The sequence below is a fragment of the Lissotriton helveticus genome, chromosome 2_1 (assembly GCF_964261635.1).
Source record: "Lissotriton helveticus chromosome 2_1, aLisHel1.1, whole genome shotgun sequence".
NCBI classification, from domain to species: Eukaryota; Metazoa; Chordata; class Amphibia; order Caudata; family Salamandridae; genus Lissotriton; species Lissotriton helveticus.
In genome coordinates, this window is record NC_136059.1 from 654521290 (window position 1) to 654593378 (window position 72089).

The window sequence follows — 72089 nt, forward strand, 5'->3', positions numbered from 1 at the left end:
GTCAGGCTCGGTGAGGTAGGGTTACATAGTATTATCAGTACAATTCCATGAGTAATTAGCGATAAAAGTTGACTAGGTTTAGCTTGTGGCAAGGATTAAATAGATAAACCAAGTAGGGTAGAGAATTATGTCATTCTGGGTGTGAGATACATTGTAGAGATCACATATGAATGAGGTAGCCTTAAAGTGTATAGCTAAGGTTTGATCAGGAATCAGTCATTTGTCTAATTGATCTACAAATTATTCATGATGAGTCCGATCTTCTTTGTCTTGAGTGTTCATACTAATGGTCAGTAGGTATCTCTATGTAGGGTATTTACTCATCAAGTGGTTCTTCAGTTCCCGTTTGAATGTTACAGTGTTTTGAATCACCCTGATGTTAGGAGGGAGTGAATTCCAGACTCTGGGGGCGGCTCCGGAGAATGCTCGGTCATTGGTCTTTTTCTTCCGGAAGAAGGCCGGTCGTAATAGCAACTCATTAGCGCTTCTAGTTGGTCTGTTGCCTTCCGATACCTTAATTTTCTTGGCTAGATATATAGGCGTGTTGTAATGAACCGCTTTGTGGGTAATGCAGGCCACCTTCATTTTAATTCTAGCTTCGTAGGGTAGCCAGTTTAGTGCCTTTAGGTGGGGAGATATGTGGTCGAATTTCCTTGTTCCCGTGATGAGTCTTGCCGCAGCGTTGAGACAGGCTTTTAGTGGTGCAGTGGATGTTTTCGGTAGGCCAGCTAACGTGGTGCAGCCGTATTCAATTCTCGAGATCACTAATGATTGGATAGCCAGTTTTAGATCTGCTTCTGAAATAAAGGGTTTCAGTTTTCTTAGATAGTTCAGGTGGAAACGGGCGCTCTTGGCCATTGTGTTGATGTGGTCTTTCATGTCAAGGTTCTCATCTAACGTAATTCCTAGTGATTTAGCTGAGTTAATTAGGGTCGGAGTACAGTTTAACGCAGTCACCAATTTAGCCCATTCTTTTACCTCTGGTTGACTCCTTGCTGGTGATATTAGTAGGAATTCTGTTTTATCGGCATTAAGTTTCAGATGATTAGCTGTTAGCCATTGTAACGCTTGCTTTAATGTTTCATTCATTAGGTCAATGTCATCCCGACAGGTGATCTTCATATATATTTGCGTGTCGTCTGCGTACATGTGATAGGAGATCTGTGATTTTCGAAGAATCTCCGTGAGAGGTTCTACATACAAGTTGAATAGATCTGGGGATAACGTTGAGCCTTGCGGGACCCCTATTGCGTTAGGGCATGGGGAGGAGATTGCTTGGTTGACCAGGAATAGTTGTGTCCTGTTCTGTAGGAAGGAGTTAAACCATTTCAGTACGTTTCCAGATAAACCCATCCTGTCTCGTAGCCTGGTCATCAATAATTCGTGATTTACAGTGTCAAATGCTGATGACAAGTCTAGTAGGATCAGTAGGCACGCATGATTTTGGTCTAGGGCTTGTAAGGCGTCATCCACAATATGCAGGATCGGTGTTTCAGTACTATGTCCAGTTCTGAAACCTGATTGGCAGTCATCTAGTAATGAGAACTTAGCGATGTGTTGACTCAGTTGGCCCTGCACGCATTTCTCAATAAGTTTGGCAAGTAAAGGGATGTTGGTCACTGGTCGATAGTTCTTCGGGTCTGTTGCATCCGCTGTCGGTTTTTTGATGATGGGAACTACCTGCCCAGTTTTTAGGCAGTCAGGGAGGGTCCCTTGTGCAAGTGAAGCATTTATTATCTCAGTCCAGATCGGAACTAGGGTGTGGCTGATTTCTCTTACACACTTTGCCGGTAAAGGGTCTTGATAGTGGTTGTTCGGTCTGAGTTCTGCTAGCGTTTTGGCGATCTTTCCCTGGTTATACAGTTCAAATGAGTCCCAATTTGCCTTATTTTTTGTTTGAGGACCTTCAGATGTCGCATTAGCCTCATTTATAGGTGAGGGAAGGGTCATGAGGTTAGCTGCTGCACTTGTGAGCTCAAATTCTAGTAGTTTATTTTTTTCGGTGAAAAATGAAGAGAATTCCTCGCAGCTTATGGGAGTTTTTGAGTTCTCATGAGTCGTTTTGGCTAGTTTATTTGACTGTTGCTTTAAGATCTCGAAGAGTTTTTTTGGTCTGTTTGTGGCATTGTCGAGTTCAGCCCTTATAAATTCTTTTTTGGTGTTGATTATCTTTTTGTTATATTGTTTTCTAGTTTTTCTGAGGGCTTTCAGCTCAGGGGAGGAGGGATGTTGTCTCCATTTCCTTTCAGCCATTCTCAGTTTTCGCCTGTCCTCGTTCAATGCCTCATTAAACCAAGGATTTTTTGGCTTTTCTGAGACACTTTTCAGTTTTTGAGGCAACGTGTCATTGACTATATTACCGATCGAGGTTATGTAGTGATCCGTCAGCTCGTTGACATTGACATTCTGCCTGTTGTTACGGGGCTTCAGGTCTTTCTCACATCTTTCAACAAGTAGTTCAATATTAGCTTCTTTTGTATCTCGAATCAGTTTTTTGCACTTGCGGGGTTGCACTGTCCTGCCCTTTTTCATTGTGGGTATTGTGAATGTTATGGCGTGATGATCAGACCAATCACACGGGTCTATAGCAAGGATTGAAGTCTCTTTGTTTCTTGAAATAATCCAGTCTAGAGTCGCTCCTTGTGAGTGAGTGGACTGGGTGCATGCTTGCGTAAGGTTTAGCTCATTGAGGAAGTCTTTAATCGAGTTAACCATTTTGTCATTACCGTCGTCCCAGTGGAGGTTAAAGTCGCCTAGGAATATGTTGTTGGCATCCGAGTTAGAGTTGGCAGTTATGATCTCTATTAGTTGCTCTGTGAACTTTGTGTTATCTCCCGGTGGGTGGTAGAACGCATGCAGGTTATAGCTTTGATTATTTTGTGATCTTATGTTAAGACCAAGGTATTCACAGGATTCTATGGGGTCAGATTGGAATTGGTTGACCTTAATCTCCGAACGGTGAATGCACGCTATACCTCCTCCCACTTTCCTTGGTCTGTCTAACCTGACAATGTTATATTGCGGTGGTACTAGGAGATCAATGGTAGGGGATGATGATTCACTGAGCCATGTTTCCGTGAGGATGGCCAAGTCGATTTCCTTGTTGATGATGAGGGCGGCTATATCTGACGCATGTTTAGTTGCCGAACGACAGTTAAGAAGTAGGCATTTCAGGGCTTTCTGTGAGTTAACGGGGTTTTCATTTTCAGTTTCGGTTGTAGTTATCTGAATATGTTGTAGTTTGTGGTGGATTGCTTTCCTGTCATTCTTTCTGGACGTTCTATTAGAGTCAATAGGTACAATTTCGATATACTCCTCCTTTCCCCGAGTCGGTTGATCATAGGAACGAAGTAAGGCCAGGGCTTCTTCATTTGATAAGGGATTGGTCCTGTTTGGTCTGTTGGGTCGTAGTACAAGATTCTGGATGTGTGAGACCTTCGTGTGCGTATTTATCGTCATCTCCCAGATTTTCTCAATTGTCTTTGCGACATTCATTGAGTCTTGCGCCAGGTTGCCTATTAGTTTCTTGAGCTCCTTAACTTCTTTCTGTGTTCGGGTAGATTTCTTGTGTGAGATGGACCTGGCTGTATGCGTTCTACAATTTGCTCTCCTCCGTGAAAGGTCTGTTCTCATAGCCACCGATCTTACCGCTGTATCCTTAGTTTTGTTATGTGAACACGAAGAAAAGCATCAGGATCGTGCACATTGATACCGCGTGTCACTGCTCGTCAATAGAATGGACGAAATGCCGAGAATTGGAGCGCATAATGCGCCAAGCCACACTTCACAGACAGAGACGTGCAAAGGCAACAATGTAACGCACATACCGCGAAAGGGGGCCCACGCAACAGTACACGCGCGCATGATTGCCAGCAATAAATGTAATATGGAATTGAGATTAGGAGAAACATTCAAGTGACAAAGGTTTTATTGATCTTGTCAGGCCATCAAGATTATACTTCAAAACAATGGACGGAAGAAGCACGTGAAAACTATAATCAATCCTTGATGAAAGAGGAACTATTTTTTCAAGTAAGAGAAACGCTGCAACAAGCTCGTTTTATGCCAAAAACAGATGGGTATATAAACCAGTCAATTGAATACAATGCATCTGTTACAGGGCGGAGATACAAGTCCTCCAAAAAAAAAGCCTCAGTTTATTTTGACCAGAAACAAGGAAACAAGTTGGCATTTATTGATACAGACGTGTGAAGATATCGAGTAAGTCCATAAACAAAGACATAACTGTGACAATAATTGCTTGCAATTTATAGACTCGTACACTCACACAATTGATTCGAATATGTTTAGGTACACATCCACCACAGAAGAAGAAATATCTATTGCAAGAGTGAGTGAGTCACGTTGAACAATACAAGGTACCTATAAAGTATTCCCCAAACTAACCGTTAGATGTAGAGAAAGAAGGGTTGATGATATTTGCGATTTATAATTTATGGTGTTTATTTTGTTAATTATATAGATTACACCGTGGTCTAAGCCCTGATAAAAATCCCCTAAGGCAGAGGGGGATTGGAAACACGTTGGCTCGTCCATATACGCCTACGAGGGATCCACATCAATTGGGACTCTACTAAGGGTGTCATCACATGAAACATACCCGGTGAGAGAACCCCATAAATAGGTTTATCCCCGCAGCCTGCCTGTCTTTGCGCCCCAAAAATTGTATAATGAAAATAGTCTTAGCGCTGGCAGGCAACCTACAGTATTGACTGGTGTAATTCAATGATTAGATTTTATTGTCTATTCCTTTTGTTATGAGTTTATGAATATATGTTTGTTATGAGTTCACAAAAGTTCACAATGCAGAAAGATATGTGTACTCCTTCAATGCATCAAAAATGAAGAACTGTTGCTTTAAAATGATTTGAATCAAATACAATTGTTAAAGTATAATACAATGACTAAATGTGTTGTATGTTGCATCTGCTGAATAAATTAGCAGCACACAAATTGGTGGCCAGGTAATTCCTTTCAATAATGTTTTTTAAATAAAGCAGTTTTTTTATTTTGAAAGGCAGCCCATTTTCCTTAAAAGAAAAACAGGATGCATTTAAAAAAGAAAACTGAAAAGTTTTCTTTTCAATTTTTTAAGAATAGGCAGTAGTCAGTGGGATAACTGCCTGCTCTTACAAAATGTTAGTGCCCACATTCACAAAGGGAAAGGGGTCCCTTGGAAACCCCTTTCCATTTGCAAATGGGTTACCACCTCCTTCACAAAGTCAGTAAAGTATGAATGTTTTACAAACACATTCTGGTCTCAAAACATTCATGCATGCCCCTGTGACTAGTTATTAGTAAGGGATGCCTTTGGCAAGCCAGGTTCTAATAGCGACTCGCAAACCCAATTTACGATTCAGTAATAGCTTACCAAATTGCAAATAGGGCTTTGTACATAAAAAAAAAAATCAGGTTGCAAATGGCTTAAATTGGGTCATTTATGAGCTGAAAAAAGCTTCTTACAAATGGCCAAAAATGAGACACATAAGAGTCTGAATCACAGTGACTATTTGCACAAACTTGAAGTGAATTCCATAGTAACATTTGAAATTTAAAGTACACATCTATCAAATTAAGCCATTGTTAAAATCATCACATATTACCTGCCACCACATTATGGTTGTCATCCACAGGCAGCCGATGCAGCAGGTGGGGGTGCATGGTGGAGAAGATGTCCTACTCAGTCAGTGGCGTAACGAAACTTGAGGGGGGCCCCCTTTGCAGAGTAAAGGGAGGGGGCCCCCTCTCCTCGGCCCACGACCTAACACTTTTTCTGAAGGGCGCCCTGGAGCTCGGGCCCCCTACATCGCAGGGGCTGCGTGGGCTTATGTGACGTCACTGTTCTCAGTTCTTGTAAGATGGAGACGGGGTTTTGTTTGTCCACCAGGAAGTAAACTGGCCACCTCTAGCCTGCTGAATTTTTTTCTTCACCCGACTCCTCTCAACTTGCCACTTTTTTTTTATGTCATTGATGATCCGGACATCCTCCTCCAATGCATTGACGGCATTAGCAAACTGCTGCCATAGGACTGCCTTCTGGTTTTCATTGCTGAGATATGGAGGCTGACTATGTAGCTTTTTTGTAATTCTCCACTACAAATTTAACTTTTATCTGGGTCTCCCCCTCGGTGAAGTTCTTCTTCCTCCTGACATTTAGTGTGCTGTTGCTTGACAGATGGCAAGGTAAGTCGCAAAGCAGGCAAGAGAACTATGTGGGTGGAAAAAACAGACCCTTGGATGTATGCTCCTTTAATGTGATTTACAGTGCATGGGTTTCAGGCGGCATCATTTGTCTGCAGGTGTGTGTGATTATACTTTCTCTGCCCCAAGAGCGGAGATTCTGTCCGCAGTGCAGAGATTCCACCCCAATTGTGGAGATTCCACACTCATGGCGGAGATTTGTAGTGTGGAACCTCCACAGTTGTAAAGTTACTGTTCATAATTCCATTTATGAATACCAAAAAGTAGTAAAGTTAGATTTTCTGTCCAACCCTAGAATTTTTGATCTAACTTTACCTTTGTGAATCAGGCCCTGAGTACTTTATACTCCAGACGTACAAAAGCCCTCCTCATATAAACTTCCAAGAAATCTCCATCAAGCCTAATGCTAAGTTCCTTTGGCTTTAAACTTTAAAGAAAATTTCTAAGTTGCAGATACTGGCAGATAGCTTGCCAAGTGTCTCATTCTTTGTCCTAAGTTCGGTAAAAATCAGTCCAAAATTATTTAAGTGCAACGGGTAAAGCTTTCAGGTGTAATTGTCTGAAAATTAGAATTAGAACCCAGGAATGAGAATTGACAAAAACTGGTGATATTACAAATCTTTCTTATGCTCAGAAAAACTTAGTAGCATGTATGTAAGCATGGATGCATATATATATATATATATATATGTAAGATGGCATGAGTATATGAAAAACGAATACATTTTGTTTTCTTCTTCCTATAGCAGAAATGATATCAAAATCTGCCTGTTACTATCTAGCGTTAGAGATGTGAAGTGTTGAATTAAATCAGCTGATTCATCTTCAATGTGTGGTGTTAAGATGTCTGCCAGCTGTGGACCTGCGTTTAATTCCAACATGTTTCCATCTTCATGAGCAATGATGTCCATAGGAACATTTGCCACCAGCAATTCTAACCCTGGATTTGTTGATGCATTCATAATTCTTAGAATCACAGCATCTCTTTCAGTAGTGAGAAGTGATGAAAATGTCAAAACCTTAGCTCCTTTTGAAGTCTAGACTGTGAAGTTTTCAATCTCATTAGTCTGAATCAATCTTGAGGCACCTGAAGTGACAGCACCTTTCTCAGTTGCATTTTACAATTCATACTCAGGTCATACTGGTCACACAACCTTCTCACCTTTTTTATGGAGGTTGAGGCTTAGACTTGTTCAGCAGAGTTAGCTCCATCCTGTTGCCCAGAAGCAGGAACTTTTACTTTTGTGAAACATTTGTTGCTATGTTGAAGAAGTGGCACCAGGGTTACCATCATTCTTTAAGTTTATTCGAATGGCACATTCAATATTATCTTCTTCACACATTTGAGATAGCTGATTCCAGGTATCACCTATATGGGCAATTTTTTCTGGCAATTCAATGCATAGTGTGGACCTAATAGTGAATCTATGGTAATGTGAGATGCTATTCAATCCTATCTCTGCATCCATCACCCAATGGAAAGTTGTTCATTTTCTCAACAGTTGTACAAGTGCTTACTTTGTAAAAACATATGTGGCAGGACATTCATCAGGAGGCCACTGCAGTTTGCACCACCGATTGCCCCTGCCAGCGCTTCCAATTACACTACCAACACAACTATTTACCATCACACTCCTACAAGTGTGAAAATTCAGACTATTCCAGGCTTCCCAAGTTATAATAATGGTTTGAGCAGCAGGTGTTCATATTTTCTAATGCATATTGAATTAATAAACAACTGTTGATGTGCCTATCTTTAACTTAATTAAACAGCGCCGCCATGTGGCAGACTATCATAAGTGCCGGGGTTGACAAGTAACTGCCGGTGCCGAGCATTGTTGGCTCAAATTAAGCACTGAGATGTTCTAATATTATAAGCCCAGCTGCTAAAATGACAGTAGTCAGTATCCCATAAAACGTTTCCAATTACTCCAGTGAAAAAGGGTCTTGTTCTATTGTATTATGTGAAAATATGATGAAAACTGTTGTCAGAAGTCCAAAATGTTTTCTGAGCCCTTTCATATCTGAAGCCTATATTTCAATCTCCAAACACCCTGCAAAAATATCTCAGTAACTGTTTCCTAACAAATTATGAGCCTTAGTTACATTTTTAGCAGTGCTTTGTATGAATGCACTTGTGATCGCGACATCTTCAGGTTTAAGGAGCGATTATGGGACATCAAGAATTCAAACTGGCCTAATCCAGCTGTATTTGGGCAGTAAGTTTCAATTATCTTTTTTAGTGGATGAGTCTAGGTCTGATTACAGTATGCTATCCTCACGTTCAAACTGACATTGTATATTACTCCTTTCTGTTTTTGCAACAATCATGTTTCTGTCTCACCAGGTCTACCCATGGTCTAACATAATATTCAATTCAGTAATTTCAGGCATAGGTGGTGCTATTCACATGCATCTGTCCCCGATGGAAGTTAATGAAACACTGAAATAATATGCACATTGTCTGCATTAGTACATTCTAATTTGCTTTCAGAAATACATTTTAAAACTCAATTTGACTTGCACTGTGTTATTTCCAATTTCTAGAAACCAACCTGGATTTTTAATATAATATGTGTATTCTTTGCTATTATAGGAATCCAGATTAACCCATAAGCCAGATAAAAGACATTAGGCGTATCAGTCTACTAAATTAGATGGGTAACCTTCTAAACAGACCTTAAATTGACATTGGAAGCGGTTCAGCAGATCGTCATTATCAAACAACTTTGTTTCATTAAAAATGCTCCAAGGTACATGCTTAAACCTGCGCATTTCAGGTGCTATTTACAACTGGAAATTTGCCTTAAATTAATTGTGCTCTCTAGACTGAGGCAAGAAGCATTGCTTGCTTATTTTGAAAGTATGTGACATTTCAGATAATAAATAAATACCCTCCTTCAGTATTTTCAGATTAATGTTCACAACATAAAACCCTTTTCTTGTATTCGTTGTTTGAATCTAGAAGAATTTATGCCTATTTTTTGTAAGTTAGTTGATCTTTGCATAAGAAGCAAGGCTATCAATGCAGTAATGTCTCTATCTGGGGCCTTGGATGCCCCTCATGAGCTCCCCGTTCCCCTTTCTTGCGCCTCTTTGTCGGTATTAAAGTCAGAAGAGTATGACAGATCTTTTTCTGGCTCTGAGCTAGTATCACTAGCAATGTCAATAGGGGGCTCTGGGCCTTTTGCTTGCCCAAATGGGGTGCCCGAGGCACCATTTCTGTCACCGCCGCGAGGGCGTGAAGGGGCGGAGGAAGGTTTATTTTTCTTACAGTCTTGTCGTTCCTTACCTCCATGTGCCCTTTTCTTTGGAGCCTTACTTGCTCCTGGTTGATGTCCGCTTGTAGAAGGGCGCGGGGATACCAATAATTCAAGTTTTTTATTGATAGTGTCATCGATAGATCCCATGACTTTTTGAAAGGCCTTGCTGACTAGTTCTTCCAAATGTCCCTCAATGTTAGTTTGAGGTTCAGACATTATAGGTTTATTAGTTGATAGAGGAGGCAGTATAATGGGTAGAATATTAATTGGTAGGAGGGGGCTGCCTTGTGGGTAGCACTTAATTGTGATCTTAGCAGTAATATCAGCAGGCACTATAGTGGTGGGATCCCTTTTTTTTTTTTAAATGATGTCACGATCGATTTTAAGCTACCAAAATATACCCAGTCTGGAGTTATAACAAAATGCTAGTGGATCGTGCTATTCCCGAGGAGCGATGAGTCAACTGTCATCTCTCTCTGCAGGAATTAGCACGATCCCAAAATATCAAAATGGCCGCTTAATGTTAAAAAAATGGGCATATCCCAATCACCTAAAATGCCCGCTACGCACGTCGTCACGCACGTAGGCGACGTGCATCGGCAGTTGCCAAGGTGATTTTTCTAATCCGGCCCTCCTTTGATGCTGTTGTATGCGTCGAGGGGGCTGGAGAAGTTTTGTGAAGCTGATCACGGAGGCTCCGTGAAGGAAGTCAAAAACTCACTAGGAGGTGAGTGTCCACATGGCGTGTATGCATTCCCAGTGCGCGACGAGACTTTTGTTACCACAGCTCAGTAGCAACAATTGAAGAATACAGAACTTCAATGAACATTCTGAATAAGTATAAAGTTCCTTAGAAACCATCTCTCATCCTTCTTTGTTGCTGCTGCTCAGAAAGATAAGTAGCTCTTCAATATCCTCTGACTTACTTTGCTAATTACCTCCTATATGTTTATTTGATAGTATATTGACCTTATATGGGAAACTACTAGTGTGGGAACCTCTCCCTACAAGATCACAGAGGGACGTAATTATCGATTTATTGTATGTCTTATGTTTAAGCTAAATTTGAGCCCCCATGGTATGCCTGTAATTTCATAGCGCTTCCCTCTTTTTTTTTTTTTTGATGATCGGTTTCCTTACACCCTTCACAAGAAAATGCCCCTCTCCGGTTTTATTTCGGACCGGTTTCAATGCTTGTTGACTTTTAAATACATGCACGCGCATCGCGGTTAAACGCACCTACCTCCGTAATTTTTCCCCTCTCAAACGCGCTCGGACTATGCCATTTACCACTCGCTTGTGTTGCGCTTTATCATGCCACGCGTCCCGCATTTATTCCTAATTTTCCGGTCCCTCGATAACTTCACTTGGAAGGGGCCGGATTAGAGAAATTGATGTTGGCATCGGCCGACGCACGCGTTTTGCGTGCGTAACGGCCATTTTAGGTGATTGGGCACTCCGGATAGGATTTTGTTGAACGGCCATTTTAGGATAATGGGCTAAATTACTGTCTCGATTCAGTGGCAGTTTGCTCCTACACACACACTCGGATTTCAAGGAATAGCAGCGTATTTATTGCAGAGACTATCAACAGGGCTTAATAATCTAACACCTTTGAGATAACTTCACTTGGAAGGGGCCGGATTAGAGAAATTGATGTTGGCATCGGCCGACGCACGCGTTTTGCGTGCGGAACGGCCATTTTAGGTGATTGGGCACTCCGGATAGGATTTTGTTGAACGGCCATTTTAGGATAATGGGCTAAATTACTGTCTCGATTCAGTGGCAGTTTGCTCCTACACACACACTCGGATTTCAAGGAATAGCAGCGTTTTTATTGCAGAGACTATCAACAGGGCTTAATAATCTAACACCTTTGAGATTTAATCTTTAAATCAATAAGTGGACATAATACTATTTTAATTCCACAACTCAGGGTAAGACCTTAACATGTCAGACCCTATACCTAACATTGAGGGACAACTAGAAAAATTTGTTAATAAGGCCTTTGAGAAGGTCCTTGATTCCATTGACGAAAACATTAACAAGAGGCTTGAAGCCTTGACATCCCCGCGCCCTTCTACTAGCGGTAATCAGTCAGGAGCAGTTAAGGCTCCCAAAAAACGGGCAATTGGAGGAAAAGAACGCAAAGATTCTAAGAAACCTAAGACCACCTCCGCCCCTTCACGCCCTCGGGGTGGTGACAAGAACGGTGCCTCGGGCACCCCATATGGGCAAGATGAAGGCCCAGAGCCCCCTATCAATACTGATACTGAAGACAGTTCAGACCCAGAGATAGACCTATCCTACCCGTCTGATTTTAACACTGACGAAGAAGAGGCGCACACAAGGGGAACAGGGAGCTCAGATGGGACATCAAAGGTCCTAGACAAAAATATGGGCCTACTGGACCCTTTTGGAGATCTTATGTTTGACCCACTCTTTGATTAAGTACCCCTTGTCCCCCGAGTGGACTCCTTCCCAACATGTAGGAGACTATGTTTCCTTCTGGCTACGAAGGGAAATCCCACAAGAGGTCAGGGCTAGGCTCCTCTCAGAATGCCCCAGACCCTCCCTTCCTAATAAAATAGCCGCAACACCCGAACTTGATCCTAAAGTGGTAGCCTTTATATCTAAGACTTCACGAGACCCTAGAAAGGGATTAGATAAAGGCCTAAGGTCTTGTCAAGACCGCCTACTGGACTCGATTGGCCCCATAACAAAAATATTTGAGATGGCAGAATCAGCATACCTGGAGGACCGCCAAGCCGACCCAAAAGAACTGAGAGAGTGGGTTCAAAGGACCATATGCCTTATTGGGAACGCAAATACGGCTCTATCCATAGAAAGAAGGAAAGGGGTCTTATTTAAAATCGACCCTAAACTAATCGAACTGGCAAAAAATGATGGGGGCCAAAATACTCAAGGTTTCCTCTTTGGCGAAGAATTTATTAAAGATATGGCCAGATATGTCGGAGCATTTAGCTCCATACAAAAATCACAAAAGGATATAAAGAGAGTGTTTCAAGATCGTGTTTTTACACGGGCCGGGAGAATGCGGGGTCGTTTCCCCGGCCATGGAAACTCTAATTCAAGACCCTTCATGTCTCGTGGAGGCGGCAGGTTTAACAACAACAACTCCGGCAACTTTGGACAATTCTATCCCCAGAGACAAAGAACTCGTGGAAGACCCTTCCGAGGCGAGAGAGACAACGCTCTTTCTCCTCAGGTAAGAACCTTGTCAGACCCTTCAGATACCCCTCCAAAGGTGGGAGGGAGACTACTCCAGTTTGTTGAGAACTGGAACTTGGTAACCAAAGATCCTTGGGTCCTCAATACTTTGAGGGGTTACCAAATAGATTTTATAGACACTCCTCTTCAGACGAGAATACCCAGAGAAATCACCTTCTCTGGCAAGGACAAAGCGTTAGTTTCTCAGGAGGTTCAGGAACTCTTAAAGAAGGGCGCAATCATCGAGAGCTCTCATGTGGGTTTCCTCAGCAATATATTCTTTGTAGAAAAGAAAAACAAAGAACAAAGACCCATGATAAATCTGAAAGAACTCAACCAATGGGTGGTCTACCAACATTTCAAAATGGAGGGAATACACATCCTAAGAGACGTCCTGAGAAAAGGGGACTGGTTGACAAGACTCGACCTGAAGGACGCATATCTAACAATACCAATCTGGAAACCCCATCAAAAGTTTCTTCAATTTACAAGGGATTGATGAAAAAGGGTTCAGGCAGATCAGGTCGTTTTACCCCTTTTCTAGGTTTGCCCGGCGTTAGCCGCTTCTCACCCAACTCACGATTACCAAATAAAGAGGCAGGCGCTGGAGACTGGAAGGCAGGAAACAGGAGTTTATTTCCGACGGAACAGAACACGTCAAATCAGACAACAGGGTATCTTCTCGAGGTGCTCTCTCGACATCTCTGAGGCCTGGCCTCTTATACACTGGTTTATTACTTTATTACATGCAACACATTCTTGGAAATGCTTTGAAGTATGGAAAAAGGCGTCTTTGGAATCCCATGTTCAGGCCCGTTCCCACACATATCTACAGTAGGAGTCCCCACCCCATTCTCAGCATGATGGCTATCGCGCAGCTGGATATTCCGCTGGGAACAGGAATGCGGGCGATCGATCGGATCTAGGGGTGTGAGGGCATCGATTAATCCCCACTCCTTTGATGTGAGGCGAGGTCCTACAGTAGGGACAATAAACGGCATCTGTTGGGCTAAGTGATGGCCTGGGGTCGGGCCGGACAATCGGGCAAGGAGGAAGAGGTTATCAAAGGACCCGTTTTATGGATGAGATGAAAGAGTGTGGGGGTTTCGGCACGGGATGTGGCTCAGAGGCAGGGTCGCGCTGGAGGTGCGTTATGGCCCAGGCAGGAGAGATCGGGGGCTGTCCGAGCGCGGGGGATGTTTAAGAGGCTAGAGGGCGAGGGGGGGGGCTGGCTATCGACCGTGGGCAGAGAGATCATGGCATTCAAAATGGCTGCTGCTTACGCGCACGCATGGATCTGAAAAGAGACAAGATGGCGCCGATAATGTTTACGCCACGATCTACATTTTAACAGTCCTCCCTTTTCAACATATCTAGCCAGCTTGTTAATTTACGTCAATCCCCATTATATTTCTTATTTCGAGGTCATACAATGCTTTCATGTGTTCAGTTTTGAAGTCCGAAGTCTTAGGGCACATGCAGTTAGCAATGAGCGAACACAGAGGTGGCAAACATTGAATACCTAGGCAACACCCACACAGTATCACGACCGGTATCAATATAAATGTGAATAACCTCCATCCCCAGTCCTTCAAAGTGCCCCAAAACCAGCATCCAAGCGACCATCCTTCCTGTTCCTGGTGAACCTCTGAGGAAAGTCTGTGGAGGTGTTCGATTGCTTTGTAGACTGAGGGCGAGTTATCTGGCACGTAGGTGCAACAGCTGGATCCAATGATGCGGCATGCTCCTCCTCGGTCAGCTAGAACTACATCTAGAACAAGGCGGTTCTGAAGAGCCACCAGGCGGACTGCCTGAAGCTCGGCCGTATTGTTAGTGAGGATGCCAGCCGTGATGTTCATGGTCGTTTCTACTGCCTGGGTCAGGTGTCGGATGGCGCGGCTGTTTGCCTTTGGGCCCCACAGAGGAACAAGTCCCTTCACTGCATCCAGGAACTGTGCTCCAGTGGAGTCGGCTTGTTCAATGTCTCTTGCGCGCTTCTGCCGGTGATGGTTGGCTGGGGGCACGTACGTTGGAGGGAGAATGAAGGCGATGTAGCAGGTACCCCCCCAACTTTTTGGAAGCCAAGTGTAAGCTTTGGTGCCACAAACAAAGTACATATTCGGAGAAGCAACAAAGGAGGGGGGATCGGTGGAGTCCAATGTTCTGGTGATGTGGCAGGAACTGTGACCCACCAGCTGTGTACCCAAGCCTTCGAGGTACACGAGGCCCGTGACATTGATAACAGACAGAGCCACCGTCAGAGTGGCAGCAGTTCGTTTCCGTAGGTAGGAGAAGGTGGGTCTGGCTGGATTATGGAACACCTGAATTTCGACTCGTTCCTTGGCAGGGATGTCCATCTGGAAGGAGGAGCCAGAGGTCAAAGGACAAAAGGGGGCAGAAGTCCTTCCGGTTTTGTTCAGCCAGAACCCGTGGTAGAAGTGTGACACTGTTTGACCAGAAGTGGCGTTGTCCTTGTAGCTCTCTTGCAAGAGGATCAACCAGGCAAGGCAAGAACCGTGAACTGAGAAAGGGGAAGGGATGAAAGGGATGGAGTGTCCGGTGGCATGCAGGAGCAACCCGCAGATCCAGCAGTTTGTGGCGTTGGCGGCAAGGTTGTGTTGGTGCAACAGTTGTACGAAGGAATTGTTCCAGAACTCCTTACGCCTTTCTCGGAGCTGAGGCGAAAGGGAGATCAGGTGATGTTCTTTCATAGTGGTTGGCTGTGCAGTGGTCAGCAATATCTGATGAGCGGGTGCGCTCTCTTCCATGATCCAGAAGGAAGTCATGAGGAGGAGGCAAAAGAGGAGGACAATGAAAAGAGCAATTGTTTTCGATTTGTGTATACTGTCAGTCTTTGGGTTTCGATAACGGGTATTTCCTGTTGCTTCCGTCGTCTTCTTATCTGGCGCTTCCATCATCTTCTTATCTGGCGCTTCCATCATCTTCAAGGTGCTCGGTAGTGGGCAGAACCGCTGACTTCGTTTAGCCTCTCTTCGGGTAACCCTTGGTTGTGTTTAGGCTACCGTTCTGAGATTCAACTTAGTCTGTGGTCTACTTAGACGAAGCTCCCTCCTTTCGACGCAGGAAATACCCTTCCCTGGATGGCACAGTGGGATCAGAGAATTTTGCAAGTTCGAGTGCCTCGGTATCAGGATAACAGTTCAATGATGGCCGGTCTTTGTTCAGCAGTTCTTCTTGGGTGCTGACGTTTTCTGTCGTGGTCAGGGTCGAGGAGACCTTCTTACAGTGGTGTGCGTGCAGCCAGTGTCGCTTCCCCTCCACTCGAAGAGCCGTTCGGGTGGTAATCAGTACTTGCCAGGGGCCCGTCCACCGGGGTTCCAGACTCTTTGTCCGTTGGAAATTCCGGATCAGCACATAATCTCCCGGTTGGATATCGTGACCCGGACCCCTGGAAGCATCGGGGATGGCCTGCTGCACCTGCTGATGAATGACAGACAATGTTTTAGTCAATTTGCACAAGTAATCAGACAGTAGGACGTCTGGGACGTCGTGAACGGAGGTCGGTTTAGGGGCAGTCCAGAGATTCATTGGTCGCCCAAATACAACCTCGTAGGGGGTCAAATGGTGTTTAGTGGGAGTGGAGCGCATCGATAGCAATGCCAGTGGGAGGGCATCTGGCCATTTAAGTCCTGTGGTGGCCACTATCTTCGACAGTTTTAGTTTCAGTGTGGCATTGTGTCGCTCAACTAAGCCAGCAGATTGGGGGTGAAAGACTGCATGAAACCTCTGTTTTACCCCCAGCCCTTTCAAGATTAGTTGGATAACTTCAGCTATGAAGTGGGGGCCGTTGTCGCTCCATAGAATTCGACAAAGGCCGTAGCGAGGGAAAAATTCTTTCAGTAGTACTTTGGCAGTGGTCATGGCAGTGTTATCACGGGTTGGATAGGCTTCTACCCATTTGCTGAAGGCACACACAATGACTAATGCATACTTCAGGTTTTGGCATCTTTCTAGTTGGATGTAGTCCATCTGGAGGATCTTAAAGGGATGGTCGGGGAACCCAAACCCTCCCCGGGGTACCACAGTTCCTTTCCCAGGGTTGTGTTGCAAACAGATAAGGCATTGCTGGACCAGGCGTCTGGCTGAGTCTGGGATTTTGTCGTTGTGCCAGACCTTGGAGATGAGTTCGATCATGGGGGCAGATCCTATGTGCGCAGGGGAGTGAGCCATAGTCAGTATGGGGATCAGGTATGAATTGGGTAGCAACCATTTGTTAGTGTCCTTTGTCCGCCAGCAGCCTTCCTCGTCTTTCAATCCCACCCGTGCCCATGCAGTCAATTCGTGTGGTGAGCTGGCCATCTGGATGTCCCTAATCGTTTCCCTAGCGTCAGTCCATTTTTCTGCTTGTGACCTGGTCACATACATACGTGTCGTTGTCCTATTCTCAGCTGTGGTTCGGGCAGTGATGTCGGCCAGCGCGTTTCCCTGTCCGACTAAGTCTGTCACCTTCTTGTGTGCCTGACATTTGATTACCGCTAATCGTTTGGGAAGGAGAACTGCTTCAATCAGGGCGGAGACTAAATCTCCGTGGAGGATGGGCGTGCCGTGGGACGTCAAGAATCCCCTTTCCCTCCATAAGAGTCCAAAATGGTGAACCACTCCGAAGGCGTACTGGCTGTCCGTGTAAATGTTTGCAGTAGTCCCTGTCGCTATAATACATGCTCGTGTGAGGGCAATCCGTTCTGCCACCTGTGCGGATCGCTGCGCGATGCGGGCAGTTTTAACTACGGTTTGGGCTGTGGTAACTGCATAGGCAGCTGAGGTGGTGCCGTCGGGGAGTTTTATGCAAGAACCGTCTACCCATAGCTCTCCGTCAGGGTCTGTGAAGGCGGTGTCCCGGAGGTCAACTCTACTCCTAGTCTGTTCGTCTGTGAGGGTCACACAGTCATGTATAGGGGGGACGTTTGGGTCGTTTTCGGGCAGGGGCAACAAGGTGGCTGGGTTCAGTGTGGTGCATCTTTTCAGCGTAATGTGGGGTGCAAGCAGGGTTAGTTCGTACCCGGTCAGTCGTGCGCTGGTCAGGTGTTGCGTCTTAGTCTGGTTTACGAGGGTGTCAACAGCATGGGGCACTAATACCGTGAGGGAATTCAAGAGTACGATCCCCTCACTTTGTCGGATAGAGACAGCAGCGGCAGCTACGGCTCGAAGGCAGGCAGGCAAGGCTCTCGCTACGGGGTCAAGGGTGGCAGAGAAATAGGCACATGGTCGTTGCTTGGGGCCAATGGTTTGAGTCAGGACAGACAAAGCGCACCCCTCCCTTTCGTGAGTGTAGAGAGAGAAGGGTTTGGTGTAATCGGGGGTTCCTAGGACTGGCGCAGAACAAAGGGCGTCTCAAAGCTCTTTGAAGGAGGATTGGCATTCGGGGGTCCAAGGGAGTGGGAAGGGGACATCTTTGGCTAGTAGGGAAAGTAGTGGCTTTACAATGAGGCTGAAATTTGGCAACCACTGCCGGCAGAAGGAGGTGAGGCCTACCAGGGAGCGGACTTGTTTCTGGGTCTTTGGGACAGGGGTGTCTAGAATGGCCTGAATTCGATCGGGTGTAAGTTTTCTCCCGTCTTTGGACAAGAGGTGGCCTAGATAGGTGACCTGGGGTTGGCAGAATTGCAACTTCTTCTTGGAGACCTTGTGGCCATTTTCCGCAAGGAAGTGCAAGAGTTGGATGGTGGCTGTGACCGCAAGTGGAGTGGTGTCGGCCGCCAAAAGGATGTCATCGACGTACTGTACCAACACCACTCCCTCCGGTAGCTGAACGGCGTCCAGCTGCCTCTTGAGGGCCTGGCTATAGATGCTGGGGCTTTCTGTGTAACCTTGGGGAGCTCTACAAAATCTATATGAGCGGGATTTTAACGTGAAGCCGAAAAGGTAGCGGCTGTCCGGGTGGATGGGGATGGAGAAGAAAGCGTTTTTGAGGTCTATTACAGTGAAGGTGGTGGCTGTGGAAGGAATCAGGGTCAGAATGGTGGCGATATCTGAGACTACAGGGTACTGAGGTACAACTACCTTGTTGACCTCTCGAAGGTCGATGATGAAGCGGTACGCTTTCTCATCTCCTTCGCCCTGCTTCTTCACAATGGGTAGGATAGGGCTGTTGCAAATATTGCTGACTACTTCCTCTACCACTCCTGCCTCTACCAGGGACTGGATTATCATCACCAATGCCTTCTCACCTTCGGGCGATATCCGATATTGTGGGAGTTTTGGGAGTATCGCCTCTTGGCGGACAGTTATGCGCACGGGGTCGATCATCATTCGTCCTACATCAGCGTCAGTTTTAGCCCATAGATACAGAGGTAGAGAGTCAAGTAAGGATGCGTCAGTGTCAGAGATGGAGAGCATGTGTCGTGCATGATGATGTCTGAGCAGAGTCGGGTTATCGTACAGAATGACTCGAACCCCGTCCTGTGAACACCTGATAGTAGCTCGGAAATGCTTTAGTAAGTCCAGTCCCATAATGGCATCGGGGGTGTTGGAGGAAAGCAGAAACGTCGTGTCAGTGGGGTTACTGTCCAAGTCGAAGGAAACCGGTGCGGATAAAGGGTTAGTGGAGGGCGTTCCATCAAAGCCTATTGATGTTATGTGTGAGCCAGACAAGGGTGCCCTCGGAATCAGTCGTTTAGATAACGCACTACGTGTCGCGCCAGTGTCTACCAGAAATGGAGACTTCGTACCTAGGACCTTAGCGGTGACGTAAGGATCTTGCTGGTCAACATAGAGCTCGACTGGATCCCTTCCTTGCCCTTGGCAGTCCTATGCAAAGTCGTGAGCGTTGTCGCAGTCAGACTGTTGGCACTGATTCTGTCGGGGGCGGTCAAATGTGTTCGGTCTGCCAGGTCTGTCATTGTTGGTGTCGTGGGTGTGCCCTCGTCCCTGCCCTCTAGTCCTTGGGCCATTTGCCATGTCCCTTGTCTCTTTATTTTTAATCATTTCCAGGAGGACCGGGCATTGAGACTTCCAATGGCCAAATCCTTTGCAAAACGCACACTGGTTCTCATCGAGGTCTGTTCGTGGAGCGCCGGGTCTGGGTGTGCGGTCTCTAGGGGGTGAATTTCTAGGGGCGTTCGGTTGGTAGTTTCCTCTATACCGTTCCCTTCCTGTCGTCACTCCCTGCAATTGAGCAATCATCACTCGTTCTTTCAAGTCCTTTTTCTTTTTCTCAGTCGCCCTCTCGTTCTCGTTCTTTTGGTGTTCGTAATACTGAGCCATCTGAAGGATAGCTGCAGGTTTGGAGGCCCCCCAACTACTCTCGCTCGTCTGTAACTTTTGGGAGACCTCTTGCGATAGCCCCTTTACGTAGTTTTGCACGAATAGGTGTTGTCCGGTTGCAGTGGTCATGTCTTGGCCACTGTAGTCGGAGAACACCGTCTCAAATCGGGAGAAGTATTCTGATACGTCTTCCTGGGGTTTCTGACGGCAAGCCGTGACTACCGACCAGTCTACCTTCTTCTCTGGGATCAATGTCTTTAGCTTCTGAACTATTTTGTCCGGGAGTTCTAGTATGTCTTTTACAGGTTTCTTTCCGGGCTCCCGTTGCCTATCTAGTTCACTGAGTTGATTCCAGGTATGTCCGAACAGATCTGTGTGGTCAGTTTTCCGGATTTGCTTCCACACGTCAGCCGGCAGACATAACCCGAAAAACAAGTCAATGTCCGCTAGAGTCATTATGGTTGAGCCCAAGGCTGTACCTAGTTCGGTATAAAATGCTGTCGGGTTCTTTCTTAAATCGGGTAGGGTTTGCCTAAAAGTTAAAATATCTTGCCGATCCCATGGTTGATAAACCCAGTTGTACACAACCCTCCCCTTTGCATCTGCATGGTTGATATCGTCGTTCGTTCCCTGACCTCGTGGGGGAACCCAGTAGGGGGCGGCTTCTCTGATAGGCATCATAGTGTTGCCTACTTCTGATGGGGACCCCGTTGTCTCGGGAACTGTACTCTTAACTTCTGGTTTCTGTTCCGTGAGGTGGCGGAAAACCTCAAGCGTTTGCATGAAGAGGTCCGCCGCGTCACGCTCGGCCTCGTCTCCAATATCGACTTTTCTATATAACGCTGTCAGTTTAGCAGGACCCCGATTCTGATACCTATCCTCATATGCGTTCAGGGTGTGGTAACTAAACCGTAAAATGAAATGCCGTCTGTGGCTACCGGCGTGTGAATTGTGCATATCCATCGTGTAGTCTTCGCTCTCCTTCCGGTCTACCAGTGTCTTTACTATCTTGTCAATTCCCTCCCGTTCATCTTTGCTCAATCTATTCGGTCTAGCCGGTGGCTGCTTGTTAGTCTCGGGTTCATCTGATGTTGTTACTAATGCGGCCGGAGCGGAGGCCGTGAGGGCTGGGGCACTAGCTTCAAGGTTATTCTCATTTGCACTCGGAGCTGGCAAGTGCTGAACTAGGGGTTGGGAGGGGGCATATGGGGGGGGCATATAGATGATCGGAGGACCTAGCAGCAGCTCATCGTTCGCCCGTTGTTTGGAGGTCAGCTCAGGTTAGAGCGTAGAGGGGGTCCTAACAGGACACTGGCCTGTCGACTCAGATTCCTGTTTTTGTCTGGCTTCCTCCCTTTCTTTTATCTCTTCTTCTAGTTTCTTAGCGGCCAGGTGGGCTGCCTTTCGTAACTCTTTTCCTATTCTCGCTTCTTCTCTTTTCTTTCGTTGCTCTGCTTCTTTGCGCCACATGCCGAAACTATCAAGCATAGTGGGCGTGGTTTTATTGTTACAAAGGGCTGTTTCCAGCCCGCTTATTTTTGTGTCATCGAATGATCCTATCAGTGGCCACTGACTTTCCTGATCCTTTTTAGTATATTTATTCCATAACTTACTATAAGCTACGGCGACTAGTCCATATTTTAAAAACATATCCTTATTAGGGGTGCCCTCCAGAGGAGCCGGATGATCCACCTCTAATAAGCGGTCCGGGCTGAACCAACTACTGACCAATGGGGAGAAGATAGGCATGACGGGTTACAACGGGGACAAAAGTCTGCACTACCTATCCTTCACTACTTTGTGAAGACTGGACAGAATATTTCTATTCTGCAGTATTCGCAAATAGGGAATACCCAAAGAGAGAACCAATATCGAACAATTAATGTCCGTTCAATCAAACAATCAGTGGCGAGAAAGAAATAGGCACGACGGGTTACAATGGGGGCAAAAGCCTGCGTTACCTATTCTTCACTGTCTGCAAAGGAGGACAGAATACTTTTATACTTCCCCGTTTGTAGACAGAGAATTCTCGAGAAAACAATCCTCGAACAAACAATGTTCGGGCAAACAATCAATCAGTGGGGGAGAAAGATAAGCACGACGGATTACAACGGGGGCAAAAGCCTGCGTTACCTACCCTTCACTACCTGCAAAGGAAGAGAGAATACTTTTATCCCTCTCAGTTTGCAGACAGAGAATCTCCAAGAGAACCAACAATTCGGAGAGTAATACTAGTATTTTCCAATCAAACAATCAAATATTTCCCAGTTTGTCGTGTTACACGACCTTACCCGGACCGTATGGACAGTTTCTCGTCTTCCGCTTCCAGCGCCCGATCGTCCTCTATTCTCCGTAATTGCTGTGGCACTCCTGATGGTTCCCAGTCAGGACCGTAGATCACTCGAGAGAGGTCTGCTCGGAACCAGTGAAGTTCGGATGATCGGCTGCCAGACGAGGGTCTATCGGGCAGGTGCACTTCCCGATCGTTGCAGTCGTTCACTCCGTCGTCGGGACCTCTCCCACTGGATCCACGTGTCGCTGATGGGCCCCACGTTTGGGACGCCAATTGATGAAAAAGGGTTCAGGCAGATCAGGTCGTTTTACCCCTTTTCTAGGTTTGCCCGGCGTTAGCCGCTTCTCACCCAACTCACGATTACCAAATAAAGAGGCAGGCGCTGGAGACTGGAAGGCAGGAAACAGGAGTTTATTTCCGACGGAACAGAACACGTCAAATCAGACAACAGGGTATCTTCTCGAGGTGCTCTCTCGACATCTCTGAGGCCTGGCCTCTTATACACTGGTTTATTACTTTATTACATGCAACACATTCTTGGAAATGCTTTGAAGTATGGAAAAAGGCGTCTTTGGAATCCCCGGTTCAGGCCCGTTCCCACACATATCTACAGTAGGAGTCCCCACCCCATTCTCAGCATGATGGCTATCGCGCAGCTGGATATTCCGCTGGGAACAGGAATGCGGGCGATCGATCGGATCTAGGGGTGTGAGGGCATCGATTAATCCCCGCTCCTTTGATGTGAGGCGAGGTCCTACAGTAGGGACAATAAACCGCATCTGTTGGGCTAAGTGATGGCCTGGGGTCGGGCCGGACAATCGGGCAAGGAGGAAGAGGTTATCAAAGGACCCGTTTTATGGATGAGATGAAAGAGTGTGGGGGTTTCGGCACGGGATGTGGCTCGGAGGCAGGGTCGCGCTGGAGGTGCGTTATGGCCCAGGCAGGAGAGATCGGGGGCTGTGCGAGCGCGGGGGATGTTTAAGAGGCGAGAGGGCGAGGGGGGGGCTGGCTATCGACCGTGGGCAGAGAGATCATGGCATTCAAAATGGCTGCTGCTTACGCGCACGCATGGATCTGAAAAGAGACAAGATGGCGCCGATAATGTTTACGCCACGATCTAGATTTTAACAGGAAGGCCGCTTGTACCAGTTTTGCAGCCTCCCTTTCGGCCTTTCTTCCGCCCCCTGGTGTTTCACCAAAGTACTCCGACCCGTCGCTATTTGGCTGAGACAAAGGGGAGTGAGAATGATCATTTACCTCGACGATATCCTCATTATGGGTCAGTCAAAAAAGACTGTTTTACTTCACACGGATCTCGCGATACGCCTTTTACAACACTTGGGTTTTGTTATAAATCTAAAGAAGTCATGTATAATTTCATCTCAACAGACTCAATTTCTGGGTTTCTTGGTAGACACTGTCAAGACAGAACTTCGTCTTCCAAGCGACAAAGTGAGGAAAGTGAGGAAGGAACTCAGGAAAACACTTCTTATCTAGGTTTTTCCCCTGAGATATTTGGCCAAAATCCTGGGTCTTCTTTCCTCCACAATTCAAGCGATCTTTCCGGGGCCGTTACATTATCGGGCACTTCAGAGACTGAAAGCGAGACACTTGAGATCCAACAGATCTTATTCCCAACTAATCTCATTAGACCAGGAGTCAAGAATCGAACTCCTTTGGTGGCTGAAGAATTTAGAGGCATGGTATGGCAAGGACATTTTCGGAGAATTAACAGACATGATAATAGAATCAAATGGGAGTTTAGAAGGCTGGGGAGCGAGATGTGGGAACTCGTCAACAGGGGGTCGTTGGACCCAACAAGAAAAAGAACTGCATATCAACTGCTTAGAGTTATTAGCAGGTTCATTTGCGATTCATTGTTTCACTCAAGATTCAATGAAATGCTGTGTAAGTTTACGAATGGACAATGTGTCCGCAGTTCGTTATGTCAGCAAATTAGGGGGTCCTCACTCCAAAGATCTGACAGACTTAGCGAAGGGCCTATGGAACTACTGTTTGAGCACAGGTATTTCAGTTGTGGCGGAACATATTCCCGGACTGAAGAACGAAGTAGCAGACTGGTACTCGAGAAATTTCAAGGACTCCAGCAATTGGAGACTGAACAGAGATGTATTTCTAACCATCCAATCGCGATCGGGTCCATTCAAAACAGACCTGTTTGTGGACCGTATAAACACCCAACACAAGGAATTCTTCATGAACAAGGGTCAAACCATTAAATAACACTAACACGATATTGACAATAAGTCCATTAGAAAGCACATATTTAAGTTATTATACCAAGTTTACCAAGGTTCCACTAAAGCAAAAGTCACATATACAAGTATCATATTTAAGCATATATAAGGAGCTGTAGAGATACTTATCTTTCTGAGCAGCAGCAACAAAGAAGGATGATGGATGGTCTCCAAGGGACTTTATAGCTATTTAGAATGTTCATTGAAGTTCTATGTTCTTCAATTGTTGCTACTGAGCAGTGGTAATAAAGGAGATTTGCATAATATGGCCTCCGTGTCGTGCCATAAAATTGAAATTGTAATAACTATTAAGAAAAGGGTAATTTTAGAGATGTGCCTTTGGCTGCCTAAAGCTTCTGAATGCCCGTTTGCATGAGCTCTAACTTTCACCTGCCAGTTGAATAGAAATCTTGATGAGGTGTGAAAACTGCTCCTAGAGCAGGACAAAGGTCCTTGAATGTGGGGAAGTCTTTCTATTCCTCTGGCAGGTTGATTATCAGAGCAGGGCCTGGAACTTGATTAACTTCAAAGAGGTCGATCCTGTCACAGGCAAATGTTAGCTTATACAACGGCAGGGCCCTCCATTGTTTCCCCAATCCTAAGAGGAGAAGAGCTGCTCCCAGAACTGGTCAAGAGGGACCGTAGAGGAGGGGATTGCTTATTTCCCTGGCCACATCTCTGAGGTGAGCACACAGGCTCTGAAGAAGCAGAGAATTGTTTTACCGTTATGGCTTTAGACGTAGAGTAGCACTGTGTGATTGTTTGCTGTAAGCACACAGGAAGTGCTGCAAAAGTGGTAGGGTTACTCCTGGAAAATGGTACCCTATTTATTAGGTAGGGTCCAAGACTCATGCCCATCCACAGCTTTGTGCAATAAATGTTGTACCCAAAGCACACTCTTCAGAGCACTACCGGAACTTTGGAAGATCAGAAGAGGACTTAAAAAACTTTGACCTGAGGAGAGCCTAGAAGACTGTACCTAGGTCAAGGACGTGGATTCCAAAGGTCATAGAATTGACCTCCTGTTCAAGCTAGAGGGACACAATGAGCTACAAGAGGCCTTTCCTGCAACTGCTCAGATGACAAGTCAGTCATACTGGACCTGCCCTCAAACCTGTTGGCGTCTTTTGCTAGAATGAGGGTTGACCGTGCTGTTCTTGAGGTTCTGGAACTCTGGGCTGGGTCAAAGTGTACTAACATCACCTGAAACCTTGGACTTAGAAACCTTTTGGTTCCAAAGACCACCAGTAGTCCGAGACAAATCTGCCAAGCCTGTTTGATGAAGGTACGTCACCGCTCGCATGATGATTCAGGTGTCGTCCACAGGAGCTTTTCCGCAAAAGAAAATCCAATTCTGCAGGACCTTCTAGAGAAGACATTCAGCCTGGTAGATTCCGCTTCGGAACAGCCTGCAGCCCTATCCCACTGAATATTTTTGTCTTCCATTTCAGAGATTTTGGGGCAGGTTTCCTCATATTTGGCGCAACACAGCAAGATAACCTGCTGAACTGCGTCAAATGAAGAGGGCAGGAATGCACCACATCTACCAAGATGTGGCTCATTCAGGTCTCTTACTGTGTTGGTGCACTTGTGGCTGACCAGTGACCCTGGTCAGCCACAGGCAGGCACCCTTGCACCATTGTGCAAGGGTGCTTGTGTTACACACAGGATTGTTTTTCTGCAGAAGAGACACCTTCCTGCAAAAAACAAAAGTCCTCGGAGGCTTTTTCCTCTTTATATGTGTGCTGCAGAATGCAGCACATGTAGAAAGAGGAAAAAAAGAAGGCATACCATTTTGATGGCTCGAGGCTTAATCGTGGTAGTAAATCAGGGAATGTGCCAAAAACCATGGGTGGACAAGTGAGAGCACCTACTCTCATGGAACGCCTACAAAGGGCAAAGTAATACATGGCTTTACTGCAGATTTACTATGCCACGCAGAGCCATACAGGTGGCTCTGCGTGGCATAGTAAATCTCATTGAAGGGCTTGCATTGCCTTTGTGTCATCTGGTGTGAAAAAATGGAAACTGAAACCCTAGATAGAGCTGACCCTAGGTTCAAAGGTAAAACTCAAACTGGGTTTAACTTGGTTTCTGTAACCGACATACACCCCATCGCAGTCGATGTGATTTATCAAGAAATTTGAATGCACATGGACTAGGTTTAGTTGGGATCGGTATGCTGATTTGATTTGAATATTTTTTATATTTTGAATAAGCTCGTTTGTACAATTTCATCACATGTACCCATAATATATTTCTTTTTGTTAAATTTAAAATGCTTGTTATTTGCCATTCTGAACATCTCCAAGGTCTTTGTTTGTAGTCCCCTGCCTAAGGTATTTAGCCTATTGGTGAGTCTTTTGACTTTAAATGCTAATGAAACAGAATTTTGAAAAAAGGGCTTGCGTTGCCCTTGTGTCACCTGGTGTGACAAAAGAGAAGCTCTAGCCCTTGATAAAGCTGATTCTAGGTTCAAAGGTAAAACTTAAACTGGGCTGAACTTGTTTTCTGTAACCGACATACAGCCCATCGCAGTCGGCTTCAAATCACATCTAGGTGACAGTCTACCACGACCAATTGACCGTGGTTGGCGCTTAACACTTTTTGGTGCCATTTTTAACCTTAAACTTTAAAAATTCATATCTCTAGTTCCACTTATTGGATTTTTGTTGTCATATTATTTATTAACCTATGCTCTATTTTTTGTGTTGTGATTTGATGTTATTACTGTTTTAATACTGCATAAATACTTTACACTTTGCCTTTAAGTTAATGCTGCCTGCTCTATATCTGAGCTATCAAGGGGTTGAACTCAAGTTAATTTGATGACTTTAGGAATTCACACTCACTAGGATTTTGATTATTGCCTATGTTGGGTCATCACCCCTCTTAGCTAATATTTCCATTTCCTTACAGGAATATTACTAAACCCAGACATTTCTAAAATCTAGACACCTAGGAGAGTATAGGATGGTGTGACTAGATTGGCTCCTACTACTTTTTCTCACCCAGAATGTCCGCAAACCTCAAACTTCAGCTAAAATCATGCATTTTTCTCAGATTTTTGTGAGAGAAAGTTGCAGAACATGGGGCAACATCCTTCCCACACTTGTTCCAATAAAAAGAATACCCCAGTTGTGTGCCTGGACTTGGCAACCATAACAGGAAAATTCCCAAAACACAACGAAGAGACATCAAATGTTTGCCATAAAAATGAACCCATTGTGTTGAAGTTGGCAGAATTGTTTGATCCAAGGTTCAGCCAACACCAATGAAAACCTATTACACCCCAGCATTTGTCATAACTAGACACCCAGGGCAATCTTAGGTGGTGTGACCTGCAAGAATCCAACTAAGGGGCCTACTACGATGGCACCGCATCATAGCACAAGACCGACCGCCTATGTTGCGGTGGCCCCAACATTCAAATTAGGATGCGCTCGCCACACTGGCGGGCGCATCCTGCATTTTTTACACTGCAGCAACGGTGATGTAAGCAGCACCCCCCGCAATGTAAAAAATGCATGTTGTGCATTTGCATGCACAACGTGACAGGCACCACGTGGTGCCTGCCACTTTGTACATGCAAATGCAGGGCACCATAGGTACCCCCCATGTGTACCCCCACCACCACAACACCCTGGGGGCCTGCAACAGGCCCCCAACAGCAAAAAACACATGCCACCATGGAAAGGCTACTCTCCGCCTGCATCGTGATATGGATGGCAGTGTCTTGCAGACACGTCACCATATCATGCCCCTTTTCTGCCCAGTCGACCAGCGGAAAAGCTGCAGACGGTCTTTCCATCCGCCACGGATCCCCCAGCCATACTAATATGGTGGGGGGTCTTTCAGGTATGGATGGTGTCCGGATTGCAACTGCTGGGCCAGCGGTTGCAACCACTGGCCCAGCCCCTACGTTTTCATTAACAGAATGCTCTGCAATTCTCAAACACTGGTTAGTGTCACACATTTTCTCAACATTTTCTGTGATGTAATGTTCTGCAGTCTGTAAGAATCCTCAAAGTTCCTACCACTAAGTGTTCCCACACATCCATCGATAAGAACAGTACCTCACATGTGTGGATGGGTCTTTTGATCATGAAAGGAAAACCCCAAAATGCAACATGGAGGCATCACATTGCAGCCATCAAAATAGATCCATTTTGGTAATGAAGGTAGCAGCAGTGTTCAGGCTTGGGCTCAGCCACCACCAAGGGGAATAACACTAAACCCAAACATTTATGAAAACTAGACACTCAGGGGAGTACAGGGGGTTATGATGTTTGTGACTCTCACCATGGTTTCTTTTCTTTTTTTTTATTTCAAAACAACCTTTGTTACAGTTTGTGAAAAAGAATACAGCAAGAAGAAAATATGACAGAACAAATAAAGAGGTACCTTTTTTATTTTTTTATTTATTTATTACCATCGTTGGGTCATATGACAATACAAATAATACATTCAAAGCTTTAGAATACAAATAAACAATCAATATCTTCTTTTACATTAGTATCTGATTATAACAGGTAGGTGGGGAAGGATGGGTTCCTTGTATTACAAAAAGCAGTTATTCATCTAAATACTCTTTGAGTATACCCCAAGTCAATATACCTAATCGTTTTTTCCTAATTCCCTTCAAGGCATACAAATTCCATTCTAACTCATATATATTAAACATTTTCCTTCTCCAAAATTCAAACGTCGGTGCTTCAGGTTGTAGCCATTCTGTAGCTATACATAATCGGGTGATTGACATAGCCATAAATAAGAAATTCTTATATATACATATGCTCTCATTATCATTAACAATTTGTCCTCCCCCTATTAACATAAGTGCTGGGGATATTTTAAGTGGATAGTGGATGACCATAGATATACATTTTTCTATATTTAATATGAAAGGTAGTCATTTCGAACATTTATAGAAAACATGAACGTTATCTGCGTCTTCCACTCCGCAACAAAAACATTTTCCATCATACATAGGCCCCCATGTTGCCATACGTTTAGGAGTATCGTATAATCTAAATATTGTCTTGTATACCTGAGCTTTCAAATTGGCGGATAAACATATATCCTTCGCCATCAAGATATAATCCACAATATTTAGATCAGTTTCCTCTAGTTGATTCTGCCAATATACATTATGTTTATTCAAATCATCTGGCTTGCAATCCATCAATAATCGATAAAGCGTACCAATCCTTTTTTTTGATTGAACAGCCTTTATTACCTTGTTAGGACTAGGTCTGTTTAATTTCTTTAAGCAAAAATCTCTGATTTGAAGATATTTAAAAAACAATGACTGAGGTATATGGAATTTGGCGGATAGATTAGAAAAAGATTTGAAATTTCCATCAGTTTCATATAGATCTCCAATTTTCCTCATACCTTTCCTGCCCCATTCCTTTGTTACAATGTCCCAAAATATTGATGGTAATAATTTTTCCGCAGAAAAGGGAGTATGATACACAATTCTTTCAAACTTCAATATCCTGGCTACCCTTCTCCAAACTTTATATCCAGATTCAAGCACCTTGAATCGAGTGTGTTTGTAGTAGTGCCCCACCAGTTCTTTTTATAAACATCCCTTCGCGTGTTCCCCTAATAATAGATAAAATATCGACGGGGATTCTGCCGGATCCTCAATTTGTTCTCCCGTCAACAAAATTCTCATTCTTTGTAAAACACAAACATAATAAGAGAACACAAAGTCCGGGATCCCACGCCCTCCTCTCTCTATGGGCAGAGTCAACCATTTCATTGCTCGTCTTGTTTTACCAGGTGCCCAAAAGAATTTTGTACATAAACTTTGTAGTTTATATATATGGCTTAAGGGTATCTCTAAAGGGATACAGCGATAAATATATAAAATCTTTGCTAATACATTCATCTTAATGATGTTGCCTCTCCCTATTATAGATAGTTGAAGTCTCTCCCACCTATCTAGAGATTGTTTGATTTGTAACATTATTTTGTCCCAATTAACCTCTACTATCTCTTGTGCATGGGATTTAATAATTATTCCTAAATATATCACTTCATGAGTGACCCTGTGGTCGTTAAACTGAACAGAATCCGAGCAAAGCACCTGTGTTTTCGCGGCATTTAATTTATTACCGAAGCTATTTCCGAAATCTATAGCCAAACGTTCAATCTCTATTATAGCACGTCTTGGGTCTGTTGTGATGATGGCAATGTCATCCGCATATGCGTATACTGAGTGGGGTATAGATGAAACTAAAAATGGTTTGATATTTGGTGATTGTGATAGTTTTACTAAAAATGGATTAATAAATAACGCAAAAAGAAGTGGGGAGCAAGGGCACCCCTGACGAGTACCTCTTGTAATATTTATCTTTTCCGATTTCCTACCGATAGCTACAACTCTTGCGTTAGGTGAACGATATAGTGTTTATTTTGCTCTTAAAAAATGTTTGCCGAATCCCATTCTTTGCATTACTGCCCATAAGTATGCCCACTCTACGCGGTCAAACGCTTTCTCAGCGTCTAATAGTATCAACGCTAAGTCTCTTTTCTCAATTTCTGCAATATCTATCAAAGTAATCACCTTATTAATATGTGATATAGTCCCTCTATTAGGAATAAACCCATGCTGGCTCAATAATACTAGTGGTGTTATAACCTTAGATATTCGGTTTGCTAGCATCTTTGAATAAATTTTACTATCGCAGTTTAACAACGATATAGGTCGATATGAGGCCGGCTGTTCCGGTGGTTTCCCTTTTTTAGGAAATATTACAATTGAAGCATCATCCCAAGACTGTGGGGCTCTCCCTAGTTGTGCCATTGTAAAGGTTTCCAACATAAAGTTTTTTACGGGTTTAAAAAGACATTTATATACCTCGCCTGGGATACAATCGGGTCCGGCAGCTTTTCCATTCGGAATGTTTTTTACTACTCTTTCCAATTCCTCCATTGAAAAGGGTTGATCTAAAAGTTCTTTCTCTTCTTCAGTTAATTTATTGACTATCGCCTCCTGCAAAAAAGCTTCAGGAGAGGGGTTAGATTGACTTGTGTATAATTCAGTATAAAATTGGTATAGTATTTCCAACATTTTCTCTGGATTTTCAGTTATTGCCCCATTTTTATCTTGCATTTTCCTAATTTGACGAGCGGAATCCTTCATTTTTAATTTTAAGGCCAATGCTCTTCCTACAGACTCTCCATACTCATGGATGTATCTTCTATATGTTAGATATTTCTTGGCTATTTCCTCACACCAAACTCCTGTGATATTAGCACGGCATTTAGCGATTATCCCTTCACATTCCTGAATTTTAGTCATATTATCTCTCTTCTCTATTTCCTTTATCAAGTTTTTTTCCGCTTTACTCAGTTGGTTATACCTTTCCCGCATCTTCCCCTTTTGCAAATTCTGTTTATAAAGTCCAAAGCTTACCGCCTCCCTTCTAAAACCAGCTTTCCATGTATCCCATATTATTTCAATTTTTGCGGAGCCCATATTAATCTGTAAAAACTCTGCTATCCATTTATCAATGTGTTCCCTGTATTGTATATCCAAGCACAATTTCCTATCGAACGAAAAGCTCCTATTTTGCCGTATTTCCCCAATTTTGAAAATCTTGATTGTTAGTGGGGAGTGATCCGATGTTACCCTGGGATATAGTTGAATCTTAGTGAATGATTGAATACTAATTGAAGAGAAGAAATAGTCCAGACGGACAAACTTTCTATGTGGCGAGGAATAGTAAGTATACCCGGGTAGTGTTGGGCAGTTTTTGCTCCAGATATCAACCAGCGCGTGATCTTTAACTAAGTTATATAATGCTTTAAATACCCTAGGTTTACGCCCTTTATATTTCTCAGGGCCAGCCTCTAATTCTCCCCCTGTTAAATTAATATTTAAGTCGCCACATAACACTAGGGGAGAGCCCCAGTTAGCTAACTCAGAATATAAATATTCAAATACTTCCCCCTCGTCTAGATTAGATCCATATATGGAGCATATCGCAATATGTGTACCTCCTAAATTTAGTGTTGCAATCACCCATCTGCCCCATTTGTCAGATAAACTATGTACAAGTGAACCTACATTCGGTTTTATCAAAATCATAACCCCTCTTATCTATCCTGTTTGTTTAGATGCCACCAAAACTGTGTATCCTAGCTCGGCGGCTAACCCCCTTTTCTCCCAGGGAAGGTGGGTCTCCTGTAAACACAAAATATCTGGCTTCAAAAAGCGAACTTCAGATGCAATCCTTTTCCTTTTATTTATGTTGTTGAGTCCAGAGACATTGAAAGAGCATATTTTAATATTACTACCCATTACGATGATTTCCTGTCCTCTTTATCTTCTACATGATCAAAGATTACATTGGTACACCCCATCCTATGTCCCATCCAAGACTCTTGTTAGAACTAAATTTCTTTGTCTTCTCAATGCAGTCATCAGACCCCAATGTGACTTTTTCCCCCTTTAACCCCAGTGCCTCCCTCCACCAGTAACCCCCTAAACCCCCTCTCCCCCCTCCCCCTCCCTCCTTTACCAAGGCTTTCGGACTCCTGGTCCTGGTCATGGAATGAGCCACCCGCCCCCCCCCCCTTGTACTCCCACAGGTTTTTTTTTGTTTTGTTTTTTTTACCTTCATTTTTACCGTTTAAAGAAGAAAAACTACTTAATATTGCTCCAAATCTCTGAGACAATTAAACTATGCTATGCTATATGTTAAACTATGCTATATTCCTAACATATTAAACTATTCCCTTTTTTTTTTTTTTTAGAGAAGAAAAAATAAAGTTGCGGCATTCTACATTGAGATTTGGATTTCATACCAGCTCAGACTTTCCAAATCAATCAGATTATAGTCTATAAGTCCTAAATGTTCTGTAGATATTCCTTTGCTGCAGAAACATTTGTAAAATAGCGAGTGTTCTCCTTATATATCACTTTGAGCTTAGCGGGATTCATAATGTAAGCTTGTGCTCCCTTTGTTTGGTATTGACTCACTAGTTGTCGAAGCTGCCAGCGAGTATCCATAGTAAATTTACTGTAATCCAAAGTTGCAAAAAAAGTAAACCCTTCGCCCTGGCCTTTGCTGTTTGGACGTGTGTGCATGTATATTTCTTCTCTAGCACGAAAGCTATTAAATGCAACTAGAAAAGGTCTCGGTTTGGTAGCATTCTGTCCAGATCTGAGTTGGATATTAAAGGGATATCTATGGGCTCGCTCGATCTCTCGCTCCCAGTCCCATTTATTCAAATCCGGAAATGCCTTTTGAAATAGTTCCACTATAAACTTACGAGGATCTTGTCCTTCTTTTCCTTCGGGAATTTGCATCAGTCTTAAATTGTTGCGCCGTGCGCGATTTTCATAATCAGCCATTTTCCATAACAAATCCTCTTTGTTAGCGCTTAATGTTTCCGTAGTAACTTTCTGTTTTTGCAATTCGTCCTCGATATTAGATATCCTCGTTTCAACCTCCGTAAATCTTTCCCCGAAGTTTGCCTGTGACTTTGCTAATCTACGGATAGAGTTCTGGAGCTTCCTGCAAGAGTTTTTTATTTTTAAACTTTCCTGTTCAGTTTTGTCCATATGGTTCAAGATTGTTTGGTATATCGTATCTAAAGTAATATCGCCAGTTGGACCTTCTTGATACCCTCCCGCAGCTCCCTCCATCGTAGAAGCATCCCCCCTCACAGTTATAGGGCTCTCCTCTGAGAAATCATCAATTTCTTCTTCATCAACCTCGCTTTCTACTTCCTCCATACGCAACTGTTTGGAGTACTGCGCAGCCAGATCCTCACATGAAGAGGTTGAATTTTCTGAGACTGAGTAGAAATCCAAAGAATCTGCCTCATTAGATGGCGCCATTTTTGCCCTATCGTTCAGAGCTTTCTCCGGCATATTAGATTCTGTGGCTTGCCCCTCTAAAAGTCTATTAGTAATTTCAATAGACTCAGCATAGTCTCCTTGTGTAGTATTTTCATCTGAAGACACATTTTCCATTGGTGTGTTAACACCTTGTGGCGTCACAACTGGAGCTCGGTTCTGCATAATGTCTTTCTGTGATCCCTCTGATAAAGTGATAGCCTCTCCCATGTGGTTCTTTACAAATGGGCTGCGCACCGTATCTTTGCGTTTTTTCTCTTCTACGGCTAGGAACAAGGTGGAAATAGTTTGTCTAGCAGGGCTGGAAACTTCTAAATTTCCCCGTACCCCATTTTTTTTCGCTATGGCCGCTGTCCCACTTGCACTCTTCTCACCTCCGTTCACTGCCGCATTGTTGCCGGACTCAGGGTCCCGTTTTGTTCGGGTGCCTTTCGGAGCCATTTCGGAAAATGCTCTCGTCGCTCCTCTTCTCTCACAGCCTCCCGAAAAGCACCGTTCCGTAAGCTCACAGCGGAGCCAAGCAGCAGCACCTGTGCGGGTTGCCGCCCACCAGCCTCGGCGGAGTCTGGGTAACGCTGTGAGCACCTTCAGCATCAGCATCTGTATCTGCGTTCTTCCTCCTTCTTCCCCCTTGCACCGTCAGCATTACTTCGGTCGCGCGCTGCTCTCTATCGGGTAAGAATGAAGTGGAAAAGCTAACACACGTTCCTGTGTCTCAATTCAGCAGAGAACTTATGGTATTTTTTTGTATGTGTTTGTAGTTGGTTAGGAGTTTGCAGTTGATCAGGAACAGGGTTGCAAGATCTAAGATGGCTCTTTCAGCCTCCAGCCAGGTGGAGGTATAGTTGTCAGTAAGTCTGTAACCAGTAGGCACCTTGTTTGGATAGGAAAGCTGTCTGATAAGTTCAAAAGTAGGCTAGGTTGACGCCTCCTAGTGTGTGGGGCAGGTGTATTTTTTTAATGTTATTCTTGCTTTTTTGGTGGAAGTTGTCTAAGAGCGGTAAGGTAAGCATGTCATTAGATAGTTGATTATTGGGGTGATCAGCATTTTTATAGTTTCTATTCATCCCCACTGGGCGATGAATTTGCGCTACCAACTTTCTACTAAGTCTTTTGTATTTTGAAGGGTAATTTTTTCATTATGTTGTGTCTATCAAGTCAGAAGAACACAAAAGGCATATTTAAAAGCCCCTTGCGCCACTGGTGTGTCACTTTTAATGTGGAAAAAAGTGACGCACTGGTGGTGCAAGGGGCTTGTAAATAAGCCCCTCAATACCTAGATATTAAATATAGTGGGGTTGCCATGTTAGGCATGAGTCACCAAGAAGGTCTTTTGTGCTATGGGGGCTGAAGGATTTGACTTCTGATTTGTCTTTATTCAGTTTATATCCGGAGACTCTCGAGTATAAATCAATAGTTTGCATGAGAGCATGAATAGATATGCTAGGATTATCAGTAACTATTAGTTTATTGTCTGCATAAGCAGATCATTTCCCTACTTTCTCATTGATATTAATTTCAGTAATCTCCAGATTATTTTCAATATCAAGTTGGAGAGGTTCCAGAGCCAACAGAAAGAGGGAGATAGAGAGCGGGCAGACTTGTCTGGTACCTTTTTCTAGTTTGAGTGGGTGCGGTAGTAAGCCATTAACACAAATACGTCGGTTGGAGAACTATATGAAGCCTAATCATTTTCATAAAGTCAATTCTCAGGGTGAATATGTTCAGGGATTGTTCTAGAAAGGTCCATGATACCCTGTCAAATGCTTTTGCAGCGTCAAGAGTTATTGCGACCGAAGATGCGGTAGATGATTTTGCTTTGTCAAGGACATGGCATAGACGACAAGTGTTGTCATTAGACATGTGGTTTTAAGAATCCAACTTGGGTGTTGCTTATTCATTTTGGAAAGAGGTTTAGGTGCTTGGGTACTATTTCTGTGTATATTTTACAATCTAAATTTTTTCAAGGAGATCGGCCTGTAATTTTTAGAGTGTTAGGTGTTTTTCTTCTTTCGGAATTACAACAATGTTGGTTTCTGCTGGGGTACCTTTGATTGCTCCAGATTCTGAAAAATGGTTTAAATGCACTAGCATGGTTTCATGGAGTGGCTGGGCAAATTTTTTATAGAGGTTGGATTGTAAAGCCATCAGGGCCTGTAGCTTTGTTTTCTTTAAACATGGTAATTGCTTCAGTAATTTTGTGCACAAAGATTGGTTTGGATAAAGCATTTTATTTTCCTTTGCTAGGCGGGGTGTTTGTCATTTGTTTAGGTATAATATTTTGGTCCTCCGAAAATAGTGGCTCATAATAATTTTTTGAAGGTGTCCAGGATTTTTTGTGGGTTAGTATGGGTTTCATTTTTACTACCTTTGATTACTGATATCTTAGGGACGCCCTTCTTGCCTGAACTGCTGCTTCCTTTTTGTTGCCACATTGCCTGGACCCCTGATTTGGATACCCCACCACCGGACTCACTTGGGTGATTGTGCTGCCACTCGACCACTACCGGACTCTGTGGGGAGATTGTGCTGCCACTCGAGCGCGGGCCGCGATCTGCCTGGGACTACATTTCCCAGAGGGCAGTGCGGTCCTGCGGGCCCGTCCGCGCCCATCAGAGCCCAGAAGAGGCCGGCTGGGCCACGTGATTGACATTGTTTCATCGAACTGTAAGAATTATTCCTGCATAGCTCTATCCTACTTTAGCCAGTGTGTGTCTTGTTACTATCTTGGCACCGAGGTTATTTGAAACATGAGTAAAAGAAAGGTTGGGGATGGGCTGGTGGGCACGTTAGACGCCTTCCTTAACAGAGCAGAATCTGTTTTGATGCACAAAATCCAGGCTACAGAGTGAAGGCTCTCACTGGAACCTGCATCATCATGAGGCTGCACTTTGCCTAGAGTCCAGCGAACCGAAGTTCTGACAGGAAAAGAGGTTGAACCTACTTGTATCAGCACATCTCCCAACCTGGCACTTATTGAGCCTATGTTCCCCACCCTAGGAACTTCCCAAGAGCAATGCAGCCCTCAGAGCCCAGTCGTGGTAAGAACTAGGGGAAAGAAAGCCATGGGGAAGATCTAGGGCAGAACCTCCCACTAAAAAAAGGAAAGGTCGTAGCAAGGTTAAACAAACCCCAGCGGCCTCCATTAAAGAACCTAGTAGGCCGTATATCTTTGGGAAACCAGGTTCTACCTCTTTGGTTGCTAATCCCGCTGTCAACCCTTCATCGAATCCAACAGATTTAATTACGGAACAGGCTACAGATAACTCCAGGGCAACCTTCTCAAGCACACAGATCAATCCGGAGGATTTATGCTCCATACTGAAAGTTCAATTCGCAGCTCTTATCGAACCCATAATTAAAAGGTTAGACTCAGTCGATGAACGGCTAAACAAGATAGAACAATGTCTCTCCTGTAGCAACCAAAGGAGTCTTGTTCAATCCAATGCCCATGCCAAGGGGGTTCCAAATAACAACCCAGGGGCTGCATGTATAATGCCACAGAGTAATTTGTATGATGACTGTCCAAGCATTATGCTAGTCCCTTCATTGACGGGTACCGATCAACCCCCAATGCCCAGTGTAAATAATGGCATATCTATAGTGCCATTGCAGCAGCGAGGGGTTGAGGGCAGTAAAGGGAGGCAAGCAGTGGTGGGTTCAGAAAGCAACATTAATCTGGCATCTAGTCTACATCTCCCGCCAGAAGCTATGCCCTATACGGTAGTTCTAGCCAATATGCCCCCGCTGACTCCGGGCATGCATGAGCACTGGTCAACGCTTAAAAATAAGGCTCTCCATCTACTGAGTAAAAAGACAGGTATTAGAGACCAGTTATTTGACGAATTTAAAATGGTGTGCAGAATCAGCTGGGTAGGCCACTCATATAAATCTATGGCTGGTGACTGCTTGGTGTTAAGTATTAGGTCTCCTCCCTTGGTACATCATATCCTGGAAACAGTTGGTTCTTACCCCTCAGTGGTTGAGGCAATTAAAATACTTCCCTTAGGGTTTTTTTTACAATCCATGGTACCCGTCGAGACATAAGGAAGTTCGGGTCCCCAACAGGGTTTATAACCCACCTTTCCACCCAGTCCAAACCAGCAATCGCTTCGAGTTACTCTCATCCCTCAAAGATATCGATTGACTGAGAGGGAGTGATCAACCACTGTGGAATGAAGGGTGTAGAGCCAAAATGATGGCTGAAGATAATTTGGAAGCCAGTCCGAGTATTATGATGGGTTGTGGGGTTGCTACCTTAGGTGCTACACCGATTAGTGGTATAAGGCCTGCTTGTATAGGAACTAATTCGAGTGTAAAGGTCATCAACTCTGGTGTTGGTAGAGTGCCTGTTATTTTAGCGAGATCTGATGGCTTTGCCACACCCATCTTTAGTACCCCCAGTGCAGGTACACACCCAATAGATACATTTAATACTGAGGTGGTACCCATTAGTGATGAGAATGTTAGAACCAGTCCCCCCATATTACATATGACACTATCTTCCTGGAATATAGCAGGAATTGCTTCCAAAACAAAAACCACTGAATGGTCAACCTATATAGAGACAATTGATGTGTGGTTATTTCAGGAGACGTGGTCCATAGAGGGAGCTTATCATCCGGGCTATTTACATTTTTTTAAGCCTGCAACAAGGGGTTTAAGGGGGAGACTAGTTGGTGGGCTGACTTGTTGGGTGAGACAACTCGATGGGATAAGGGTGGTTGAGTTATCCATCGAATGTCCAGATATCTTGGTCATACGGGTTAGTTCGCCAAATGGCTTAGACATAACCATCTTCAGTGTTTACTCGCGGGGGCTACCGGGTGGCAGGGGCTCTAATGTAATTAAAGCCTTGGAGGGTCACCTGGTGCATGATGTGGTTACTAGTAACAGGATCATCGCAGGTGACTTTAACTGTAGCTTCGAGCCCCTGGATGTTGAAGACGGTAGGCTAGGTGAAGCTGTGGACGCGTTATGGGGCGTGCCCCAATTAGACCTCCAACCAATTAGGAAATGGTCTGAGGCTGCGCTACAACTGAAGGGGCTCTGTTTGGAAAGGGACTTGAGGGCAGCTAACGGTAGAACGAAATCAGATAGGCAGGGTGCTAAGACCTTTGACAATGATAGAACCAGTAGTCGTAAAGACTACATTCTTGTTAATGTGGAATTTCGGCCAAAGTGCTAGACATGGAGGTCGAAAGGAGGCCAGAAGTCACCATAATCCCCTGGTTTTAAAAATCAATTACAGAAGTTTTAGTAGTACCATACAGAGGGAGGAGAAACAAGTAATTGGAACGGTTGCAGTCACTAACGACCTAAGAAGGGTTCGGTGGGCAAGGATAGCTACTAACGATAGTATGTTACTCGGATGAGAAACATGGTCTCGAGGACACTGGTGAAACTCTCCGATTGTCTGTCCCAGGAGGTGCTAAATGCCATCCTACCGGGTGTTCAGGATAACCTTTTTAAGGGCCTGAAAACTTTTTTTGTTAAAGAAAATACTGGTAAAAAGGCTAGACCCCCGAAACCAAGCTCATGGTACAACAACACGTGTAGGAAGGCTTATAAAGCCCTTCTTGTAGCTATTAGAACTAGGTCACAGGTTAATATCAAGCAGACCAGAGCTAATTATAAAACCGCACAGAGTTTAGCTAAGAGAGGGTGGGATGAAGAAAGGTGGCAGAACCTGCTACAGGCATTTAACGGGAGAAACATGACTCAATTCTGGCACCTAGTTAAATGGGGAAATAATCCACAGTCACAGGCTCCGAGTAATCATGTTGTGCCTGAACGGTGGGTGAAGTATTTTGAAACACAGTTTAAATCAATATCTAGTAGTGAGGAGTTTATCCAGCCCATCTCGAACCCGAAACCTTTGAATTTTACTTGTAGCGAGGTTGATCTGCGATAAAAATAGCCCCGAATGGTAGGGCTCCAGGGCCAGACTGCATCCCCGCAGATTTATTTAGACAAGATAAAGATCTATGGGTCCCTTACATAAAGATCCTGGTGAATGCTATAGTAAGTGGCGCTCCGCTCCTGGAATCCTGGTCTGGTGCAGAGATCTTACTGATCTATAAGAAGGGAGATCAGCGAACTATAGACCCACCAGTTTTATCGACGCTGTTCAGAAGATTGTAGCCATACTAGTTCTCGGGCAGATTCAAGGCTAGATGACTGAAACCAATATCCTTACCCCTCTACAGGCTGGGTTCCGGTCACACACAAGTACTCTTGACCAGGCCTTTAGGTTTGTTTTAATCTATTGGAAGGAGGTGGTTTTAGGAGGGGGTATGCTTTTTGCGGCATTTGTGGATTTGAAATCCTCTTTTGATCTCGTTCCATGGATGAAATTGTGGAGGGCATTACAGGAAATGGGGATGCCCCCAAATCTGGTTGCTGTCCTGGTTAAACTTCATGAGGAAACCTATGTGCAGGTTCGCTGGGGCAAACCGGGTGATACCACTGAAAAGTTTAAGGTTTCAAAAGGGGTCCGACAGGGGAGTGTGCATGCCCCTACCTTGTTTTCTTTATTTATAAACGGGGTGGTCCGGTACTTTGTAAATCACCCAACTGACGCGCCAATGCTAGCCAGCATGAAAGTACCACTGCTCATGTTCGCGGACGACACCCTGATTATATCCAAAACGAGACAGGGGCTACAGGCGGCACTGTCCCGCTTTGAGGTGTTCTACAGCGAACCTGAGTTAGTGGTCAATGTAGGGAAGACAAAGTTTATGGTGCTCCATGGGAGCAAGACCATCAAAGCTAGAGTATACATGGATGGCACCTTACTAGAGCAAACAGACATGTTTACCTACTTGGGCGTTACATTTAATGAAAAACTAAGCTGGAAGCCCTAAATTGAGATGATGGCACTAAAACATGCTCAGTTGGCCGGTGCCCTGATCAAGGAACATAGGTTGTCCCAAACTAAACCAATTGGCCTCATATTAAAATTATATACAACTAAAGTTAGTCCAGACATCGTATATGGCGCAGAAATATGGGGTTTTAGTAACCTAGCTCCTCTTTCAAAGGCACAAAACAAGTTTATGCGATCAATAGTTGGTCTACCACAATCATACCCCCTATTACCACTGCTCCTCGACTTGGGCTGTTATGCTATCAGAGATGTAGCACGTTATAGTCCATTGGCATTCTGGAGGAGACTCTGGGTTACTCCGGAACTCTCCTTGTATGCCAAGGCTTTGTTGGAAGTGAGGAGGTTGATCCGATCACATAAGATCCCAGGGTTAACTGCAATAAGGTCCCTGCTGATTGAAATGGGGATGAGTAATTTATAGGAACATCCTGAGGTTGCGGATTTTTTGCCTAAGAAGACCTATAGAGCAGCATATTGGGAAGTGGTTAAAATTAAGAGGTTTTCTTCCCATACAAACCAGTCTCTGACGAGGGCTTTCCTCGATATTAAGGATGAAGCCAATATGGAATAATATTGGGATCTTATCACTAAGCCACGTGATCGTAAGCTCTACCACCAGTTCAGAATAGGCACACTGAATGTTACGCTGTTTTACAAGCAAATGGAACCCCGTTGGTAGCGACAAGTCTCTATTCTGTCAAGACCATAGTGAGAACATAGATCACTTCCTATTTGTATGCCCAGCTTACCATCTGCCTAGGATAACCTGGCTTAAACCAGTGTGCCTGCTCATGAACACAAGATCGGCGATGGTTGCCAGGAGAATTCTAAAATCAGACACCACCAATCTAGTTGTGACTGGAGTGTCAAACTTTCTAAGTTGGGCTTGGGCCATACGAAACAAAAAAGGGGGGGATCTCAGTAGCAGTACACAATGTAAGATGGGATCAATCTTAGTGGTATGAGTTTAGCTTGGAAGATGACACGTCCCCTTGTAAAACAATTGTTGTTGAACTAAGTCTGTATGCTGGTTCACTAATTTAATCTCTTTTTAAGGAACTGTTTTTAAAATATACTTGTATTTATATTTATGTATTAATTTATGATGATGTGTACAGAACTACGTTTTTTCTTCCCTATTACTATGGTGTCTTTTAAGTGTTGGAATGTTTATATCAATTTTAGATACTATTGTCTTTGATGATGAACAATCGCAATAAAGACTTAATGAATTGAATTGAATTGCTATCTTTTTTTGGTCCTGTTTAAGTTACGAGGCCAACATTTTACCTGCTTTGCTGGCTTCACAGAGTTTAAGGCAATTAAATGTACTGATCCATACTCCCGCTTTTTCACCGAATATGCTGTTATACTCATATATTTTACATGTGAGTAGGGAGAGATTGTTTTTATCAAAGTTTTTGATAAGTGTTAAATCAATCTATTTCATTTCTTCTTCTAGTTTTAGTAGTGCAGAGTTATTTGTGTTGTTGATACAGTTTTTATGCCAATGAGGATTCCCCTGTTTGAGGGCATCCCAGAGTGTTTGAATATTAGCATCTGGTAAGGTGCTATCTGCGTATCTGGGTGGGCCTAGTTCTCATGAAAGGAAAACCCCAAAAACCAACGTGGAGGCATCACATTTTAGCCATCAAAATAGATCCATTTTGGTAATGAAGGTAGCTAAAGTGTTCAGACATGGGCTCAGCCACTAGCAAGAAAAATAACACTAAACCCAAACATTTCTGAAAACTAGACACTCAGGGGGTGTGATGTTTGTGAATCTCACCATGGTTTTCTCCTAAAATCCATTTGAACCTCATACTTTGACTAAATCATGCATTTTCCTCACATGGCTGTGATAAAAAGTTCTTGAGTCTGAGAGGATCTAAAAAATCCTATCATCTGAGTTGCCACACTTCGACTGATAAAAGCAGTGCCCTTGTGTGCCTGGACCTAGTGCCAACTACGGAACTGTTTTAGGAACTAAAACACTAAAACACAATGTAGAGGCATCAAGTTTTCACCCTCAGAATCTACCCATTTTTGTGCTGTTGGCAGAAGAGTTATTTGGACCCAGGTTCAGCCATGGCCCAGGGAAACTTACTAAGTCAAATCATTTCTGATAAAAATGCCCTACAACCCTCAAACTGTGGCTAAAATCCCTCATTTTATTCACATTTCTATGAGGTAAGGCTCTGGAATCGATGCAGGTCAACAACATTCCTACAGGCAGGATGCTCACACTTCTCCTGATAAAAAAGTGTATCTCACTTATGTGGCAGGGCCTAGCACTGCTGACATGAATGCTTCAAACCAAGGGCAAAGAAAAGACCTCATTAACTTCACATGGTAATAGTTTTCATCTGGAAGTTGAGTGGGTTGAGAGGCAGGAAGACTGTTGGTTCCTTTCTGGGATGGGGCATGTACCAATGCTAGGCAGACCTCTTCAATCCCTTTTTTTTCACCACTTTTCCCTGGTGTGTAGTGAGCTTTTTGCGTTCCCAGGGGAGAAACTAGAGGGAAAAACCCAACCTGCCCCCAAAGGTGTTCAAAAACTCTGCTGAGATGATTATGGGTTGAGTACACAGCCTGGCTGGGCCAGCAAATGTTCCTTTATTATTTTTTACCTTATTGTTTAGTGTTTTGATTAGAGAGCAACAGATTTTGGGCAAACAATTCAAATCTTGGTGGGGAAGAAAGATTGTATTTCCCCTTTGGAGAGAGGGCATGTCCCGATTTCTTGGGAAGCTGACCCACCTCGTCTTTAAAAAAAATTGCTGTGTTGTTTAGCAGGCTTTTTGCCCCTAGCTGTGGAGCAGATTATGCATAAAACCCCAATCTATTTTTCAAGTGGGACATAGAGATTGAATGCCAATCTTGGAGTGGGGTCCTGACCTAATGCTAGGGTGGATCATCCCCCACTCCTTGTTTTGGACCAAATAATCCCTGGTGTCAAGTAGACTTTCAGCAAGCCTGAAGTGGGAACAGCAGATTGGGGTTAAACATCCCTATCTGCCCGCAGAGGGGACAGAAAGACTGTTATGCCTTGGAAAATCACTTGCCCATACCTGGGGGTGGCCACTGCAACCCACCAAAACTTTTTCCTGGGTGTATTGTTGGTCTATTTCTGCTTGGGGACTACAGTTTGGGTTGATTCATTTGGGAGAGGGACTGCTGAAAAAGGAACATTGTACCGTTTGCAGTGGTAATACTCTGTCACTGGTTGGTATAGGTCAGTGAGCAAACAAATTAACAGGGGGAGCTGCGCCAGAGTTGAGCAAGGCCCTAGCTTGGCTCTAAGAACCTGTGCAGGAACCTATCCATGAAAATAGTTGCCATATTAATCATGCAACAAACATCATGTAAAAATATGACAGTCTTTTCAAAATAAAAAAAAATATATTTTTTAACATGTGAGTGTTTCACCTTAGTACATCAAATCATCTCACTACACTTAGAAGTGTTTATCAAAAGTGATAGTTAATAAACATGAACTTAGAAACATTTGTGCCTTCCTTGTCCTGAAAACAATGCCATTTAGAGGGTACATGTATGTGCTAAAGATGGTTACTCTCAGGAAGAATCCTTGTGGAACTCCACAAGTGAGGTTGCAGGTGTCTGAAGAGTATGGACCTGCGCTGACTGACTCGGTCTTTTAAGTCAGGAAGCAGCAGATCCATCAGAGTGCACATTCTTGGATTCAGATGTGCAAGCGTTGGCTGAGGATAGGATGGGAGAACATGTTAAACACTGCAGAGAGGTCCAGGAGTATGAGGGCCAAATGTTCCTTCCTTACAGTGTCCTGCAGGACATCATCCGTGGCAGCGATGAGGTCAGTATCCATGCTGTGGATGCTGTAGAGGTGTTGGTGGGCTTTGAGGCATTCGGTGAGGGGTTTGTTGAAGATTATTATTATTTTTTTTTTAAGTTTATTTATCATTTTCCAAATTAAGAAAAGAACAAAAATAAAAAGAACCATGGTTGCATCATGAGTTTCACAATAAAGCATGAACATTGAATTACAAAGATTAAAGCAGGCATACATATCATATCAGCAGAGAGCATCATGACAAATAATAACTACAAATCGTATTGTATCGTGGGGAGTCCTCAACCTAAGGAAACTACTGGCCTTGTTGTGGACCACTGACTGGTCCAGATTCACCATAGCAGTCAGGACAAACAAACAGGGGGGAGGAGTTGAGGACTAAACTGACAGAATGACGTGATTGTGCATATCCTGCTGCCAACCAATCAATAAGAGCCAGGGGCCATACAATGACCCAACCATAATCAAGGAACATACACGCGATAATTCAGGCAATAAATCTCCTCAGCCCACTCCCGTTGGGTCTATATTATTCTCCGCCTGAGACTGCTGGGCGGTAGTGATCTTGGCAATGTAGGAATGGTAGGGTCCCCAAATATCCACAGGACGGGATGGGGTCGGGACCAACATTGAATACTCAACGCCGTTGATGTTACAAAATGCCATGCTCCTGAGCCACAACTTCAAACTAGGGGGTCGCCTGGCACACCAGAGCAATGCAATCTCCCTTTTGGCTAATAGAAAACCCAATGCCGCAAGTTTGCGAATCGTACTGGGAAAGTTGGAGACATATCCCAACAATGCCACTTCGGGGGTGGGGATCAGGTGAATACCCAGCATTTCACGAAAGGCTTGATGTACCTGGGACCAATATGCATGCAACAGAGGACAGGTCCAAGATAGGTGGGCAAAGTCGGCGTGGGGGGCTTTGCACTTGGGGCATTGATGGGGTCGGCCAGGGTCTATCCTGTGAGACAACTCAGGAGTATGATATAACCTACGCAGGAACTTAAAGTGGATGAGTTTATGCCTACTATTTATAGAGACTTCCCTAGTGGCCCTGCAACACTGAGCCCATTGATCGTCCGATATGGTCTTTCCCAAATCTTCCTCCCAAGCTTTGCGAACCTTAGTGTCTAAGGCGGGAAGGGCCGCGTTGCAAAAACGGTACACTCTAGCGACTAAGTGTGACCCCAAAGGGTGCTGGATTACAAGTGTGAGGGGGGTCCTCTTCAGGGGCGATTGGAAACGTAGGAAACGATGCACGCATCATGGAGGGCAGTCTGGTCAACACAAAGGAATCCATGAAGGAGCGGTCGGAGAAACGGGGGTCCTCAAGGAAAAGGTCACCAATAGAGTGGATATGAAATTTGGTTAAGGTGTGTTTGACTATTGCCTCTCCGGTAATAGGAAGCCAGTTTGCATTGGGCAGAGGAAGAGCAAGAGAGTAAAGTCGGTCCAGGCCGAGAAGTCTGCGCACCTTATCCCACGCTCAGCAGGTAGATGACACTGTTTATATGTCTTGTGGGTCTCGGGGGAGCCCCTTAGGGAGGACAGTGGAGAGCGTTCCGGGTAGGACCAGGTCCGCTTCAGGCTTTAGATATAATATACGGGCATCCGGGTGGAACTAGGAGTATGCGAACGAGCATTGGGCGACTAGAAAATACAAATAGAAGTCAGGGACTCCCAAGCCACCTCTCTCATATGGGAGAGTGAGCACCTTCTACGACACTCTCAGATTCCTATCCCCCCAGACCTGTCGCAGGAGCAGTGAACGCTGCTGCGTGAAGAATATCTTAGTGAGGGGTATCGGAATGTTGTTAAATAGATATAAAAATCGAGGGAGTACAATCATTTTGACTATGGCAATCCTTCCCACCATAGATAGCGGGAGACGGATCCAGGGATCAATTTGTTCTTCCAAGAAGTCCAACGCTTTGCCATAATTCAGCCTGACGATGGACACAGTGTTAAGGTGGATATGTATCCCCAGGTATTTGACCGAGTCGCTGCACCACTCGAGCGGGAACGGACATTCCCACTCAGTGGTACCGGGGGTAAGTGGAAAAATAAGTGACTTATGCCAGTTAATACGTAGTCCAGAAAATTTGCCAAAACGAGTTATTTCTAACAAAAGAGGTTACAGGTTGATGTGGGGCATTCTGACATAAAGAATCGTGTCGTCCGCATATAGCGAGATCAAGAGCGGACCAGTTCGAAACTGGAGGCCACGAAACAGATGTTTTTCCTGGAAATGGCGGACCAAGGGGTCCATTGCCAGGATAAAAAGTAGGGGCCACAGCGGACATCCCTGCCGTGTGCCGCATGTCAAGGGAAATTGTTCCGTTATGGTGCCATTCAGGCGTATCCTGGCCGTGGGCGAAGTGTACAGTAAGGCAACTGTAGAAACGAAACATTCTGGCATACCCATTCGCCTCATGATGGTTAGGAAGAATGGCCATTCCAATGAGTCAAATGCCTTCTTGGCGTCGAGAAGGATGGCGGCAGCCGGAGTAGACGGGTCTATTCGGTACAATACCGAAAACAGGGTCCTTAAGTTCAAAGAGGTGGAACGATGAGGAATAAACCCAGACTGTGCCGGAGATATTATGGACTCCATCAACAGGGAAAGCCGAATGGCAATGACCATGGCCAAGATCTTATAGTCAAGGTTCAATAAAGAGAGATGCCTGTAGGAGTCACACAAAGTGGCGTCCTTGCCTGGCTTGGGGATAAGAATTATTACAGCCTCTCTGAACGTAGGCGGCATGTATCCCAACTCGAGCGCCTCAGCATACACCTCCACAAGTCGGGGAATGAGTTCCTCTTTATAAGCCTTGTAAAAGTCGGCTGAAAAGCTGTCTAATCTGGGAGCAGACGAACAACTAAGTGCATCAATGGCTTAGTTTATACTGTCTGGGGTAATAGGTAATGCCAAAAACTCCTGCATATGCTTTTCCAGGTACACCATCGCTATCTCATTTAAATATGCGCCCTGGTCCGCCAGGTCCCCAGACAGAGTGGACGTGTACAGTTCTTTGTAATAAGATAAGAAGGTTTCACATATCTCAGGCGTGGAGCGGAGCACCTCTCCCCGCTGGCCTATAATTTCCGTGATATATGACGGGTGGCGTGGGGGCCGGAGTAATTGTGCCAACAATTTACCAGGTCTATCCGTTTCTCCGTACTGCCGTGCGGTGTGTTGAGTGGTCAGAAACTTTAATTCCCTTTCAGCTTCCTCACGGAACTCCACCAATAAAGACAGGCGTCTCGCCTCATTTTCTCTAGATGGGTTAAGCAATAACTCGTTGTCTAAAGCTGAAATGTCTTTTTCAATACGGGACAATGTGGACCTGATCTCCCTCAATGCCCCCACATGTTTGGCGATACATACGCCATGAATGGTGGCTTTGAATCCTTCCCACAAAGTTGCCCAAGACTCCACAGACCCTGTGTTTAATTCAAAGTAGTCCTCTATTGCTTGTCGTATCTCCTCATTGAACACCGGGTCAGTCAAAGCCCTCCCAGGGAAGCGCCACTGCCTCTCATACCCACCCAGTCGAGGAATCTTCAATTTCAGCAATAGAGGAGAATGATCCGAAAGTGTGCGCGGGAGGGTAAGAAGGTCTTCCACCCAACTCGCGACCCCCGGAGCGATGAGCCAGTAGTCAATTCTGGTCCAGGTGTTGTGGTATCCGGAGTGGTGCGTGTAGTCTGGGAGTTGTGGGTGCATTCGTGACTCTATATCAATGAGTGAGAAGTGAGTGCATAAGTCAATCAGAATGGAGCGTGACCTGGCTTTAGCATCAGGCGAGGATGAGGTACTATCTCTGGTCGGGTTCAGTAGGAGGTTGAAGTCCCCACCAATGATCAATAAGGCAGTGTCAAGTGTAAGGAGTTTTACTTGGAGGTTTTGAAAGAAGGAGGGAGTGTCCACGTTAGGGCCATATACTCCCACTAAGGTGACCCTGTGTCCCAAAAGGGATCCCGAAACAATCAGGTAACGGCCCTTTTTGTCCTCTATGGCAGAAGACAAAGCAAATGGTACTCGTTTATGAATAAGGATGGCCACCCCCCCTTGAATATCTGCTGTAGTGCGAGAAAAACCGATGGGAACCCCAGTTCCTGGCAAGACATAACGAATCAGAAGGGGCCAGATGTGTCTCCTGCAAGAAAACAACATCAACCCTATGCCTAGCAATGTAATTAAAGACCTGTCTGCTTTTTCTATTGTCGTTCAGACCCCTAACATTCCAAGACATCAAGACCAGCCCAGATGGGCCAGTCTGGAGACCTAGCTTGGCCATCTGGGGAACCACCTTTCTACTGCTCTAGATTGCGTGCCAACCTTTCGGCACTCAGATGCGTAATGAAAACTGTGAACATAACCAATAATAATAAACAAAACAAATCCCCCCCACCACCACCCACCCAGCCTCACAGCAAACCCACAGAGGCAAACCCACACTGCTCGTAACAACATAAGAACCAATGTACTCGTCACTGCAGTAATAGAAAGGAAATGCAGCATAACCAGAAAAGAAACCCCAAGATTAAAAAAAACAAAGGCGTCCGCCATGGGGGGAAGCAACGCTGCGCCGGTCAGACATACCCATACATCGAAACATACAAATGACAAGAATGTATATATACACGTAGCTGCAAGGAAAAGACAAGAGGAATACAATAATGTATCTTTAGCCAGACCCATGTTCTGTAAAAAGTTCCACACTGTTTTGCGAGTCTCCCTGGGCAGGAGAAAGCGAGCCAGCCGCAGAAGCCAAGCTGGATCCCTGCTTCTTGTACTGTTGGCAGAATTCCTGATAAAGCATCCCATACTTGAGGCCTAAACTACGAAGCGTTGCCTTAACACCAGTGTATTTTCGACGGGCCTCCTGGACCATAAAGGTAAAGTCCGGAAAGAATAATAAGGTGCTGCCCTGCCATTGTATCTCCCCCTTTTCACGTGCAGCCCTGAGGGCAGCATCTCGATCTCAGAAGTTCATAAGGCGGGCAATAATGGGGCGAGGAGGCAGACCAGGACGAGGCCTAGGCCCCAGGGATCTGTGGGCTCGCTCCACCACAAACCCCTGTGTAAACACCTCCCTGCCGAACAATTCGACCAGTAGCTTTTCGACGAAGGGATCCATCCGCCCCGTCGATGTAGTTTCCGCCACGCCAAAGATACGTATGTTGTTCCGGTGACTACGCGCTTCCAGGTCCTCATTCTTCACTGCCACCTCCTTAAGGATCTTTTCAACATGATCGAGTCGTTTCAGAGCTTTGGATGAATTATCTTCAATGTCGGAGACCCTAGACTCCACCACATCCAGCCGACGGTTGTGGGCCTGTATCTTGGACCCCATGTCCGCCATTTTCTGTTCCAGGCTGTCGAAGCGGCTATCCAATGATTTAAAACTCGCCCTCATTTCCGTCATCATGGCCGTGACCAGGGAGGTAGTGTCGTCGCGATCTGCGGATCCCATCGCACCCGGTGTGGAGCTCGGGGGAGCGTCCGTGGTGAGGAGGGAAGTTTTATCAAAGGAAACTTTACGCTGGTTGGGATCTTTTTTCCCCATGGTGGGCAAGCAGGTGAGCAAGAAGTGAGTATGTGGCAACAAGGTAGAGGGCAAGGACACGAATCAGCCAAGAGAGGATTGATGGCAGCGCAGGAGGCTCGCCGGAGCAGCGCAACTTTTAAGTGAGACAGTCACCGGCGCGGGGGACACCACGCAATTGTTGGTGAAGATGCGCAAGGACCAATGAACAAACAGCGGTGAGGTCAAGGGCACCCTGCGCAGCTGGACAGGAGTTGACCCTGGCACCAGGCTACATACTACAGTGAATTTGGTAGTATGAAGGCCGTTAGGCTGGTTTAGGGGAAGATGCCCAGACTATCAATATTGCCCCGCAGGAACACAAACAGGCACGAGGCAAGGCTCCAGGGACCTATTCTGGGGGCGGCCAACGTGCCCAGTTGGCAGGATAATGATGGGGACGAACAAGATGCGCACCCAGGAGGAGCCAGCGCCTGTGGGTAGATCACCCTCCGGTGTATGGGCGCAATCGATAATCTATGCAGCACCACAAGGCTGGGCACTCCGCTGCAGCAGGGACATCCAGGCAAACGGGCGGGGTCGCCCCCCACCGGCCACGGACCGCTCAGCCCAGCACCCGAGCCCCAGCGGCCACGGCCGCAACTCAAGGTCCCGGCTCGCGGCGGCCCCCCCAGGCCCAAGGGCAGAAAAGGTTCTCCCGAGGCCTGGAGCAGCAGCGCCGCAACACGGGGGGAGCAGGGACAAGGGCACAGGACTGGGTGCACCGAGCGCCGCGCAGGGCAAAGGAAGCGACATGGACGCGGCAAGTGCGGCGCCACTCACCAGCCGGGCGCAGATAGGGAATTCCACTGTGAGGGCACAGGGCCCTCTTTCCCCTCCGCCTAAATTCCGTTTCCCGGTATCCTCGGGGATTGCACACGCACCAGCAGGTGGCAAAGCCGGTCAGCTACAGGATGGCAAATTGTAGCGGCTTCTGGCACACGCAGCTACATGGCGATGTCTGTACTCAGGAATCCGTTTTATCAAATAACATGGCTAGGAATGTAAGTGGGTAATGGGTTTGTAGTTGAGGGAGGGGGGGAGTTTTTTATAGCGCAAACTCGACCTGAAGGTATAAGAGAGCTTTACATGAGCACCAGTTGTGTTACAGACAGACACATTAATTTTATTTGGCACCGGGAGATTAAGTGATTTGCCCAGAACCACAGGATGTTGAGCATCCCTGCTGAGGGTCAAACCCGGTTCCTCAGTTTTGAGACTGACTACTCTAGGCACTAGGCCACATTCTCTCCCTTATTTCAGCTTTGGTGTGCTGGTGTGGTGGTGGTGCATGTGCATTAGATCTGGACAGGAATCCTGAACTTGATGAGTGATACCTAAGCAAAAAGGAAGACAAAATGAAAATAAACATACAGGAGCAATCAGAAACCAATAGAAAGTGAAAATAAAGTTGAAAAAAGAGGACAAGTGACCCAGAATAGGGTTGATAAAGGAAGATGGGGCATTGGGAACTAGAATCATAAGGGATAACTGAGCAGAAGCGGGTTGTAGCAAAACAAAAATATCTATGTAGTTGTGCAAATCTAATTTGTCCAAATTAGTCTCAGTATAAGTGGTTGACGCGAGAAGCCAGAGATGGCATTTCACATATTTACAGAAAATTTCACATAATTGTTTGGCAATTTCTGCCTTCTACTTAGACAACTGATTGACTACTTTCTGCCCAGCACTTGCACAACTCATCCAGTACTCTTAGTCAATTATCTGTATTACTCACCTAGAGCATTCTGCCTTTCCTTATACACCTCCTCCAGTATTTTATTCCCACTAATAATTTACCGCAAACACTTTCAGCCCTCTAGAGTTTCAACAACATAAATACAATACCTTGTGCTCTACTTTTCCAACTCAGCCAATACTTGAAGCCATCTTGTTATAAAAGCCATCCACTACTTTCCTCCATGTACTACAGCCTTATAGCTCACTGCCGAGGGCTACACTGGTTGTTAATGGCTTTGAGCCCAAGTTATAGCCCTGAGCTGCAAGCGGGTGCCTGTAATGAGCGAGAAGCCCTTTAACGCCTGGTATAGTCATGGCAGAAAGGCTATAAGGGTATTAGGACATTCTACCACTGAGGGTATAATGTTCTACATTGAAAAGGGAGAAACAGAAAGACAAATGCTGCAATGTTGGCGCAGAAGGCACACACCAGCAATTATTAGCCCTAACCCACTTCATTGTCTTCAATGGAGCACCAAACATTCCATTGTTCTAATAGTAGATCAGATACAGCACATTTGAACATATCTAACACTCTACTTATAATGTTTGTCCAGCACATTCAGCGCTCTACATAAATGATGTCCAGTACTTTCAGACTTCTACATCTAGGATGCATTCCATACTTTTAGCCCTCTTCCTGTACAATGCATCCAGTACGTTCAGACCTCTACATCTACGGTGCATGCAGTAGTGTCAAACCTCTACATAAAAGATGCATTCAGTGCTTTCAGACCTCTACACAAATGTTGTGATCCACCTTGTACTTTCACACTTCTACATTTACGATACATTCTGTAGTTTCAGTCCTCAGTTCATAAAAGCTACCCTGTACTCACACACCTCATCCAGTCATTTTCAGGTTTCTTTTCATTTGAGGCAGAGCAATTTCAGGCCATCACCTTTTTAATCATCACTCACAGTCTCTCTGCTTAATCAACGAATCTACTACTTTAAGTCACCCCAATAAAACATTTCCAAATAAAAATATGTTGAGAGGTAAAGTACAGTTCATACATTAGCCAAGGTGAGTGCCCTTGTGGCCTACAGAACGGTATTTAAGTCTGTCCTGCAAAGGTTATTATTAGCATCTCTTTAATTTGAGTAATTGCTCTCAACTAATTTTCTTTTTTGAAAAACGACCTGTTTTACAATGTGTTATTTTAGTTAATAAAACTTGTATTGGAAATTATTTCTTTGGCCTTTAATTTCCCCTTGTCTAATTCTGTTCTGGTCTATGACTACCTCATTTTGAAAATTCACACAACATGATACAGTAATGTGAATAAGGTTTGCTTAATTTTCTGTAAGATGGCAATATCTCAAAAGGCCACCTGACCTCTGTGTCTCTGTGTTGTGAGCCCATGAAAGTGTGTGTATCCATTCTTATGGCAGAAAGTTAAACAACTGTCCACTAAATATACAACATATTTAGCAAAATGAAAATACTTTACCCAGTTAAAAATGAACATCTCAAATACGATCGGTTTCACTCTACTTCGATTTCTGTTATATTATTATTATAAGGGGCAGCATATCTCTGCGAGCCCTTGAGAAAGGACAACATCACTGTGGGGGCTATAGAAAAATTACATAAAATCTGGCATCTTATTATAAGACCACATATTGAGAATATATTTTTCAAGAAAATATCTGAACATTAATTGATTTGAAGTTGATGCAAAAAGGCTGAACCAGGTGTGAAAATGGACAGAGGGGTAAGGTTAGCACTACAAGGGGGAGCACAAGAAAACTTAAGGCATCTATATAGGAAACATTGTAATAGGAGACACTGCAGGCCTTTGTGGTTGTGTGACCTCCCCTCACAATGGTGCACAGGCTGATTCATTACTTACAAACTCTAACAAACACCAGGCAGATTACTCAGGGTAGAGAGTTTTTACTAGCTCTACAAGTTTGAACTAAAATGGACAATTTCCAAAAACTATATAAGCCTGTGGTAGGAGAGACATGCATCCACCCCCTCCTTGGGCAACGTCCAGGCCATTACAAATGGTGATCGAAGCTAGCCTGAATAGATGTCACAACTGGCCCAACCAAAAAAGCAAACACCATGTGTTAAGTACAGGCATACACAAGCAGTGCCTAATTTGCAAACAAATATGTGCCGTTGCCCAAATGTTTGCTTAGAAATCCGGAAAGATGCTTTTGAATTTCGGGGTTCCGACTACGAAGCCTGCGCAATCTTGATTTCACCTCATGCTTTTTTCATCCACCACCAGACACTCCCTGCCATTTATGTCCCTTTTCAGGTTCTGTTTCATCCCTGTATCCTTTGTCGCTGTTCTGTCTTTCTCTTTATCCTTCTATACCCCTCTTAAAATATATATACAATAAGTGCCAATCCCCAAAAATTAGTGTGAACACCAGGAAAAATAAGCACTGGAAACAAATCTATACTCTTAGAAATAGGGGTCTCTAGTTGGCAGTGGCTTGCAACCTGTCCAAGTAGGGACCTTTATCCTAGTCAGTCAAATTAACCCCTGCTCATCCACTTGGTAGCTTGACACAAGCAGTCAGCCTTATCTCAGAGGCAATGTGTAAATAATTTGTGCAAAACAGGCAAAGTAACACAGTGAAAATACTGTAAAGGGACCTCACACCAGTTTATAAAAATAACCAATATTTATCTTAATAAAACAAGACCAAAACGTCCAAAATCCAACATACACAAATCAATATATCACTTTTAAAAGGTTCAAACTAGTTCGGTCCATAGGAACCTATGGTTGCATCACTTTTATCAGAAACTGTCTGGGATTGTAAAAAAGACGAAAGCAGGTGCAGGAGAGGTGAGGTGCCGGAAAAGCAAAGCAATGCCTCGGTTCCTTACTCCCAGGGGAAGTGATGCATCGGTTCCTTACTTTCATCAATTTCCAGCAGGCGGCCTTGGTTCTTTACTGCTGGGCAACGTTGATGAAGAACTTGGCACACAGGTATGATGTGCCAAAAATCCGGACGCGTTGGGTTGATGCAGCGGTGGTGAAAGAGGCGCTGCATCGATTTTCCAGATGTGAGCAGGTGAAGCTTTGATTTCATCAGCCGCACAGCAGGGCCTGCATCGGAGTCGGAGCGGGTGCCACAGACATTGGTGACACAGTGCTCAGGACTTAGGCCTCCCCACGACAATGCGTTGGTTACTACTACACATTATTGCTGCGGTAGGAAAAACAGATGGTGAAGGTTGGTGCATGGATTTTCTTCAGTCCTTTGCAGCAAAGCCACCTCCAAGGGCCCAGAACTGGAATTGGCACCACTTGTCAGGTCAGAACTCTCAGCAGAAATCTATTTATTTATGGGGGAAAGTTGGAATTTTAGAGGGAGGGGTTCAGATTTATTATACCCAGTCCAAAATTAACCACATTATGGAAACTGTAGGACTTTGGTTGGTTCATATTTACTATTTCCACTCCAAACATATCCCCAGTAATGCACGTGTTGGGCTTTGGGAGGCAGTTGTACTATTTCCACTCCAAACTTAAGCACATTGGGGAAAGTGTTTCACTTTGGTTGGTTCAGATTTACAATTCCAACTCCAACCATAACCACAATGGAGAAAGTGTTGGACTTTGGTGGGTGAGGAGGTTCAGATTTAATAATCCCACTCCAAAGTTAACCTTAGGGAAGGTGTGGGTTTTGGGTGGTTCAAATTTACTATATTCTCGCCAAACGTATCCACAATGGGGAAAGGGTTGGACTGTTGGGGGGTTGAATTTACTATTTGCACTCCAAACTTAGCCACATTAGTTAAAATGTTGGACATTAGAATGTCATATTTAATATTCCCCGGCAAACATAAACAGATTGGGTAATGAGGGGGTTGAGATTTATTATTTCTCATCGCAAAACAAACCATTGGATATTGGGGGACACGAGCAAACGTAATACTTTCACTCAAAACTTAACCACATAGGTAAAGTGGTGGAATTTGGGGGTTAAGAGTTACTATTCCAAATCCAAACTTAACTACATCAAGCAAAGTTTTGGATTTAGGCGGGTCAGATTTTTTATTATCACTCCAAACATAACCACTTTGGGTAAAGTGTTGGACTTTGAGGAGGTCAGATTAACTATTCCAACTCTAAACTTTTCCACATTGGAGAACTTGTTAGACTTTTGGGGGCAGGGGTTCAAATTAGCTTTTTCCACTCTAAACCGGACAACATTAAAGAAAGTTTTGGACTTTAGGTATTTCAGAATTACTATTCCAAATTCAGACTCAACCACACTTGGAAAAAAGTTGTACTTTGGATGGGGGCAAATCAGTTATTCTTACTCCAAACTTAAAGGCACAAAGGAAAATACTGTACTTTTAGATTTCAAAATTAACTACTACCACAATTTCATAGCAGGCATTACACTAAAAAGAATACATTACAAAAATCCATTTGAATAAACCACACAAAATAAAAATGTAAAATGAGATTACCAAATTAAAACAATTAATTGTAGCATTCAATTTAATAACTATATTTTGATTTAAATATGAATTTAAATGCATTTTTTAAAATACAGATTTCAAAAGCATAATTGAAAAATGCCATTGTAAACAAACACAAATGAACAAAAACTTAATTAAAAACAATAAAAAAGTGCAATTGCTTAAATTCAATTATTTTGATTAATTAAAAAGCAATTTCCATTGTCAAGGATGCAAAATGATTCAATTAAATTATATACCAGAACGATTATTAGATATTCTAAAAAATATAACAATAGCTAAGCATTTTTTTTAATCTATTAAAAAACATTACATGTAGAAAAATTGATTTTTATATGTAAGAAAAACAGAAAAAGTAAAAGGGTTTTAAAACATAATTCTCTATAAATAAATGTAATGTGAGTATTAAAAATTTAAAACCAAAAATTAACTAAACAACAATTTTAAACATAACAAACATAACAAATTAACTATTTTAAACTACTCCCTACCGTCTTTCCGTACGAACCCAACATCCCACTCACAAAGATATACATAAAAAATCAAAAACAAATACAGTATATTAAAATAAAAAGACACAATAATATTAACCACTATACTATTGACATCACAATATTTTTGGCATGCTATCTGTGTCTCATAATATTCTTTCTGCCATATTTTTCCAGAACACCTTGTGGACACTGAACTAACACCTTCCTGATACTGAACTATCTTCTCTGTCTTGGCAACTAGGAGAGGAAAGGAATACTGTAGCCTACGCGCCCAGGGGAACTGAGAACTATTGCACCTGGAGGATTTTGGGAACTGAAATGACCCTGTGTATGTGGGTATGAAGTTAAGACAAGGGAACAGCATTGAAGGGCCTACTATACGGAAAGTGCATTTTGGAAATAAAACAATGATGTTCAAAGGCATATGTTCTGGTTAATTTTTGTTATGTCCGCACTTTCAGAAATTTAAAATAAACATAAACTGTCTACGGACACACTTGGGTCTCCCATGTCATATTGATATTCACATCTCTTCTATAGCATTATTATGACATATTGTTGATTTGTGTAATAAATTGGGTTATTGGTTGAAAGGCTGGAAGCCCCACTGAGGCAACAACCACAATCTTTATCAGTGAGAACCAAAAAACGTCACTAAATTAACCTGGTTTACCTGTGCATAAATTAAACTCTGTTAGCTTGGTACAAAAGCAGTCAGGCTCAAATTAGAGGTAATGTGTAAAGTCTTTTTGCAGCACACAAACAGTAATAAACTGAAAACACAACACAAGAAAATTTCTGAACTAATTTAGAACAATAGAACAGAATTTAATATATAAAATGACACTAAATGGAATAAATCCAATCAGTAGAACTGGAGTTATGATTTTTAAAAGGTTTCTACTGCGAAATAACCAACCATGGGTATCTAGCCGAGCAAGACTGGGGAAAAGTCAAAAGGTAAGGTTGATCATGATGGTGCCGGGCTCAGATATGAGAAGTGGATTAGGCCTGATCCCAACGTACCTTCGGACTTAGAAGAAATGTTGAACAAACGTTCCTGAGAAAGTAGAGTTTAGCAAGGCAAGACAGAAGGCTGTGTCTGAGGAGGAATCGTCGCTGCCGGGAAGCCACTGGACTTGGTCTTGGTGAAGCTGTTGAAGATAGAAGGAAAAGCTTTAGGTGGGAAAAGCTGGAATTCCAGGCTGAGGAGGTTGTCGATGGGGAACAGGTCATGGTCAAGCCCAGAGAAGATTTTTATGTTCAGGTTTAAACAAATGTTGGGGGCGTGGCCAAGACCGGAGTGGAGTGACATGTGTTTCATCGCAGCTCCAGATCCCTGAGGCCCGTCATGCTGCTCCAATAAACTAGGACCTGGCTGCCTTGAGAACCTACTCCAATGCAGCCTCCTGAACACCCCCGTTGAGTGATGGGGCTTTGGTGCTACGAGGTCGAATTTTAGAGCATGATAGAGGGTTCCGATGCCCAGCACTGCACCACTGAACCACCTGGCATGGGGGTCTGTCCTGGGCCCTAAAACTTGCGGCTGCCCTGCTATCCAGACTCAATCAGCACAGCAGCGAGTCACCGGGGCCCAGGTGGCCTGGGACTGCTTTGACTCTGGGGTCCCAGGCTCCATCCAGCTTTGGGGACCGACTTGCAACTGAACTAAGCATGAGCCGGGACCCACTCGACACCGGGGGGTGGGGAACACAGATGCCGATAGCGGACCCCCCACCCCGGGGTGAGTGGCTTTGTCAGTACATTGGGGTGAAGCCTAGTTTTAAAACTGAATAAGAGGGATACTCTCACTGGGACTGAAGGAGAGCTGCGATGGCCGAATAAATGCAAGCCTCAGTGGCACCGCATGCTGGACTCATGAGCCAGTGGCGGGCCTACTGGCAGCCCTGTGTCTGCAGCGTGTAGGTTTTCTGGGGCCTGTAACTTCCCCCCTCCACATTCTTGCGATCAGGTCGCAGGGTTGGCCCTGCTCAAGCGGCGATAATGGGCTTGATAATATGCAGTAGAGAATTCCAATGGAAGCCCATGTTCACACCAGAACATAGGCTTCTATGGGAAATCACAAGGGCATATTATCAAGCCCATTACAGCCGCTTTAGCGGCAGTTTCTTGCCGCTATATCGGCGATAATTTTAACGCTGTTTCTTGATAATATGCCCCCAAATGCGTCCATGACTGGCTAACAGTCACACAGAAGGGATGACACCCACTGCATGGAGGTGACACTTACTTTTGGGAATGCTAGCTTTGATGTTCTTGGAACATTGTTCTCTGACTAAGGCAGGCCATGCGAGTCCAGAGGATGACTCTTGTTATTCACCCAGGTACAACCTGAGGCTACTTAAATTAACTGGCTTTCTATTGTGGGGACAGAAGACACTCCCTGCGGCCCACCTGCCTTTATTTGTACCCCAGGCGGGTGACACCTCTAGTGGGATCAGTGACCATCCACGCCGATCTCTGGGGGATGCGGATGACATTGTTGTGCCCAGTTGGCCCTCTGTTTCTTGTTTGTTTTTGGTAAAGAGTTCACTGGGAGAATATGCTTTCACCTCTGTAAGGGTACAGAACCAGCACTATCACTATCATTTCTAGGCTCTTAATATGCTAGCCTTTTTCCACCCAGTCCTCTCTTACTGCCAACAGGATCCTCATATGACAAGCGGACTTCCGGCTGCACGTTAAACCTCTTGTTTTCCATCAAATTCTGACATTCCTTCATATTTTCAGGCCTTCTCCTTTACTGGCCTCCTGGGTCTGCTACAGAGTTTGCATCATTTATTCTGGAAATTGGAGCTTCCCATAGCCTTCACTCAGGAAACTTCATTCTGTTGGGGACCTGAATATTCCTCTAGATGACAATACCTGTATAGTAGCAAACAACCTTAAACATGACCTAGCATCAATTCAGCTGGTACAGCTAGTTACGCTCCCTACACACAACAAATGCCACATAGTGGACCCTGTTTTTACTAACTCGACTAAACTGAGCGTCTCTGACCCACAACCTGTGCTGTGGTCAGACCATCTGTTGATCAAATTATCCATCACGATAACAGGGCTGGCCCAATTTGGGACTCCTCAAACCAGGTTGTCCAACCCATGGTCCAAAGTGTAGATCGCTCTCTGCTCTAAGGTACTGCAGGTCTCAGCTTGGAGCCCAGATGGGGACATTGATACTGTATATCAGGCTTTTGTGAAATGGATTGAGGTATTGTTAAAGGTGCTCATCCCGAGAAGACTGTAGAAGTCCTCTCGGCCTAATGGAAGCATTTCATGGTTTACACCTGAAATCAGGGAGGTAAACAGGAATTACAAAAGAGAGGAAATTAAATTGAAGGCAAATTACGAAGATGAAAGGAAGGTAATTTACAAAAAGGCACTGACAAAATAGCAATATGCCATCCGAAAAGCCAGGGTAGCAGAATTTACAGACAGAATTACCCAGTCCCCGCATCAAAATAAATGTATGCAAGTGTGACCTCTTTCCCAAAGCCAAAAGTTGCAGGGGCATGGCCCTCCCCCATTAAGGAACGCTGCAACGAGATGGCAATTTTTTTTTTAGTAAGGTCAGACTCATCCAGACTCATCTATGAGTCACTGGCTGGGGAACCAAACTCAATCTCTGCTCAAAACAAGGGATCACTTGACAAAAAAAAGCTGTCCTGGCCTCAACTATGCTGCAATCTCGTTTGGGAAACCGCAACAATTATTCAATCCTGCACCTATAGACATTATGTTGAATGGCAAAGACACCATATTACCAGCTCTAATCAGCATGTACAACCTTTTGCTGGACAGCAGAAAAGTCCCAACCCCTGGAAGCACGCGATAATAAGCCCGTTGCTGAAAGATACCTCTCTAGATCCTCCTAAGGCTCAGAACTACACACCTATATCCCTGCTTCCAGGTGTCAGTAAAAACTTAGAATAACTGGTTAATGGACACCTTTTTCTGGACGACCATAATCTGATGCATCGGATACAGACCGACTTTAAACCTGGCGATAGCACTGAAACGGCCTTGCTATTAGCCACGGAAGATCTCAGGAAAACCCTGGGGCAGCTGCGCTAATTCTTCTTGATTTGAGCGCAGCTTCTGACACTGTGTCCCACCTTCTCCTTCCACAAAGATTGGAGGTGCTCAGGAAAACAGGAAAAATACTTGAATGGCTGACCTCTTTCTTTGAAAATAGGCGCTGTGAGAAGTGGGCCCAGCAAATGCTGTCCACTATTCTAGTGGGCATCTTGCACCAGTCCAAGGGAAGACCCCTAGCTTCCAGAGGTTCAGCAGCTTAAGTGTGGTGTGCCTCAGGTTTCCTACCTGAGCCCCACACTTTTCAACATATATGCATGACCCCTAGCTGACATTATCTGCTCATTTGGCTTCACCATGGTGTCATACGGTGATGAGCCCCAAATCGTTGTCTCTTTGACACTGAACAGCAATCAAATTTCAGAAAACCTGTCCACCTCTTTGGAACAAGTCAATAATTGTATGGCCTCTAGTCGCCTTAAACAAAATGGTAATGATATGGAGGTTATGGTGGTGGGGAATAATCCATCCCTTTCGGACCAGCTCATGTGGCCTTTATGCCTGGGTGACCTTCTGTCCCCCGCACCAGGAGTTAAGAGCCTCTAAGCTCTTTTGGATACAGGTCTCACTATGGCCTCCCAGGCTAAAAAGTAGCAGGGACATGTTTTGGTCTGTTAAGAGCATTGAGGAAGACACTTAAATGGCTCCTGGCTGAAGCATGAGAATTGTGGTACAGGGCCTCAAACTCTTGCAACTATTGCAATTTGCACTACTTTGGTAGCTCTGCCTCTATTGTAAAAACAGTGCAGATTATACAAAATGCTGCAGCTCGCGTCTTATTAAGCATTCCTAAATCCCAATCTGCACACGCAGTGCTGGCCAGTCGCCATTGGCTCCTAGTAGAGAGAAGAATAGAGTTCAATACTCTGTACACAGAACATAAGATAAAATATGCTCAACGCCCACACATTTTAAGTCAGCTAATCATCTCACACAACAGCATGCGTGACTTGAGGTCAAAAAACTGGTCCCTTCTGGCCATCCCAAGAATCAAAAGTGCCAGAAGCTGAGGATGGTCTATCTCATATTTGGTATCCAGGCTTTGGAATTTCCTCCCCATACACTGGAGAGCAAACTGCAATCTCACCAGTTTCAGAAAGCAATTGAAGAGCCACCTGTTAATCTAGTGACTGTACTACTTTGCCATTACTATGTCTGTTAGTGCAGCGAGGTCCGTGTTTGGGTAGCCACTCACTTTATAAAATCGGGTAACATGACATAAGATAACATCACGTGGGATATGGCTCTCCTTCGCATGGACCATCCTAACCTACCCCTGCCAAGCCCTTTCCTGGGCCCAGCCCAAGCCCTAACAATGGCACACGCTTGTCCCTGCCATGACCATGGGAACAGCCCAACACACTAAATTGCTCTCCCTAAACGTTCAAGGCCTAAAATCGCCTAAAAACGCAAACAGGTTTGGCAATACCTTCTTCGGGAACACCCAGACGTCATCATTCTGCAGGAGACCCCCCCACCAGAGCGAGGGCAGCCACTGCACGTCCCCATCCAAAAAATCACCATCAATACTGGGCCCATGCTCCTACTAAACCGCTGGGTGTGGCCATCCTGTGCAAGTTGGGATTTCGCTCCTGCTACTAAACTTGCAACCCTTTCTTCTTTCCTCGGACAGTCGCAGCAGCATACATTGTACTGGTTCTATTCCAAAACAGCGAACTGTGGAGTTTGTGTATTACCTGTACCTGGAGCATGCATTCAGACTGTTGCCTCTTCTCGCTTGTAGCTTCTGTATTCTTTTTGCTGTTAATAAGTGCCTACACATTGTCGTGCCTTTTGGAACTACACTGCGACAGCTGCACAGCCATATAGGCGTTAGTGGCCTTGGCCATCACAGATTGTATGGGTATTTTGAACCTGCATATTTCACTACCACTCCCGTTGAAAGAGGGTTTAACGCGATAGCACCGCATGACGCTTGAACGTGTGCTCTTCTTCACTTTGATAAAGTGAACAAGAGAACACTTTGAGTTGTGCACAGAGGCAGTAGCTACATTCTTTAGGGCTAAACTGACTGCTCAGTAAAGTGCTGCTGAGTGAAAACGTACAATGTTAAAACAGTGTCTTCTGTCTTTAGAGTAGAACATGGTTTTATTTGATTCACGTGGGGCACTCACTATATGAATAGAGCGGGTTACTTGCTGTCTTTGCTATGAAGGGTGAGAGAATGGTGAAGGGAAATACCACTAATCCTCTGTGTATTTTATAGGGGGAGCAGCTGTTGAGTGTACAGTCGATGGGAGGCGCTTTTTGAGCCATGAGCTTTCATTGCACCTGAGAGTTAGATTCTTCAGGCTTATTTACTTGCCTCTTGCAGCGCTGGTGCGTCACTTTTTGTGACGCATTGGCGGCGCATTTTGTTGCCCCATATTTACAAGGACAGGAAAAGCCATCTTGCGTGGATTTTCCTGTCCTTGTAAATACGGCCCTTTTACACATAGCTCTTTGCGTTAAAGGGAACCTGACACATTTACAGATTTACGAGAAATCCTAAACCTGGAAATGCGTCTGAATGCTACGCCTCCCCAGGAGAAACATAGGGAGGCGCATTAAGGAGAAATGTACTCATTTCTCCTCCTTTTTCTATGCGTGCTGCATTCTTCAGCACACATAGAAGGAGGAAATCACCTCTGGCGATTTTTTATGTGAAGGAAAGTGTCCCTACCTGCACATAAACAATCATTTTGAAAAATGACTTTTTGCTAGTTCTCTGTGTTCTAATGCAGCACACATAGAAGTTGAAAAACAACATTTCTGATTGTTTATGTGTATGAAGGGACACCTTCCAGCACATAAACAACCATCCCCATGATGAAGGCATCCTTCCACCATGGTGCAAGGGAGCCTGTGTCGGCACATGACAGCAAATTGTGCAGGGGAGATCAAAGGGATCTTTCATATCATTATTGATATGACGCATCCCTTTTCTTCGGGAATAATACGCTCGTGGTACAGCCAAATGGCTTGCGGCACCTTGCTGAGTTCATTCTTAGTAAGTTCGGGCCTTCATTTCTCTACCAAACAAAGTTCAGATTTGACATCGTTTGAAAAAAGGAAAGCCAGGTCTATAATCACAGAGTTTGGAACAGAATCAGGGGTGCTATGTAGATGGAAAAAAGTAAACACAGTTGCTTTCAGTGGATTGGCTTCTACGGGGAGCGGGGCTGACACACACATGCGTGTAAACTTTTATTTAAAAGAAATAAAACTTGCAGAATTCTCGCTCAGGACCTCTTCTTTCGCCAACACAGGAACCGGATCAAGGAACTCGTTTGACCAATCCTGGTACTGCTCTCACTAGCATGAGAGCAGTGTTAGAATTCGTGGAAACGACCTCACTCGGCGCTCCACAGTGCTCTGGAGGCTTTAGCTTGCTCAAACCCAGCTGTCTTAAGCTAGCTGACCTAGAGATGTTTAAAGTGTGCATGTTTGGCTGGCCATCACAAGACAGATGGCCAAAAAGACATGCCCACTTTAAACAGTGCAATGCCTGCCCACCCACCTCCCTGCTGCTGTCACTTAGAAGCCGCCCGCCCTCATCCTGATGCTCGGCTCGAGAGGGTAGATGAAAAATAAAATGGTAACTAGTTACCCTTTTATTTTTCCTCTCTGGGGCTTTGGAGGGATTTTGGAGTGGAGGACGCTCCTCCGCTCAAATGGAGGAGCCGCCCCTGGTTGCTTTTAGGACCATTGTAACGGACAGTGCAATGTAGTTTCCTTAATGATAATTGCATCCAGTTAAATATATTGCGTTGACCCCTGACATTGCTGTTGAAAACAACTTTCCCAGCTGGAAAGCCTGTGTGGAGAATCTTCTTGCAGTCTCCTCCTGATATTCTATGAGGTAGATGCTACTCACAGGTTTAGATGTGGGGTACTTGCTTTGATGCACTGTCAGAGGCCAGACAATGTAATTAACATTTCCATTAAGGTAAGTACATTATCTGACCCATGGCAGTAATGTACAAGAAGTCCTTGTTCAGTGCATTCCTCAGCGCACAGAGTAAGGAATATTTGCACTGCCGGGCATTTTATCTGCATTTTTCACCTTTTTGGTAATCAGGGTGATTAGATGTAAAACCAGTGTAAATGGGCAAAATTGGCTGAAGTTTCACATTTTCTTGCAGCGGATTAAAAACAATAATTAAACTACCCCTAATGTCAACTACAGAGGCTAGGTGTTACGAGATAGGGCTCTGTATTTATGCTGTTTGGGGAGAAGAAAGGGTTCCTGAAATCAGACATATTCTATGATGTGTGTAAGAAATGGGTCTGTTAATTGTGTGGCCCTTACTGGGAACCAACCAGACATTCTAGCACTTTAATCTCTCAGGGAAGCAAAGCAGAGCAGTCCAAGTTCTAGCAGAAGGTGGTGTGGGTTAGCAATCCCCATTCACTGGCACACAATATTAACACTCAATAAATGATTGTATAGTCAGTGCTCTTTCTTCAGAAAATGGAAAAGTACGTTTCTTAGGCACTCTACTAAATACTATGCATTAATTTACAAATATATACACTGGAAAATGGAAAATACCATGGATGGCATTGCACAATCACTTTTGACCCTATAAAGGGTCACATAAACGTATACGTTAAGTCTCCTGGCTTGGTCAAAGGTTCAAGATCAAACAACCACATGTTAAAAATATTTCGTACATAAATGCAATCATCAATCAATAATAATCAAACACTTATTACTGTTAAAAACGCATATTCACTTTGATCAGAAATCACTTTCAACATTATTATACAAATAAAGCATTTAAAATTAGCAAAACGTTTCTGTGTGTTTTTTTCAGCTTTCCAAACCTGAAAATGCATTCATATAAACAGCCCCTGGAGGGTATCACATTTGGATTACATAATAGGCAACCATAGACTTAGGACCTAGAGAGTGCTGTACAACATGTACCTTCTTTCAACATCTTTAGGCCACAATAAATGAATCCATAGAATACACCCCTAGAAGGCGCTGTACTGCCAACTGTAGAGCAGAAGTTCCAGTCTTAGGAGTGTTTTAAAACATCAATGAACATTTCAGATGAGCACTGGTTTCTAAGACCCGCAAACAGTGTCAGTTCCTGGTAAAAATTATTTAGGCGAGGGCTGTCGTGCTGCTGCAACCACTGACTCTTCCTTTATTTTGTTGGTGGTGACCTGCTATCCCGGGGCCCTCAGAAGTAAAAAGAATATGTAAATATAAAGGCCATGCTGGGCAATATGGGGTGCTCCAGTCTGGAGCAGTGCATATTATATGAGCGGCTCTCCTGCTACACTGGGGAGAGCTGCTATCCTTTTCTATGTTTTTCTCCTTCTTTCTTTTGTCTTGGGGGCCCCAGTCCCACCTAGGCAACCCCTTGCCTTCACAACATTGGGGGCAGCGGTGAAAGATCAGCCTTTGCTGCCCTGCCAGCTTCCGCATGGTCCACACCTCCATGTGCAGCCACTTGAACCTGCAACTTCTCTTTCCCTGCCCGCGGGCAGGGGATCCTCTATTGTTGCAGGTACTGCCCCGCTACCCCAAAACACGGGCACGGGGGGGCAGAGTAGGCTCGCCGCTACTAGGGGGGTGAGAGGGTGCTCGCAGCTTCCTTTTGGCATTCTGTGGTTGTGAATGGGGTCTTGGTCTCCTCCTAAGCAGATACAGCCCAGACGATGGGGTCCCCGGGCCAAGGGAGAGTCTGGGGACGCATGCCTCTTCCCTGGGAGAAACGTTAAATAAAAAACATTAAATCACACCGAATTTCACTTCTAGTGTATACTAACATTACATGGCCTACCTCAGGTCAATATCTAATCCTGCTGAGTTTCCTCTGCCCCAGTCCTGGGCGCCATTACTGGGCTGTGCACAACATTAGTCTTGCATGCACAGCCACACACATGTGCACACATGTTAATGTATAACCATCCAAGTCCCCTTTACCCAAATGCGTCGCAGTGGCCTTATCTTAAAAGGCAGGCACTGCCGATAAACATGAGCAGTGCATTTGTCATGTGATGGAGCATAATTTTTGAAAATAAAATCTGCTCAATCAAATTCACCTAGTGCATGTTTATTAACAAAACGTGTGGTTTTCACTAATATTTTATAAGAGAGTGTACAACACGTGAAATGTGCACAAAGGCACGAAAGTTAATATTCTTAGTTGAACAATGATGAGAATAATCCTAACTGAATGTTATTCTGACTTCCTAACTGCAGAAAAATAAACGACAAAGAATCTGCTTTTATTCTTCGTGAAAGTATTGTAGGCTTTTAGAAATTATTCTCTGTTTTGTTAAAATACTGTAGACCCCAAGAAATGCTAGGGGATTTTCTTTTCCGTGACCCTGACCTTTAATTGATACACATGCTTCCTCAAAAGTATAGATATTTAGCCTGTTTCTAAAAGTCTTTTAAAGTTCTTTCCTGCCTAGGTGAGGGTTGTAGATGGCATGAATGTAACTATTTCTAGATTTAGTATACAAATGTGTCTAGGTTCTTCCCTCTTCGTCTCTTGGAAGTTGTACAAGTTTTAGACAAAGAGTGTTCGGAAAAAATAGTAAATACCACTGTCAAAAGGTGGTTGGATCATCGTGGATAGCTATTAGAGAGGCTTGCTGATGGGAGAGAAAGCAACATTTTAGCTGAATAAAGTAAGTAGCATTCTATAAACATTCCTGTGGGAAAATGCTCCTGGGCTTGTATACAAGAATGGTGACCTGTCCTGCGTTTGTTCTATGCTGCAAGCTGTGCTGATTCCTGATACTCTGGCAGGCAGAGCCTGTTGGACCTAAAAGCCTTTCCTAGAGACTTTGCAAATCATCGGTTGGTGGTGCTGCCTTTGCAATACCCTAACAGCCGTGGGGTTAGCCTTTCAGACTAATTGCATACTGTTCATTAGTATTTCATCTCGTAAGTGAGCTTTTGTTTCACTGATTTTTTTTCTCTCCTCATTCCTTTATAGCTGATATTCTGATGTTTATTGAATGATCTCTGATGATTATTGTGAATCTATTCTATATTCTATGAACCAATTTATGACATTCTAGTTGTATTGTATTTGTGTTTGATTATTCATAATATGAAATAACAAGAAAAACTAATAGAAAAGAATAGTGTTTGTCTTTATTACGGAGTTATTGAGTTATTTAGATATATTTACAATGACACATGTTTAGCGTATTTCTTCATTGTAGGTCCTCATGGAGAAATAGCACTTTGCCTTTTATTACTTAGTCCCTTTTAGCTCTACCAAAGATTCATCATAGGACCTTTGATATTGCTAACCTTGTGATAATGACTTATGGGCCCGTCATTAGAGTTACGTTTTCGATTATTATATAGTGGTTGGTGTGGATAAGTGAGCTGACATAAATCCCCCAACGCTTTCGCTGTATGTGATAATTGTGGATGGGGCACATATAGTGAGATCCATGCATAGTAAAAAGTCCAAAACCAGGTGATCCACGAAATAAAAAAATCTGGGCATGCCGAATGGGCGGAACCCAATCTCTACAATGAGGTAGTTGAAAAGCAAAGCAATTGTCCAAGAGCTACATATATTTGTTCCTATTTCTCACCCTGATACAGCAAATAAAAGTAACCTACAAAATTGAAACATGGGGATTTACGATTCTAACCAACATAACTTAGAATTCGTTTTTAAATAAAATGGTGTTCTCTTAATTTTTAGGTGATTGGTTAAATGCATATTAATATAGTGACGATTCAATTGAATTCAAAATGTTTTACTTAGAAACTTCTCTCTAAAATTGTTGAAAATTCAATTGATAACCAGCCGAAGGTAAATTACCCACTCTTTTAGCGTCTGACCTAAATGCATAATAACAGGAAGTAAAACTAAGGCATAGATGCATCAAGGTCAAATCCGCTCGCAAAGGGGCAGATTCTCAGAATCTGCCCCTTTGCGACCAGTATTTTTGCATTTGGAATGTATCATCCGAAATGCAAAAATCACAAATAAGAAATCGCAAAATTGCGATTACTTGCATTTAAGGAACCTTAAATTGAGATTCCTTAAATGCAATGCATTAAAGTTGAAAAAATTGTGATTTCGCTAATAGGGCTTGCAAATTACTTTGAAGTTGAACTTCATGGTAATTTGCAAAAACTTTGAAAAATTCACTAAAGTGCATTTTTCAACGTTTCATGTTGTGCATACACAAGGGCATGTGTGTGCGCAACATATGTGCACAGATCAATTTCAGGGGTGCAACAGGGTGTCCTTTGGACACCCCTGCACCCTTGAAATCGCATTCTCAATTTGCAATTCGCTAATTGCGATTCGCAAATTGAGAATGTCTTCCCATTTATTCCTATGGGCCTCTAGGCCCATAGGAATGAATGGGGAGGTATTCCTTAATTGCGACTAGCAATTTGCAAGCCGCAATTAAGGAATTTTAAGAAATCGCTATTTTTTTAGTGATTTCTTCATGCATTGCATTTTGCTATTCCTTATTAGCGAATCGTTATTTTTCGCTATTAAGGAATAACAAAATGGGTTCTTGATGCATCTGGGGGATAGTTTCTATTTGACAATTACCGTTGATGATAAAAAAAGTTGCACAATTTGTTCAGAATGAAATAAGCATGCCGGACCTCATTCAAATCAAGTCACTGATCCTAATTCAGGCACAAACCAAGACCTGCGCCGCATTCGATATCACAACTTGCGGAGTATGGCCACGCTTTTTCGCTGCAGACCCTTTGCCAGATAAAACCCGGTAGAATTCGTGCGTGGTAAATACAGTATATTTATGATATTGCAGTGCCGTGTAACGCTTCACAAAACTTCCAAATAAATTGTATTGTATTTTTGAAACATAAACAATAAGTTTGCAACAAAACTTTAGATTGTTTTAGTTTTAGTAAAGCTGTTCTGGTACTTATTTTGATAAAGTAGGAGCTTTACCCTAAACCGAACCATAGCCTCTCTTTTAGTTACAATGAACAAGGTGATGTGTGGCCTTACAGAAGGGAGAAGCATCACACATACAAGCTGCCTGAAATGCTGCACATTGTTAAAAAATGTTTCCAAGAATTAACCAAAAATACAGATTTTCCTAAAGTTAGCCTTTCTGAATGTGCCTCACAGTGTAACCGATTAGTCACCATAGTCGTCCTTCCTTACACATTTCGATATCCTGCATTCCTTCCGAATATTTTCATAAAATGTCGAATTCTAGCGAGGTCTGGGTAGAATTTTAGTGTTCATAAAATTTGGGACGACTTCTGCTGCCTGCCAGACGTGTTTCTGTATGAGCACTGTTCCAAGTTACCACAAGTGGGCCTAAAATATCTTCGCCCACATGGAGAGTCCTGCAGTGGCTCCTGAGCGGAGACGGCCAACTGTGTTGTGGTTTTGTGAAGTTGACAAATGGCCACTTGGGACTGGGCTGAGAACACAGCACTCATTTTATTTGCGGCCTGAGCCAGGACTTCACCTCAAGTCTCCAGAGGGGGAAAACCTAGATCTCCAAACCACAGTGGCATCTCGCCCTCCCACCGCAGCTATTCATAGCCGAGCTCGGGCTGTAAATGGAAAGTTACTAAACTTGGCTGTGCTTGTAAGAGAAGAAGCTGGTCTGCGTCCCGCCACAGAGAGGGGCGAGGCGGCTGCTGTGCAGGGCAAGCCTTCCCGGAGAAGAGACCAGAGCAGGGCTCCACGGCAAACATTCAGCTTGCAAAGGGCCTTTCAGTTCTGAACATGCGGTCCAGCAAAGCCCCGCTGCATGATCTATGTGTCCCAAAATATTTTTGGCGTGCAAATAAACCGAAAAAATGTCCTACTCTTTTTGACAACGGTACACTCTTATCCTTAGTACGAAACACGGATTTCTCAGCTTTTTGCACTACGCTCAGAAGGATCCAGTTTGACCTTGTTGATGTGTAGATATTAAATACAAAAATATATACACATTGCATGTTATAACATACCTAAAAAAGACAGGAGGAGCACCCCAAAGAGTGGAGGAAACACACCAGCAGTCTTGACAAAAATCAATGAGGCAGGAATGTCACTCAAAGGGTAGGAAAATCAAACGATCTAAATAGGGAGCATTTTCCCTCCAATGACAAAATGTAATGACTGTGCAAAATAAACTAGTACTTGCTATTCAAGGCATCACTGGTTCCACTTCTAACACAATAACAGTGGGAAGTCCCATAAAAGTCATTAAGAGCGGTAGTTATTCATTCATTCATGTTGAGATTTTACAAAGCACTAGCCAGGATCCGCTGGCGTTTAAAGCACTGAAGACTGGTAGACGCACAAATATGAGCCAATGAGAGAAGTATACTGCAATCCAAAAAGGAAAAAACTGAAAGGATCAGCAACACAGGAACAAAGGGTGAAAGGCAGCAAATGGAGGACAGGCAGAAATTCAGCATTTCACATAGTGATAATTCAATAGGTTCGTAAAATGATGGAAGCATGAGCGCCATCATAGATAAAAAGCAGACAGACAACCTAGCCTTAAAATGGAAGAAATGTATTTGTGGCAGAAATACAGTGACGCAGTGGTAAATCTATCGCAATGACTGCGTGCAGTTGGGCGGGCACAT